This window comes from Aquarana catesbeiana, linkage group LG01 (genome assembly GCF_042186555.1).
Source record: "Aquarana catesbeiana isolate 2022-GZ linkage group LG01, ASM4218655v1, whole genome shotgun sequence".
NCBI classification, from domain to species: domain Eukaryota; kingdom Metazoa; phylum Chordata; class Amphibia; order Anura; family Ranidae; genus Aquarana; species Aquarana catesbeiana.
In genome coordinates, this window is record NC_133324.1 from 872,371,580 (window position 1) to 872,443,668 (window position 72,089).

General features: G+C 42.7%; 1 protein-coding gene across 1 annotated transcript; it reads left to right on the forward strand.

Annotated features, from left to right (window-relative positions):
- Positions 1 to 17,653: 17,653 nt before the first annotated feature.
- On the forward strand, positions 17,654 to 60,343 carry HS3ST1 (heparan sulfate-glucosamine 3-sulfotransferase 1). Its single transcript, XM_073610043.1, has 2 exons — positions 17,654 to 17,838; positions 58,697 to 60,343. Exon 2 carries the CDS (start codon positions 58,758 to 58,760, stop codon positions 59,691 to 59,693), a length of 936 nt encoding a protein of 311 aa, XP_073466144.1. The 5' UTR covers positions 17,654 to 17,838; positions 58,697 to 58,757; the 3' UTR covers positions 59,694 to 60,343.
- Positions 60,344 to 72,089: the final 11,746 nt, after the last annotated feature.

Consider the following 72,089-nt stretch of genomic DNA (forward strand, 5'->3'; position numbering starts at 1 on the left):
CTTCAAAACATACCACTCTATCTCGATGACCACCCACCTGAATATTGAGTAGGTCCCCTATTACTGTCAAAACAGCCCAAACCCATCGATGCATAGACTCTACTAGACCTCAGAAGGTATGCTGTGGTATCTGGCACCAAGCCATTAGTAGCAGATCCTTTATATAAGTTGCAAGGTGGGGCCTCTATGGACTGGACTTGTTTTTACAGCACATCCCACAGATTCTGAATTGAATTGAGATCAGGAGAATTTGGAGGCCAAGTGAAAACCTTGAACTCATTGTTGTGTTCCTCAAACCATTCTTGAACCATTTTTGCAGTGTAGCAGGGAGCATTATCCTGCTGAAAGAGGCCACTGCCATCAGGGAATACTGTTTTCATGAAAGGGTATACTTGTTCAGCAACAGTGTTTAAGTTGGCTGTAGCTGTCAAAGTAACATTCACATAAATGACAGGACCCAAGAATTCCCAGCAGAACATTAGCAAAAGCATCATACTGCCTCCGGCAGCTCCTTTCCATAGTGCATCCTGGTGCCATCTCTTCCCCAGGTGACACAAATGCACCTGGACATCCACATGATGTAAAAGAAAACATGATTCATTAGACCAGGTCACCTTCTTCCATTGCTTCATAGTCCAGTTCTGATGCTCGGGTACCCATTGCAGGTGCTTTTGGCTGTGGACACGGGTCAGCATGGGCACCCTTACTGGTCTGTGACTACGCAGCCCCATACATATCAAACTGTGATGTCCATTTTTTTCTGCTTTAAACACATGAACTTCAGGAACAACATATTTATTTGCTGCCTAATATATCCCACCGATTTTCACATGCCACTGTAACAAGATAATCAATTTATGGACTTAAAGTGTAGCTCCACTTTTGTTAAGAAAAAAACATTCCTCTCTGGGTGATCAATTTACATTGCAAGGTTTATAACAAACTTTTTGCAGATTCCTACCTTTTGTTATTCTGAAGAAATCCCTGGGTGTTTGTCTGTGCCCCGGTTCTGAGTGGGTCTAATGGGAGTGGTTTCATAATTAACTGTCAGGTGTGGAAGCAGCAGGGCACTAATGAGGAAATCTATTGGGCCTGCATCCCTTTAGACGGGTTCCTATTGAAAATATCTCTCCAAAAATGGCATTTTTGTTGCAGGGAATGCCTGAAATCTGACTTGTATCTTAGTTCAGATTTCTGGGAAAATTGGTGAGCCAATCACACAAGCAGGAAATTATGTTTCAGGGGAGTGTCAGTACACATTCTGTGTACAGAAAACCCCAGATAGCCATATTGCATTGCATTTATACAAAATTACAGAGCTGCAGATTGAATAGTAGAGGGAATTTTTAATCACATTCAATAACAATATGATTAGTGTCGCAATTATATGCGCTATATTATTTTTTCTTTATTTGATATTTTTCCCCCCCCCACCAAAGTGGAGTTACCCTTTAACCTCTCAGTGGCAGTCATAAAGCTATGGCTAATTGGTGTATTTACATAATCAACATGCAAAATTCATTAAGAATTAAACATGATTACGCAACAAAGTCCAAACATCCTATAACTTGGTGAAAGTGAATCAAATGAATAAATAGTTCCTGCCGATTTTCACTGAATTTCACATCCTGTGACTTCCACCACCCTGACATGCAAGAACCCCACTGAGTTCACTTGCGCACTTTAAAAATATTTGTCAACTCTTAAATGATGGTAGATGGAATCAATCACCAAGACAGACTTCACTGCGGAATCTCAAAAGCATATACCGCCACAAAACCACATTCTGCAGTGAAGTCTTGATGATTGTTGCCATCTACCATCATTTAGGAGTTGATTAGGTGAGACCATTTCAGTTTCAAAAAGCAGAAATGATTTGTTTAGCTCATAAAATACTTAGTGTACCTTTTTTTACAATTCATCCCTTACAGTCTTCCTTTTTTAGCATGCAAAAAGACATGTTAAAATAAACCGTGGTCTTTAACCATATCAATACTGGGCACTTTCACCCCCTTCCTTCCCAGACCAATTTTCAGCTTTCAGTACTCTCGCGCTTTCAATGACAATTACTCAGTCATGCTACACTGTACCCAAATAAAATGTTTCTCATTTTGTTCAAACAAAAAGAGCTTTCTTTTGGAGGTATTTAACCGCTTAACAGCTTATTTGCCATCCAGCGCACGACGATATACGTCAACACAATGGCATGGCTGCACAAATGGGCGTACCTGTATGTAAAATTGTGGGCATTGTGGGCGCGCGAGCCTGCGGGTCCCGCGTACTCGATGTCGACCGGTGGCCCGCAATCGTGACACGGAGAGACAGAATGGGGAGATGCCTATGTGAACAAGGCATTTCCCTGTTCTGCCTAGCAACATGACAGGGTTCTTCTGCTCCCTGTCATCAGGAGCAGGGATCTCTGACATGTTCTAGTGAGCCCATCCCCCCTACAGTTAGAACACGCTGAGGGAACACAGTTAACACCTTCATCGCCCCCTAGTGTTTAACCCCTTCCCTGCCAGTGTCATTTACACAGTAATCAGTGCATTTTATAGCACTGATCATTGTATAAATGTCACTGGTCCCACAATAGTGTCAAAAGTGTCCGATGTGTCCGCCGCAATGTCGCAGTCTCGATAAAAATCGCTGATCGCCATCATTACTAGTAAAAAAAAATATATATAATAAAAATGCCATAAATCTATCCCCTATTTTGTAGATGCTATAACTTTTGCACAAACCAATCAATATACACTTATTGCAATTTTTTTTTTTAACAAAATATGTAGAAGAATACATATCGGCCTAAACTGAGGAAGAAAATAGTTTTTATATATATTTTTTTCAGGTATCTATTATAGCAAAAAGTAAAAAATATTGTTTTTTTTTTTTCAAAATTGTCGCTCTTTTTTTGTTTATAGTGCAAAAAATAAAAACCTGTGTCCCCCAGAGACAGGACAACAGAGGAGATCAAATACCACCAAAAGAAAGCTCTATTTGTGGGTAAAAAAAGGACGTCAATTTTGTTTGGGTACACTGTCCATACATGTCAGAAAGTCACAGTGCAGCACACATACAGCTCTGTACACCGTCCATACATTTCAGTAAGTGCCTGAGAATTTGTGAATGCAAATGTGTGAGGAGCAATGCCTCAAAGGACATGTAGTCCTGGGCAAGAAGTGAGTGGTTCTTTACCTTGCTATGGGGGCACTCTATATTATAATTTGCAGGATGGTATAGAGGCTCTCTATATTACACTTTGCAGCTTGCTATGTATTGGGGCACTCTGAAGGCAGGAGGAGCCAGAAGTGTCGGTGGGGGACCCCAGAAGAGGAGAATCAGGGTTGCTCTGTGCAAAACCATTACACAGGTAAGTATAACATATTTGTTGTTTAAAACTTGGGCGGTGCGCTTGCGGGATGTTCCGAAAAGTCCTGCAAGCAGCATCTTTGGGGCGGGTTGGGAGCGCTGTACTTAGCGCTCCCAAAATGCCCTGCCCATTGGAATGAATGAGCAGAGCTTTCAAAGAGCTTTGAAATCACTGCAAAACTGGAGTTTTTAACCCAAACGAGTGACGCTTTAGCGCTAACGGCCGGCACTCGCAGTGTAAAAGGTAAAGTAAACTTTTACCAGTATTGTGCATTATATTTAAAATGATCATATCCATGGAAAAAAAAAGTCTCAGCTTTTAGTACTATTTTAATATAAAGGATTTATATCTCCCTTCCACCCATCATATAGCTTCATGTCTGACTCCTAGTTATAATGCCCATATATTCCTAATTCTGGGTGTATTTATTATTATATAAATGATATAAGTAATATATATTATTACTTTCACTGTTTCACAGTATAAATGAACCCATATAGTAGCAATAATCAACTCTTTTTGTACTATATAGGGATAATTTTAGTCTTTTTTTAACCTCATGATGACAGGTGATACAAAAAAAAAGCATGCTGCTGGTACCAAACGTCTTAGGCCTGGGTCACACCTATGTGTTTTTTGGTGCTTTTTGCAGAAACAGTTCATTTAGCATGGTTTCCTATGGGACACGTTCACATCTATGCTTTTTTCAGCCGCTGCGTATTTGGAAAGGGTCAAGGACTGTTTTTAATGCAAAATGGGGCTATTTTTGGTTCAATAGACTTAAATGGAGAAGCTGCAGAAAATCATGTGGTGCGTTTTTGCAGCAATTTGCTTTTTTTAATCTGCTCAACAAGAAATTGGCCAAAAAAAGCATAAAAATGCTAAACGCAAATCGCAGCAAAATCACATGTGCAAAAATGCACAGCAAAAAGCACTGCAGAAACAGATCAAAAGCAAACTGCATAGATGTGAACCGAGCCTTATGCTGGCCATACAGGTATCGATTTTCAAGCAAGAATATTCATTTGAAAAATCTTTGTACGTTCGCTGGATGAAAGAATATCATTTGAAAATTTCACTTGCTTTTAACATTCAGTTTTAAAATGAATGTAATTTCTGATTGAAAACCACATACACTGTCTGATAATTCCTTTCACCAAGAAGTTTTCTATTCTGCTCCTTCAAATTTTCCCATCACTGTGGTCAAAAACGAACGTTCTTAAAATTACATTTTTTTTGAAGGAAGACATTGTTTTTGTATGGTCAGCATATAATATATTACAGTTCTGTCTGAAAATCATCAAAACATTATTTATTTTTTTTTTTTCTTTAAATAAAAAATGTGATCTGAGTCTGATGATATTTACCAGATTCAACCTCTAATGGTATATACAGTATATTACCCTCCCTTATAGATTGTAAGCTCTAATGAGCAGGGCCCTCTGATTCCTCCTGTATTGATTTGTATTGTAAGTGTACTGTATGCCCTCATGTTGTGAAGTGCTGCGCAAACTGTTGGTGCTATATAAATCCTGTATAATAATAATAATAATAATAATATCTCTTCTGTCTGTTATTCTCAGAGTGGATTAGAGATTTTGCTCCCTAACCATATAGTTGGTTATTTATATTTACCACTGCATAGAGAGATTTAAGAAGACATTGCCTTTTTTTATACTTTACATATTACCTTAATTATACACCACACTTTTTTTAAGGTTTTTATTTGATTACTTGATTAATCGAAACAATAATCGGCCAACTAATTGATTATGCAGCCCTACACCTGAGTATTTTAAATACACCTGTACTTGTAGTGTAACACGCAACATGATCCTAAGCATCCGCTTCCCACCCCCATAACTCCCCACCCACCCTCCCCAATGACAGCATGGCAGGGGGGGGGGGGTTCTTTTTCCCACAGCTGCTGTTATATTTTAAATCAGTGCAACTGGGTGGGGCTCTGCCTGTTCATCTGCACCATTTATGCACAGGGATCTGTCAATGCATAGACTACAAGTCCCATCTTCCACCGTGGCAGACAGACTTGTAGTTCTCAATGAACTACAAGTGCAGTATTCTGCTCACTCGTAGTCCATTGACACTTCATCCAGATTTCTATTTGAAAGTTCATACAAAGGTATGGGCAGAAAGCTGGAGGAAGTGTCTGCGAGGACCTAACATCTCACCTAAAGACCACTGATCATGGGTGCAATCCTTTGCAAGTTTCTGTAAAAAAAATAAAAAATTAAATGCACATTTTTTTCCTGCAAACACATGTGCATTTTTTTTTTAAAGGTGAACCGAGCCTTTAAGGCAATGGTCACCTTTCTCCGTAGCTACTAATCAATTACTGTTAGCACTGCACGCTTTGGGGTTGATTTACTAAAACTGGAAAGTGCAAAATCTGGTGCAGCTGTACATGGTAGCCAATCAGCTTCTAACTGCAGCTTGTTCAATTAAGCTTTCACTAAAAAAAAAAAAAAAAGTTGGTTGGTTTCTATGCAGAGCTTCACCAGATTTTGCACTCTCCAGTAAATCAACCCCTTTGTGTAGAATACTTTCTTTGGCCCACGGGAAACTATTGTCTGTCAGAACTTTGCACCAATATAACATACTGTACATAGGAGACAAGAATATGCATTGCTGTTCCCATCCACTGTTTGTAGGAATGACAGCTCTCACATCTCCCCCTAGTGGATATCTGCTTGATCTACATTGTTTGTACACAGATGTACCAGTTACAAGGCTCAATGGATTATGTACAACCCAATTTACAAAAGGCCAAGTATGACAATTGTATGTCATTAGTCATAAGAAAATGACAGAGGTCATGAGAAGGATTGTCACTGATTATGCTGTTATTACTCTTATCAGTGTTTTTCAAGCTTATTATTTAAAGTGGTTGTAAAGCTTAGTAATCCCAATTCCTGCCAGCCCCTCTGTAATAATAAGATATAGTACACAATGTGTGTGTTTTTTGAAAATTCGGCATTTAAATACCTTTTTTCACATGACCGCCAGCAGGTCTCCTTCAATGATCTAAGGAGTACAGTCGGAGGGGCTGAGTTTTCTCTCTGATGTCAGCCGGGCGGTCAGGTGACAGCACATCGGAGATGTGAAATAAGGTATTTAGCTGACGGATTTTTAGAAAACACATACACTGTGTAGTATATCTTATTATTACAGAGGGGCTGGCAGGGATTGGGATCACTAACTTTACTGTTACATGGAATAGCGGCAGGAGGGGAGGGGCGGTTTATTTTATCCGCTCACACATTAGGAAGTGACAGGGAGAAAGGGAGCGGGAAGAGGGAGAGCAGCGGGATGATAGAGGCACGTAAACTGATCATGGTATCATGGATTAGCAGCCATGATTACCGTGGTCAGCACACTAAGGGGAACACAGAAACAGGCAGGATCAACCAGATATGAATGCTTTGAAGGAACAGGATCTTTGTAAGATTTTAATATACCCAAAAATAAACAATCTAAATTGTTGTTATTTAGTATGCTTTGAAACTGGTATACTGTATTTATTCTGAGAGGAAAGAACCTGTCAAGTCACCTGAGTCCAGGTGACAGATTCACACCGTTGGAGTCAGGAGCGCACCACTAAGGCAGTTGACCCTACAGCTGACTGCTGTGGATGAAACTCTGGGTGGTTCAGGAAGGCAGGTCCACTGGAGCACCAACACGGATCCCACTGGAAGCTAGAGCATAAGATTCCCCAGGGCGTGGAGACTAAGAGCCAGCAGGTGTTCACCAGACCCTCTAGTGGTGCGGATGGGCTGCACTGCAACTGGCTCCAGGCTGCGGCCCCCAGGGTCTCCCAGTTCTCCCTTACGGTAGGCTACAGGAGGATAGAGAGGAAGCAGCAGCCCAGGACAACAAAGTAAAGTCAGGAGATAAGCCAAAGGTCGGGGCAACTAGCAGACAAGGACAGACAGAGAACATGCCAAAGGTCAGGGTAGCAAGCAGGCAGGGATAGTCAAAGAACAAGCCAAGATCGGTAACAGAAACAGACGTAAAGCATACAGCAAGCAGGAGACAGGAAACCAAACACATAATATTGCTCAGCAAGGCAGGCTTGGAGAACACGGTGTTAAATAGTGGTTCCTGTTGAGGCTAAGGTGGAGCCACACTGAGGGAAAATTACTTAACCATGCAGGTGTGAGAGTGCAGGCCCTAAGGCTGATACACAGACCAGGTAAGAGACAGACAGGGCATGAAAGTATTACTGCAGATTCATGACAGAAACCCATGAGTCTTTTTAGATCTTCACCCAAGGGTACAGTATTCTGAACACCTTTATCACATGGCATGGGTGTCAAATAACAATTGGTGCGCTAATTGAGGTGCCAGGAGCCCAGGATATCTGAGTGCAAGGTTTCTAGGGATGAAAATAAAAGGGTATTTCAGTACTAAGCACCTACAGTATATCCTTTTCCCCAACCATCCCTGTCACCTATTGACACCATAGCACTTAGAACCTGTCAGGTTGCACATGTTGGACATGCCATTATATTGCTGCCATCTCAAACTACCACTCCTCGATTCTCAGAACTCTGCACAGAAGTCTATGAGCTTGCTTGGCTTTAGTTTTCCTTCTGCTGTCTGGAGAAGGATGGTGCAGCATAACATCAGTATCTCAGTAGAGGGAGAGAGGCAAATAAAAATCAATGTCTCCTTCTCCATGCTGTTGTAGCCCATCACCTGGCTACACACCCATCACTGTCTAGTGAACCATAATTTGAACAGAAGCACAAACATTAGCAGAGAAAGGAAACATATTTACCTTAAGCCCAGATTTCTGAGTGCTCTGCTTAGACATGGGCAGGGCTGTCTTTAAGGTGGGGCAAACGGGGCACCTGCCCAGGACCCTGTCATTGTTGAGGGGCCTAACATCCTCACAATCACTCCATGTCATATAGTACAACTGCAGGGAAAGTAAAATAGTAAGCGGCGGTGTCCTTGCCTGACAGCAGAACTGGCGAGTGGAGAAACACACTAATGAGCAGTGTTAGCGGTCAGAGGAGTCAGAGAGGATCGCAGAGAGGAGGCAATGACAGTCCTAAGGCAGCATGGATGAGGAAAGCCAGTGGGCGGTGACAGTTACTGTCTGAATGAGAAAATGTGCATGGCTTTTTGAGCCATTAATCTATTATCGCTCTTCTTTACCTCTGCTTTTTAACAACATTACCAGCACCGCCTGTATGGAACACTGGTTGGCATGGATGAGCGGGCAGCTGGTATGTTGTGTGATTTACAAGCTGAATTAGCTTATTTGCCCTGCTGAGTTGAACTTTCACTTCTTTAGCCGCTAAACGATCACTGATCTCTGCTTGTTATGATCATTGACAGTACTGTTTTTGAATGTAATCACGGTCGGCTTTATTAACCCCATCTTTTCTGCCCAAATGTGCTTTAACCTCTAGCAACCAATAGGTGAGTGGTAATGATGTGTGGTAATCTCTAGCAACCAATTAGTGAGTGATAATGATGTGCAGTAATCTCTAACAACCAATTAGTGAGCAGTAATAATGTGCAGTAACCTCTAGCAATCAATGGGTGAGCGGTAATGATGTGCAGTAAGTTCTAGCAACCAATGGGTGAGCAGTAACAATGTGCAGTAACCTCTAGCAACCAGTTAGTGAGCGGTAATGATGGGCAGTAACCTCTAGCAACCAATCAGTGTGCGGCAAGGATGTGCAGTAACCTCTAGCAACCAATCAGTTAGCAGTAATGTTGTGCAGTAACCTCTAGCAACCAATCAGTGAGCGGTAATGATGTGCAGTAACCTCTAGCAACCAATCAATATGCAGCAAGGATGTGCAGTAACCTCTAGCGACCAATCAGTGAGCAGTAATAATGTGCTGTAACTTCTAGCAACCAATCAGTGAGTGGTAATGATGTGCAGTAAGCTCTAGCAACCAATCAGTGAGCAGTAATAATGTGCAGTAACGTCTAGAAACCAATGGGTGAGCAGTAATGATGTGCAGTGAGTTCTAGCAACCAGTGGGTGAGCGGTAATAATGTGCAGTGACCTCTAGCAAGCAATCAGTGAGCAGTAATAATCTGAAGTAACCTCTAGCAATCAATGGATAAGTGATTATTATGTGCAGTAACCTTTAGCAACCAATCAGCATGTAGAAATGATGTGCTCTAACCTCTAGCAATAATCAGTGAGCCATAATGTGTGCTGTAACCTCTAGCAACCAGTCAGTAAGTGGTAATGATACACTGTAACCTCTGACACCCAATCGAATGCTGTCTGATCTGCTGCAGTAAACTGATTTTGAGTCTACCTGCTATTTATTGTATGCCTCAGAGCAGGTGGAAAGAGAAATTGCATAGCGGGGGGCCATGGGGGTGGTAGTGTTGGGCCAGGGGGGCCCCAGGAAAATGTTTGCCCAGGGTCCAATCAATATTAAAGATGGCCCAGGACAATAGGGATATCACTCAGTCAGCCTAAAGACCTGTACACACGGTCAGAACATAAACTTCGTCCGATGAACGATCTGAAGATTTTCTGATCGTTAGTATGCTGCTTTTGACAGCCGATCACAAATTTTTAGCAGACAAATACTGGATGTGCAGCCTTGAAAATTTTTGTCTGATGTGATCACAATGTTCGATTTTCTTTTCATTAGTATGGTTTTCTGACAAAAAAAAATCTTAAGAACAAGGCTAGGCATGCTCAGAAATGAAAGAACACAAAACAATTCAACACATTATGTCACTTCTGACGTTGAATTCTGTCGTCAGAAAATTTTCTGATGGTGAGTATCCTCTTCACTTTCAATTTGAGACTATCATCTAACAAAAAACTGACAAAAATGTGTTCATTAATCCGACCGTGTGTGCAAGGCCTTGTCAGATTATTGGACAAATTTTCCTCAGTTTTTTGTTGGATGCTAGTCTAAAATCGATTTCTTTATCAGAAAACCTTTTCACCAATGTAGGGTGCATTCATCACACTGATTACCAATGTAAAGGGCATTCTTTTCACTAACCACCAATGTAAAGTAAAGGGAATTCTTTTCGCTAACCACCAATGTAAAGGACACTCTTTTTGCTATCTACCAATGTAAGAGGCGTTCTTCTCACGAACTACCAATGTTATTATTATTATTATTATACACGATTTATATAGTGCCAACAGTTTTCACAGCGCTTTACAATTAGAGGGCAGGCAGTACAGTTACCATACAATGCAATACAGGAGGAATCAGAGGGCCCTTCTCGTTAGAGCTTATGATCTAGGAGGGAGGGTCAAGTGATACAAAAGATAATACTTGTAGCTGTGGGAGGTGAGCTGATAGAGAAAATAAAAGTACAGTTGTTAGGTGGTTATTCTTCTTACTATCCACCAATGTAAGGGGAATTCCTCCCATAGATCTGCAATGTAACAGGCATTCATCCTACTGACCCCCAATTTAAGGGGCATTCTTCCCACTGACTAACAATGTAAGAGGCATTCACCCAACTGACCACCATTGTAATGTGCATTTGCCCCACTGACCACCAATGTAAGGAACATTCTTCCCATTGATTACCAATGTAGGGGGCATTTTTCTCACTAACCACCACTATAAGGAGTACCTGTCCCAGTGACCACCAATGGAAGCAGCATTTTTCCCATTGATCAGCAGTGTAAGGGGCATTCTTCCTACTGATTAGTGACCACCAATGTAAAGAAGCATTCTTCCCATTAACCACCAATGTAAGCGATATTTTTTCAAGTGACCATCACCTAGGAGAGAATGACATCACTTCACCTCATTGCAGGATCTTGGATAAGCTGAGGAGCCCAAAGCTTGTGAGAATATTCTTCTGCACTGGATCACATTCTCATAGATTTAGGATCTTCAGCTCTTCTAGTATTCTAATGAAAGGCTAAGTAATATCACCTCCATAACCACTGGAACTATGCATTTTTTAAAATCTGCATTTTGTATATGGGGCTAAGAGCTACAACAGACATTTTCAACCAGTATTCCTCCAAAGGTTGCTAAGGGTTCCTTGAGCAGTGAGCATTTTCTGCCTCTCAGATACCACTGACACCAACTTAACTTTCTGTATCGTGGCATTCTTTCCATTCACTACCTATGAAAATGTAAGGGGCAATCTTCTCACTAACCACCAATGTAAGGAGCATTTCTTGCACTGACCACCAATTCTTCTCACTAACTGCCAATATAAGGAAAATTCATACCACTGACCAAAAATGTAAAGAGTAATCTTCCCACTGATCACATTACTGATCAAATTTAAAGGGAATTCTTCTTACTAGCCACCAATGTAAGGAGCATTAATCACAGTCATCACCAGCATAGGGGCATTCTTCCCATACACCGCCAATGTAATGGGCATTCATCAAAATTACCACCAAAGTAAAGTCCATTTTTCCCATTGACCTCTTCTGACCACTAATGTAAGGAGCATTCTTTTGACCATTATTGTAAAGAGGCATTCTTTCCCTTAACCACCATGTAAGGTGCATTCGTCACACGATTACCAATGTTAGGAGAATTCTTTCTACTGTCAATCAATGTAGAAGGCATTCATCTCACTAACCAAAAATGTCAGGTGTGTTGTTTGCAATGACCCCCAGTGTAAGGGGTATTCTTCTTACTGGCCACCAATAAGAAGAATATTATTCCCATGGATCACCAATTTATGGGCATTCCTCCAACTGACCACCAATGTAAGGGGCATTCTTTCCACTAACCATCAATTTAAGGAGACTTCTTCCTACTAAGAAGGCAATGGCATTCTTCCCGCTGACCACCAGTGTAAGGGGCATTCATCCTATTGGCTCCCAATGTAAAGGGCATTTTCTTACTAGCCACCATTGAAAGGGCCATTCTTCTTAGTATCCACCAATGTAAAGGACATTACCCCCATACACCACAAATGTAGGGGGAATTCACCAAAATGACCACCAATGTAAAGAGCATTCTTCTCACTAATTACCAATGTAAGGGGCACTCTTGCTACCAAACACCAAAGTAAGGAATAACTGCCCATTAACCCAATTCAAGAAACATTCTTCCTACTGACCATCAGTTTCAGTAAAATTTTACTGATTATCATTGCAATGGTGCATTCTACGCCCTAATCTCCAATGTACAGTGCATTCGTCACATTGACCATTAATGTTAGGAGCATTCTTTCTACTGACATAGGGGGAATTATTCTCACTAACCAACAATAAAAGGGGCATTAAGTGTCATGGGCCACCAATGTAAAAAGTATTATTTTCAACAACCACCAATCTAAGGGGTATTCTACGCACTGACCACCAATATAAGGAGCATTATATCCACTGATCCCCAATGTGAGGACATTCCTAATACTGACCACCAATGTAAGGGGCATTCTTTCCACTAACCAACACTGAATGTTTGTCCCACTGACCACTTACCATGTAAGTGGCATTTCTCCTACTGACCACCAATGTTAGAGGCATTCTTCCCACTGATTAGCAGGGCAAGGAACATTCTTCCCATTGGTCACCAATGTAGTAGGCATTCTACTCTCTAACCCCCAATGTAAGGGGCACTTGTCCTATTAACCACCAATGAAAGAAGCATCATTCCCATTGACCACCAGTGTAAGGGCATTTATTTCCACCGACCATCAATGTAAAGGAAGGTTCTTATCATTAACCACCAATATATGGAGAATTCTTTCCACTGGCCACCAATATAAGGGGCGTTCTTTCAGTGAAAAGCATCCTCCATTCATTCTATTTTCATTGTGGGAACCAATAGTACGGCTACTATGAATAGGGCTCAGGGGTGGAAAGGGCAGGCATAGTCAGCACTTAAAGCAGAACATCATCCAAAAGGGGAAGTTCCACTTTTCTGCTTCCTCCCCCCAACTTTTGGAGATTTTTTTTTTGGGGTGGGGGGTAAACTGGTTTTGACAGATACCCGCTCTCTCTCTCACCGCAGTGGGAGGCTTACCTAATTGGACGCAGCATCGATCTCATGCTATATCTGTCCCCTGCCGTCTCTAGGTGTGAGAACTGAGCAACCAAACACTGCTGATTGCTCAGTTCTCACTGCCGCTCTGAGCAGAGAACCATGACTATCAGTCATGAATGTGTAAGAACCAGTGCGCAAGAACCCAATGTATGCAGGGAGCTATGGAACTGATGGTAAAATACCCGATGGAGAGCTGCCAACATAGATAGGTTCACTCAGTTCCCCCAAAAAAGATATTCAATAGAGATATGTGGCGCTACTCCATCAATCAGTACAAAATATCAATAATCCAAAATCGCAACTAAAATGAACTAAACTGTAAGGATAAAATAAGCAAAAGTGGGGCTCCACCCAATGCAATACCAGAAACAATATTTAAAGCCTCAAAATATCACCATGCATGAATATAACAAAGACAAAATTCCTGCAATGCAAATACCCAGCAATCGAATGCTCAAAATAATAAATAATCTCAGTGCTCAATAAATAAATGTCAACTACCCATCTTCAAGTGGTAAAAAATATGTGAATATAAAACGCTGACTTCCCAGACTGAAAAGCTCCAAAGACCAACACACATATGGCGTCCAATGTCTCACAGACAATGGCTGGAGATCAAATCATTTCTGGTGCTAGATAACAAAGTATATAAATCATCAACGTGAACTACAAAGTGAATGTAATAGCATACAGTGCAAAAAAAATAATTATACGGTCAGCAAAAATTCCCATCTGATCTACAATATAAAAGTAAATCCCATAATAATGTTGCAGTCATATCTAAATCCAAACCATAATTAATAATAATTGAAAATACTTGTGAAAACAATAAAATAAAAAACCATATAATTAAATGAATAGAAATGAATAAAAATCAAATGTAATAGGACAAGTAATCCCACAGAAGAGACACTGTCCCAAATGGTGACAATAGTGCGATTAGTCCATATAGAAAGTGCAGTAGTGCTGAGTGACTTCCAAAAAAAAAAAAAAAAAAAAAACAGTCTTTAAATATGGTGCAAAATGTGCAGTGACTGGTGTTTTTTCTTCTATGCACGTTCTAGTGCATCTCTCAAGTGTTTCCCCCAGCCTCTCACCTCCAGCAGCGGCCCCCAATGGGCCAAGTGAAGCGGATACGTATTCTAGGAGAGGATGTATTTTCTGCAGTGTTTCTTTGGTAACAAATAAATCCGTCTCTCTGCAACTTTTCCCGCAGCTCCCAGCACTCACAGCAGTCCCAGCAGTTTGTTTAAAAACAAAGGAGAGGTCTCATGGTGCAGTATGAAATACCCGTTTATTCAAAAAATATAACAACTTACATTAAAATTAGCAGCGAACAGTAGATGTGTAAGGCTTCCGGGTTCGGCCGTCCCCGAGAAGCGTAGGCACCTGACTCCTCCTACCCTGACGCGTTGCGTCACACCACGTGACTTTATCAAAGGGATCTCGGGGACGGCCGAACCCGGAAGCCTTACACATCTACTGTTCGCTGCTAATTTTAATGTAAGTTGTTATATTTTTTGAATAAACGGGTATTTCATACTGCACCATGAGACCTCTCCTTTGTTTTTAAACAAACTGCTGGGACTGCTGTGAGTGCTGGGAGCTGCGGGAAAAGTTGCAGAGAGACGGATTTATTTGTTACCAAAGAAACACTGCAGAAAATACATCCTCTCCTAGAATACGTATCCGCTTCACTTGGCCCATTGGGGGCCGCTGCTGGAGGTGAGAGGCTGGGGGAAACACTTGAGAGATGCACTAGAACGTGCATAGAAGAAAAAACACCAGTCACTGCACATTTTGCACCATATTTAAAGACTGTTTTTTTTTTTTTTTGAAGTCACTCAGCACTACTGCACTTTCTATATGGACTAATCTCACTATTGTCACCATTTGGGACAGTGTCTCTTCTGTGGGATTACTTGTCCTATTACATTTGATTTTTATTTATTTCTATTCATTTAATTATATGGTTTTTTATTTTATTGTTTTCACAAGTATTTTCAATTATTATTAATTATGGTTTGGATTTAGATATGACTGCAACATTATTATGGGATTTACTTTTATATTGTAGATCAGATGGGAATTTTTGCTGACCGTATAATTATTTTTTTTGCACTGTATGCTATTACATTCACTTTGTAGTTCACGTTGATGATTTATATACTTTGTTATCTAGCACCAGAAATGATTTGATCTCCAGCCATTGTCTGTGAGACATTGGACGCCATATGTGTGTTGGTCTTTGGAGCTTTTCAGTCTGGGAAGTCAGCGTTTTATATTCACATATTTTTTACCACTTGAAGATGGGTAGTTGACATTTATTTATTGAGCACTGAGATTATTTATTATTTTGAGCATTCGATTGCTGGGTATTTGCATTGCAGGAATTTTGTCTTTGTTATATTCATGCATGGTGATATTTTGAGGCTTTAAATATTGTTTCTGGTATTGCATTGGGTGGAGCCCCACTTTTGCTTATTTTATCCTTACAGTTTAGTTCATTTTAGTTGCGATTTTGGATTATTGATATTTTGTACTGATTGATGGAGTAGCGCCACATATCTCTATTGCATGACTATCAGTCACTGCTGTGTGCTCTGCCCTCTCCGGCACTCACTGGAGCATTGGGCTGTGGAGGGGGCAGGAGGAGCTTGTTCAGGCTTTTAGCAGCTCTGTGAGAGGCTGATCCAGGTGTCGGTCAATTCTCCTGTGTGGGTCCAGACCATATGGTCGCAATCTTTCCCCAGCCAGGACTGGCTCTGTGACATCAGCTGACAGCGGGCTTCAGCTGGCTGCTGAAAATGGGTCACAGGAGTGCACAACAAACTACACTCTAGTGAGCCACATAAGTACAGCCAAATGAGCTTTGGCTGTACTTCTCCTTTACAGTACAACTATAGGCAAAACTTTTATTTTCTTTTTGGATAGAGCAAAGGTGGGTTATAATCTCTGTCAGATTTTTTTTTTTTTCCGCTATGTCCCATTGTGGAGATTTACATTAACTTCCTGTCCCATAGCCACACAGGAAGTGACAGGAAATACCCAAAAACAAGAAAAAAAGTTGTGCCTTTAGTTATACTTTAAGCGTCCAAACATTGCACAGAAACAGCAACATTTCAATCCCCTGATCTATGACAGAAGGGGTGCTTGTTAACCGCTTGTTGACTGCCCTATAGCACATTTATTGCTATAGGGCGGCCACGCTGCGCAGGATCACGTATTTATATATATATATATATATATATATATGTGATCCTGCACTTCCGGGTATCGGATTCTACACAGTGGGAGCTGATCAACAGGTCCTGCAGACCCGATGTCCGGCGGCACCGGCTGATCATTTTTTTTCCTTATGCTGATAGCGTGATGAGAAAAAAATGCTGATCACCGGCGGCTGTCAGAGGGACGTCTGTCCCGATCAAGGAGAGTCATCTGTGCCACATAAGAGTGCTGTCTACCAGTACCCACCAGCGCCACCTATCAGTGCCCACAGTGTCACCTATCAATGTCAATAATCAGTGCCTCATCAACAGTGCCGCCCATCAGTGTCACCTACCAGTGCCCTCTATCAGTGGTACCCATCAGTGCTGCCTTATCTGTGCCTATCAGTGCCCACCAGTGCAGCCTATCAGTGCCCATCAGTGCCACCTCATCAGCACATATCAATAAAGGAGAAAAAATACCTGTTTACAAAATTTTATAACAAACTATGAAACATGATTTTTTTTTTTTCAAAATTTTCCGTCTTTTTTTGTTTGTTTAGCAAAAAATAAAATCCCCAGTGGTGATTAAATACCAGCAAAAGAAAGCTCTATTTGTGTATAAAAATTATAAAAAATGTCATTTGGGTACAGTGTTGTATGTCCTTCAAAGAGTGACAGCGCTAAAAGCTGAAAATCGGTCTGGGCAGGAGGGGGGTTTAAGGGTCCAGTAAGCAAGTGGTTAAATTAACGCAGTGCCGTATCGCAAAAAAATGGCCTGGTATTAAGGGGGGTAAATCTTCCAGAGGGTCAAGTGGATTAAAGATCTGTAATTTGTCATATGAGATATCTTTCCATTATTTGGCATTAAAGACTTCACTGAACAGGCTCCAGTGTGAAGTTACCTGGACAGGTAATCCCTGCAGTGACTAACCAGGACTGTACAGCTGAAGGGATGCCAAGGGGTGGCGTTTATTCACATGACTGCTATGAAGAAATGCTATCCTGATATAGAGAAGGGTTGGGCAGGAACTGGGCTGCCTTCAGGTGTCTGCACTGAAGAACCTAGAGAGGGAGGAAACCTGCCTGTGACATCACCAGGGGAAGCTTTAAAAGAGCCCAAAGAAAAGAGCAGTCAGCTGAGAGCCGGCTACACCGAGGACGGAACCGAGCCATGGGCGACACAGGAGCCTAGGCACCGCACCGACAGCACCCGGACACCGCACCGACAGCGCACAGAGCGGAGACTGCGCTTCCCGACATGCAGGTAATTCAATAACCGGCCGGATCGCAGTCCTGGGATCGCATAGAGAGTGGCCAGCATAGTTCTCCTATTCACTAGCACCGTGTGTGAACAGTGGTAAATTGTAACTTTATATTATTAGGGGGAAGCAAAAGACATAGAGGGATTCTATTAAGACAAAGAGGGATTCTATTTACGAAGGTGAGAAATCCCCAACATAATCAGAGCTCGGAAATGTCCCGACAATTCAGGATTGGCTGCAGAAGCTTATATACTAGTGTATGTCACTGGGAAGAGGTTCTGCAGCAGTGTCACTTCTTTATCTGCTAGATCTGTAGCCCTGTCCAAAGAGAATCTGTAAAAGATTGGCCGCAGGAGCTCTAACAATAGTGGGTTACACTGGCCAGAAGGAGCAAAGAGGTTCTGCAGCAGTGCCACGTCTGTCTTTGCTAAGATCTGTAACCCTGTCCAAAGAGAACCTGTAAAAGATTGGCTGCGGGAGCTTATTTAATAGTGTATGGCATTGGGAAGAGGTTCTGCAGCAGTGTCACTTCTGTCTTTGCAAGATCCCAACCCAAAGTGAACCTTTTAAAAGATTGACTGCAGGAGCTATTACTAGTGGATGACAGAAGAAAGAGGGAGCAAAGGAGTTCTTCAGCAGTGTCACTTCTGATTTAGGTAATGTAACCCTAAGTGAACCTGTAAGATTGGCTGCAGAAGCTCTAACGATATTGTTGATAATAATATAATTTAATAATAATATTTCAGGTACTTATATAGCACCATCAATTTACACAGCACTTTACATATACATTGTACATTCACACCAGTCCCTACCCTCAAGGAGTTTACAATCTACGGTCCCTAACTCACATTCATACATACTAGGGCCAATTTAGACAGGATCCAATTAACCTACCAGCATGTCTTTGGCGTGTGGGAGGAAACCGGAGTACCCGGAGGAAACCCACGCAGGCACAGGGAGAACATGCAAACTCCAGGCAGGTATGGGCTACACTGGCCAGAAGGAGCAAAGAGGTTCTGCGGCAGTGACACTTTATAGCTACATCTGTAACCCATCCAAAAGAGAACCTGTAAATGATTGGCTGCAGAAGCACTTACTGATGGCTGACACTGTTAAGAGGAAGCAAAGAGGTTCTGCAACAGTGCCGCTTCTGTCTTTGCTAGATCTGTAACCCTGTCCAAAGAAAACCTGTAAAAGATTGGCTGCAGAAGCTCTTGCTAGTGGGTGACACAGGGAGGAGGGAGCAAAGGGGTTCTTCAGCAGTGTCATTTCTGATTTAGGTAACATGTAAACCTGTAAAATTGGCTGCAAAGGCTCTAACAATAGTGGGTTACACTGGTCAGAGGGAGTAAAGAGGTTCTGCAGCAGTGACACTGCTGTTATAGCTGCATCTGTAACCCAGCCTAAAGAGAACCTGTAAAAGATTGGCTGCAGAAGCTCTTATTAATGCCTGATACTGAGGGACAAGGAGTAATGTCACTTCTGTTTTTGCTAGATCTGTAAAGTGAACCTGTAAAAAAAAAAAAAAAAAATTGTCTGCAGAAGCTCTAACTACAGTGAGTGACACTGGGAAGAGAAAACAAAAAGGTTCTGCAGCAGTGCCACTTGCCTTTAGATCTGTAATCCAGCCTAAAGTGAACCTTGTAAAAGATGAAACGGGAAGAGGGAACAAAGAGGTTCTGCAGCAGTGTCACTTCTGACTTAGCTGCACATGTAACCCAAAGTGAACCTGTAACATTGGCTGCAGAAGCTCTAACAATAGTCGGTTACACTGGTCAGAGGGAGCAAAGAGGTTCTGCAGCAGTGACACTTCTATTATAGCTGTAACCCAGCCAAAGGTAAACCTGTAAAAGATTGGCTGCAGAAGTGCTTGCTAATGCCTGACACTGAGGGACAAGGAGGCTCTGCAGCAGTGCCACTTCTGTTTTTGCTGAATCTGTTAACCTGCAGAAGATTGGTTGCAGAAGCTCTAACTACAGTGGGTGACACTGGGCAGGGTAAAAAAAGATGTTCTGCAGCAGTGCGACTTCTGCTTTTGCTTGAATAGCCAGCCTTTCTGTAGGCTACTTTCTGTGTGTCTGTTCCCATATTGGTGTCACTGTTGATCAAAGTGGCTGGGCTCAGATCTCTGGAGTCTCTGCTCACCCTGTCTCTAGAATGGCAACAGGGCACAGAGCAGTAAGAGATCACACTTGGAAAAAAAAAAGAATAATGTATTAAAACTCATCACTGGCTTTGGTAATGCTCAGTGGGGTATGCCACAATAGTTATCACTTTTACCTTGTGGCATTGGGGTTCCTGGTTTGGACAAGGGCAGTATCTGCATGGAGTTTGCATGTTCTCCCTGTAATTGCATGGGTTTTAACACTGGTAGGTTATTTGGCTCCTGTGTAAATTGGGTCTAGTACAGTATATGTATGTATGTGACATAGGGACTTTAGATTGTGAACTCTTGAGGGCAAGGACTGGTGTGAATATGGGGGAGATTTACTAAAATTGTAACACTCAAACTGGTGTAGCTGTGCATGGTAACCAATCAGCTTCTAACTTCAGCTTGTTCAATTAATCTTTCACAATAAAACCTGGAAGCTGATTGGTTCGTATGTGCACAGCTACACACTAGATTTTTTGTTTGTTTTTTTATGTTTTTTGTGCATATGCATGTTGTTTTTTTTTTTTTTTTTTTTTAATTTGTTTTGCAAGCATTTGTGCACATGCATTCAGGCTTCTGGGGTGCACCTGGGAGGAGCGCAGAGGAGAACAGTTGTTCAGGGCAAAAACGCAGAAAAAAGTTTGTCGCAAGTTTACAGATTTTTCCATTGAAGTCTGAGGCCAAAAAAAAAACACAGGTCCAAAAAAACTCCTATACCTTTTCAAGCTTCATGTGACTGTGCGTGGAGATGTGAACAGCCTGTATTGAAACAAATAGGATATCTACTGCTGAGCGTTGTGCGTAGGCTTGGGTGTAAAACATGTGCAAAGATGTGAATGGGGCCTTAATGTAATTAAAGTGCACATATTCAGAGACTGGGTGACGTTCTGCTGTTCTCTGTACTATCTCTGCCTGCCACTCCTATCACTTCTACAAACACACGTCAGCTAAAATACAAGGAGTTGTAAAATAAAATGATTCTTGTATGTGTATTGAACTTTGAACGTAATCCTTGCACTACACTCCTGTTATGAATAGTGCTAGAACTGCTGAGAAACAACAAGTCTCAGCATGCACTGGCTGCTAAGAGAAGGACATGCAAATCCAGAATTTCAGAGCCGGTCCGTGTATATTGGAGAGACCTAGAACTTTTAGACCCCTTTCACGCTGAGGCGCTTTTCAGGCGTTTTAGCGCAAAAAATAGTGACTGAAAAGTGCCTTGCATGCCTCCCCAGTGTGAAAGTCTGAGTGCTTTCACACTGGGGTGGTGCGATTACGGGACAGGGAAAAAAGTCCTGCAAGCAGCATCTTTGGGGAGGTGTATACAGTGTTTCTACACCGCCCCTGCCCATTTAGATGAATGGGCAGTGCTTCCGAAGTGCCTGTAAACCGCTTCAGAAGCACTGCAACACGGGCGCTTTTAACCGTTTCTTCTGCCACTTGCGGGGGTTAAAAGCGCCCCACTAGCGGTCAAAGCGCCACTAAAGCTAGCTGCGCTTTACCGCTAACGGACCCCTGCCCCAGTTTGAAAGTACCCTTAAGGAGCCACAGATCGTAGTAAAAAAATGAAGTTGGGTGCAAGCTGTAATATTTGAGGCATTGGCGAGCAAGCTTCTGGGGTAATTTCAATCTCGCCAGTTGGGTTTCTATGCTATTAAAATATTATTATTATAATATGGGATTTATATAGCGCCAACAGTGCTTTACAAAGTTGGGGCAGACAGTACATTTACAATACAGGCGGAATCAGAGGAATCTGCTCGTTAGAGTTTACAATCTAGGGGATGACTTGCTTTAACTGCAATCTTCTGTGAAGGCCTCTTGAGCCCCCTAGGGAAAGAGAGCCTTGACTGATGGGGGCATGGCTAGGTGTGTAACAAGTGGAACGATTGGTTGGGACATTGGGATGGGATGGGCCTGAGCTCAGGAAATCGTGTGCCCCAGGGAATTCTGGGTCTTTCGGAAGAGTCGTTGGAAGAGCTGCTGTGGACCCTGCACCTCTGCCATGGACACAGACATTCTGCTGGCCAGGGTCCATGAGCTGGCTCTCCAAGGTCAGGCAGATAGGATTTTCTCCCTCCTTACCCTGGAAATGTCCCCCCCCCTCCACAAGCCTGGGCCCCCGGCTGCTAGGGCCAGGAGACGCACTCGTCCTCCTTCCCGCCTGTGCCCCAGTCCTTCAAAGCTTTGTTATCCCCCTTCCACCCCCCCTCTCCTCCTGGGAGCTGCTGTGGCTAATGTATGCCGGCTCCCCCCCCCTCCCTCCCTCCCGCTGTCCGCCGGAGCCTTCCCCGGCGGTTTCTCCCGCCATCTGAAACTGATCGAGCCGGGTCTCATCTCGCCCGGCCCGCTCCCGGAACCCCAGAGTCCCCCGGCAGTATGTTCGGGCTCCTCAGACTGTCCTCCACCCCCCCCCCCCCCCCTTGCGGGCGCCTGCTCAGCTGCGCGGGCGGGAACAGCGGCGCTCCCCGCCGCTGATCGCCGCCTGCGGGGAACTTTACAGCTGTCCCGTCCCCCCCCCCCCGAGCGCCGGCGAAGCGGGGGTGTGGGGGTCATCAGGAGATCGTCCCGCAGCACCAGACGCCTGGTACGCCAGCCCGGGGTTGCTGCACGGGCCGCACGTCCTCCTTCCTTTGGATCTGCTGGCGTGTCACTGCCAGCGTCTCTCCCTGCGCCCTGCAGGGCGGGAGATTCAAGTGTAGATATGCTACACTCTTCTTCTGCCAGGTCCACTGAACGTCCATATCCCCTTGCACCTGGCTGGGTGGGGATGTCAGGGATGGACATACCCCTCACCCCCTGAAGTTAACCCCTGCCTTACTACGTCCCCCTGCACCCAGCTGGGTGGGGAATGGTAGGGAGGAACATACCCCTCATCCTCTGCAGTTAACCCCCGCCTTACCACATCCCCTTGCACCCGGCTGGGTGGGGGATGTCAGGGATGCACATACCCCTCACCCCCTGCAGTTAACCCCCGCCTTACCACGTCCCCCTGCACCCGGCTGGGTGGGGGATGTCAGGGATGCACATACCCCTCACCCCCTGCAGTTAACCCCCGCCTTACTGCATCCCCCTGCACCCGGCCGGGTGGGGGACGGTAGAGATATGCATGCCGCTGACCCCCACCTTACCGCATCCCCCCGCACCCGGCCGGGTGGGGGACGGTAGACATATGCATGCTGCTGACCCCCACCTTACCGCATCCCCCTGCACCCGGCTGGGTGGGGGGGATGTTAGAGCTGCGCATGCCGCTCACTCACTGCCACTGACCCCCGCCTTCCCACATCCCCCTGCACCCGGCAGGGTGGGGGATGGCACTGCTGGACATGCCTCTCACCCCTTGCGTCCTCACATCTCCCTGCGCCCGGCCGGGCGGGAGATGACCGACGGTCGCCTGCTCGCATCCCCTCATCACTGTTATCTGACCATCAGCAGCTCCCTGCGCCCGGCTGGGCTGGAGCTTCCTTCCGGACGCCCGCTGCCACAGCCTCGCCCCAACATCTCCCCGCGCCCGGCAGGGCGGGAGATTCCCATTGGGGGCCGGCCGATGCGACCTTGCACCTGCCCGCTGCGCGGCACCATCTTCCTGCGCCCGGCAGGGCGGGAGATGCACGCACGCCATGCCGGGGATGTGGGCTGTGCCCGCTGCAAGCCCTCCATCCGGGGTCTCCGGCTGCTCCAGATGCTGCTCGGCTGCCATCCTTGGCTCTCAGGGTCGGGGGCCAGACCGCCCCCTCTGGACCTATCCTTCCGCCAGCATCCTTTAACTTTACGAGTTGTCGGCTTCCTTCGAGGCGATGACGTCCTGCTCCTCCCACGGACGACCCTGTACCGGGTGTTCCTCCTGGACCTGCGGTTGGTCACCCTTCTTCTTCAGCTGCATACCCGCGACTCAGTGAGTATGATCGTGACCTGATTTGGGGTAGGTCGGGTGACGCTGCCTTATCGGGTCCGCCGGACGAACACATTGTCACGGTCATAAAATCAGTCCTGCCTCGCATTGGGTGTGTCGGGTCCGTCCTGTAGATCGGCCTCTTCCACGTGGCGCTTTGTGGGCGCTTTCGCCTACTGGCACGCACCTTTCATAAAGCTCATTTGTTTAACAGCGGGTGCCGTGAATTGGTATAACCGGCTTCCAGCTGACATTAATCACTCACGCAATTATATGTTCACGTGGGTCTCCAACATTAGCTTTATATATGTTTTTTATTTCCATGTATGCCAGCTATGAGTAAGCACTCGTCATGAGTGCAAAAGGCGTCAGCTGATCTATACACTTCTGTGGTAGTGCTTTGTATACTTCTGTGATCCAGCTTTTTATTAATAAAAGCACTTATCATCAGACCGGTGTGCGGCTTCCAGATTTCCTCGTTCTTTTCGGAAGGCGTCAAGGATCAAATCTGGCATTGTGAATTTATGGATTTCTCCGTGAGACGATCGACAAATCCCGTCAGGTTGACGTGGCGACCAATGCGAACAATTCAAGCAGCTTCCTCTGACATCCGGGAACTGGTTGCAAGGGTTCTGTTCTTATGCCGGAGTGCTTTACGAGCGTTTTCCGGAGTTCGCTGCATCACTTTCTTGCTATCTTGATCTCATTTGGGGTACCTACAAAGTGTATGGGGGCCAGTGTTGGTTCCATTACGACACCCAGTTTCGCAAAAAAAAAAAAAAAATGGCATCAAGGAAGGAGTTCCGCTTGATTGCCAGGATGGTAGCCTGTGGTTATGGCTTATTTGCCCCCACAGGCCTTCGTCCGTTCAGCCTCCAGCCGGTGTTCCCTCTGGAGCGCCGGATGCCTCCAAAAAGGCCTCTGCTGGGTTTTTTACTGAGAGCCACTGCAAGTGGTACACCGCGTGTCGTTTTAAGCACGAGTGCTCATTTTGCCGGGGCGCTCACCCAGCCAGCTGGTGCTTCCACAAGGGAAAACAACCTCTTTCCCGGCCGGGGGGCCAAGCCTGACATTTCTAAACCAGAGGACCCCAGTGATCATCTCAGAGATGCTTCCCTGGCTAGACCGGTACTCCCCCCCCCCCTTCATAGTGAAGCCTTGATCTTGAGGGACGGTTTAGACCGTGGCTTTTGGATCCCCTTTTACTCCTTCGAATGTGCCGGCACGGCACCTAATTCCATGGGCTGAGCTATTTCTTGTTACTTCCATCTGTTGGGATGCTACTTTCAGGGAAGATATTTTTGACATGCCCCCCCCCCCCCATGGGCTGTGCAATACAACTTCAATCTTTGCTGGGTCAATTGGTCTTTACCTTTCCGCGTCACCCGCATGGGACTGGCTTTCTGTAGACGTCTGGCATGGGCCACAAAGGGGGTGGCTGTCCCCCACCATTATATCAGTATCACCAAGCCCATGACTTAGGGGACGTGGCTGCCCTTCCTCCAGTCCTACAACGGCCAGTCATGTCGGTTGCTGGAGGAGGTAATGAACACACAGCTGGAGCTATATACCGATGCAGCAGGTTTCTGTGGTTTTGGTGTTTTTTCCAAGGGGAGTGGTCTGCTGATTGTTGGCCGGCCTCATGGGCCCGCATGGATCTTTTGCGCAATCTTACACAGCTGGAGCGTTTTCTGATTATTGTCGCCATTGAGCTGTGGGGTGAGCGGTTGCACAATCGATAGGTGGGTTTTTTCTGGTCCGATAATATGAGCGTGGTGCAAGTGGTCAGTCAACAGTCTGCCAGATCCCCTCTGGTCATGTCGTTGCTGCGTTTTTGGGTTTTAAAGTGCCTGCAGTTTAACGTTTTCTTAGAGCTAGGCATGTCCCTGGAACTGCTAATGATATTGCCGATGCTCCCTCTCTTTCACAGCTCCATCATTTCCGCGCCCTTGCCCCGTCGCTTCCCCGGAGGGCCTCCCTGTCCGGCCTACTTGCGGAACCTCGTTTTTGAGGTTTGCCAGTCTTCTGGGTGTTGCCTTCCCGTTGGACGTGGGCGTCGTACTGCCGGGTGTGGGACAAAATGGGTTCAGGCGTCGGGTGGTCATTTTTCCATCTCATCTTCACGGGTAATATGCGTGGTTTTATTTCTTACCTTGTTTATTTACTGCAAGAGGTTCTTCAGGTTGCCACGGTTTTGTTGGCCATGCCTTCTTTGTCCTTCTTGGTTTTCAGCTCCTTGGGTGAGAAGACATCACAAAAGCGTTTCTGACCCGTCGGGGCCTGCGGGGTTGGAGGTGTGCGACTTACTCCCCCGATTCCCGGCGTCCGGTTTCCCTCCCTCTTCTCTCCGGTATCCTTTCCCTGTTGCCGTCTTTTTGTTTCCCCATTTGAGACGCTTCTCTTCTGGATCATGGAAGATTCCTTCATTTATTGGGCCGTGCGTCGGTTCGGAGCTACGGGAAGAACTGGGGGTTTTTACCTATGATCTCGACCGGATCCGCTGGCTTGGGCTTCATGGTTTACGCTGGCCTCGGGTCCTTCCAGAGTGTTTACGCATTCGGTCCCATGTGACTGGCCCCATCATCTTGATTCTTCACGCTGGGGGAATTAGGTGGGTTATACACGTTCTATGTCTTGATCTCTGCCATCAAGCGGGACATTGCTCAATGCTATGCAGTTGACACCAATTTGGTGCCCATCTGGTCGGAAATTGTGCCTCGCCTGCTGTGGGCAAGGGAATTACCTGCTCCCACCCCCACACGGCCAGAACGCTTCCGTCCGAAAGTGAACGCTCAGGTCGCTAAGTTTGTTTGGCAAATAGGGGGGGTTCGTCATCAGTCACAAGGATCTGGAGGGTAATAATAATGATCTGTTGAGACTGGATGGCCTTCACCTTAATGGCATTGGGTTGGATATATTCAATCTTGGCCTGCAGCGAGGTGTGGAACAGGTGCTGGCTGCGGTGGGGCGCACGTCAGTTATTAACTGACGGGCGTTTGGCGGTTTTCTTGACCTTGCCAGCAGTTAAAGTTGCTGTAATGGGCTATGCCCTTGATGGAAAATTGGAAATAGGCTGTCTGTCCAGCACTTATGGTAAGGACAGGCCCCACTTCCCTAATTTGGTTAAGTGCTCACAGTACGACTGTGACTGGTACTGGTTAAATATGTTCACCACTTCCCTCTTTTGGTTAAGTGCTCACAGTACGACTGTGACTGGTACTGGTTAAATATGTTCACATGTTATGTGTTGGAATTTAATAAAGCTGTGGCCTTGCCCTTTCCAACCTAATGGTTGTAAGTGTCTTATTTAATGGAGTGAAGGGCAAGGGTGGTGGGGGATTTTATCCCTTGGTGTTAAGTTAAGTGGGACCTAAGCCCATTGCGCCTCAGCAGTCATGAAGGCCTCTTGAGCCCCCTAGGGAAAGAGAGCCTTGACTGATGGGGGCATGGCTAGGTGTGTAACAAGTGGAACGATTGGTTGGGACATTGGGATGGGATGGGCCTGAGCTCAGGAAATCGTGTGCCCCAGGGAATTCTGGGTCTTTCGGAAGAGTCGTTGGAAGAGCTGCCCACCCTCCCGCCCCCTTTTTTCCTATGTTTGGTATGTCACAGCTTGCTGCGGTTTTCTTGACCTTGCCAGCAGTTAAAGTTGCTGTAATGGGCTATGCCCTTGATGGAAAATTGGAAATAGGCTGTCTGTCCAGCACTTATGGTAAGGACAGGCCCCACTTCCCTAATTTGGTTAAGTGCTCACAGTACGACTGTGACTGGTACTGGTTAAATATGTTCACCACTTCCCTCTTTTGGTTAAGTGCTCACAGTACGACTGTGACTGGTACTGGTTAAATATGTTCACATGTTATGTGTTGGAATTTAATAAAGCTGTGGCCTTGCCCTTTCCAACCTAATGGTTGTAAGTGTCTTATTTAATGGAGTGAAGGGCAAGGGTGGTGGGGGATTTTATCCCTTGGTGTTAAGTTAAGTGGGACCTAAGCCCATTGCGCCTCAGCAGTCATGATGCTTGGTGTATAAAAGGAAAATTCTGGTGACAGGTTTGTTTTCTTTAAAAAAAAAAGTGATTAGTGTGGAGATATCCCAACATTGTAAAAAAAAAAAAAAAAACATAAAGTAAGCAACAGTTGCAATACTTGTCTTCCTACGTTGTCTGATTGTAAGTGATGCCCCTATCTGCTGCAGCTGTGCTTTGACAGTGCGAGTCTGACATGACTTTGACAAAAGAAAACTTTGGTCAGTTTGTGCCGATGGTCAGTTACATCACGGCTCCCGACATTCCCAGATTGGAGCCAAATTCCTCTCCGCCTGTTATCTCTTCAGTTGTTGGTCTGAGACATAAACCTCTATAAAAATGTTATTTAAATGATGGGATCTTCTCATTTGAAAGGAAAAAGTGTAAAGCAAGTGGCAATAAAAATCACTTATAGGGTAAACCACTTATTTAGCATACAAGGGCCCTAATAACACTTGTATGTTGCTGCAATGCACGGTAAAACATTGCAAAGTAGCGCAATGAATCTGGTGTATGTGTGGCACCATTTATTGTGAATGGCACTCCAACACACTACTTTAGAGGAAGAGACATGATGCACCCACCTGTGTACTATATTGTGTGTTTTGCTGTGCCATATTGCTAAGAGTCATGTGGATTTTTGGATCCTTTGTGTTGCATTGTCATTCCATTCATAATGAATGGGCTGTTTTAACACAACGCATGTTAACATGTGACATAACATGCATTAGGATCCAACATTGAGTTAAAAGAAAAAAAATACCCTCTGCAAGTTAAAGGTGGCAAAATAAGCTGTAGTTCACCTTGAACTCCTCGATTCAGCAGGCTCCCTCAATCTTTGTGACTGGTCCGCCACTGCCTCCTGGGTAAGCTGCTTCCAGCCATGGTTGCACTCCTGCCTCCACCACGTTCAGTGCAGGGTTACCAGACTTTGGTTACCAGACTTTGGTTACCAGACTTTGGTTACCAGAGCAGCACTAGAGCCAGCTGGAGCAGGAAGTCATGTAAGTATTACAGCCTCTCATTGAAGTGCGGAGGGGCACCACTACAAAGGTATTTTTTCAGTTGTGCCCAAAGTTGGGATTTAAGGAAAAAGAGTCACCAACACTCAACTGAAGATCAAGCATCAATGTCTGTTTACATCACATTACATCATACCTGTCAGATGCAGCCAATGTTTTGGAGCCTTGCAAGGTTCCCTCCTCAAGGCGATCTAGTGGTCACTGTGTTGTCTTGAGGAAGGGCCCACTCAAGGCCCAAAACTGTACCTGACAGATGTGACTCGATGTGAATTAACACACGTTGATTCTTGATCTTCGGTGACTCGTGTTTTTTTTTTTTCCTAAAGCCCAACTTTGGGCACAACCAAAAAACGTAGTGGGGCCACTCTGCACTGTGACACAATGTGAATAAACCCACATTTAATTTTTGATCTTCAGCTCACAAAACACACACAACACAAAAATATAAACAACTGGTATCCTCTGGGTCAGGGGTCTCCAAACTTTCTAAAGAAAGAGCCAGTTTAGACTTTAGGGGGGCCGGATTGTGGCCATTGCAAGTAGAAAATGTCCCGGCATCAGTGGGCATAAACAATGCCCAATTTTGGGGTCAGTGAGTGGAATTGTGCCCCATTGTTGGTTTCATTGGGTGGGGGGGAGAATTATGCCCCATTGTTAATACTTGAAGGAACTGTGCCCCATCGTTGGTGTCAGTATTTGGAAAACACTCTGTATTGTGGGGCTATATAGACAGTTTTTTTTTTTTTTTCTTTTAAAGAGTAATAAGACTTTTAATTATACAAAAATATTTAAAAAGAATACATGTACATCGAAAGTGGGCTGCTGTGCCATGCTGCCTCTGCATACAATGCTGACTGACACCAGCTGCAAATCAAGTCTGGTTATATGTGCTTTTTACCCACTTGCCGACTGCCCCATAACAGATTTACTGCTACAGAAAGCCTGCGCTGTGCAGGATCACATATATGTACGTGAGCCTGCACTTCCGGGTACCAGGCGCGGGTGTGCTGATCAGCAAGTCACGTGGGCCCGATGTCCGCCAGCGCCTGCTGATTGTACACAGTGTCGTCAGTCTGCCTATGTAAACAAGGCAGATTGCCGTTCTGTCAGTATAGAGGGCATGGATCCTGTGTTCCTGTAAAGCAGAAACGCCAATCAATGCCTAAAGCACCTCCCCCGCTACACTGAAACATTAGCTAGGCACACCGTTAACCCTTTGATCGCCCCTGATATTAACCCCTTCCCAGCCAGTGTCATTAGTACAGTGACCGTGCATATTTTTAGCACTGATTACTGTATTAGTGTCACTAGTTCCCAAAAAAGTCAGTTGTGTCCGATTTGTCAGCTGCAATATCGCAGTCCCGATAGAAGTCGCTGATCGCCGCCATTACTAGTAAAAAATAAATAAAAATATCCCATAGTTTGTAGACGCTATAACTTTTGCACAGACCAATCAATATACACTTATTGGGATTTTCTTACCATATATATGTAGCAGAATACATATTGGCCTAAACAATTTTTTATTGGATATGTTTTAGAGCAGAAAGTAAAAAAATATCAATTGTCGGTTGTTCTTTGTTTATAGAAGATAAAAAAAACAGAGGTGATCAAATACCACAAAAAAAGCTCTATTTGTGGGGGGAAAAGAGGACATTAATTGTACTTGAGTACAGTGTTGCACAACCGCGCAATTGTCAGTTAAATTAACGCAGTACTTGTATTAAAAAAAAAAAAAAAAAACCTTTCTCTGCCTATGCCTATATAGACCCATGATTAAGCGGGTTTTCCCAGTACAAGTTGTTATTGGGATGATGGCACCTTCAAACACCTTACAATTATCCACTACAGCAGGGGTCTCAAACTGGTGGCCCTCCAAATGTTGCAGAACTACAATTCCCATGAGGCATTGCAAGACTGACAGTTACAAGCATGACTCCCATAGGCAGAGGCATGATGGGACTTGTAGCTCCGTAACAGCTGGAGGGCTGCCAGTATGAGACCCCCGCACTACAGGCTCTCCTCACTTAATGACCAGGTTCCGTTCCAGCGACCAGGTCTTTCAACGAGGAGCCACATGTATTCAATATTTTAAGCATTCTTAACTACTGTACTTTATCATACCTCCCAACTGTCCCTGATTTTGAGGGACTGTTCCTCATTCAGAACAAAGTCCCTCTGTCCCTCTTTCCTCATTTGTCCCACAATTTGGTCTTATCTCTATAGTTGTATATAAAATGCACTATGCACTATTTACTGTATCTATCAAAAACTGTTTCCCGGTGCTAAACCTTTCTTCCAATTTCTAAATTGCTGCTTTTGTAAAATCTAAAAGCCAGTATAAAGGAATAGTGGTGGTAAAAAAGCACTTGTGGGTTTAACCAATCCCTTTTTATGATGTTCAATTCTCCTTTAAGAGAGTAAGTTAGTAGGTGTCCCTCATTCCCATCTCAGAAAGCTGGGAGGTATGCTGTATTCTGAAAAAAAAGACTAAAAACAACTCCAACACAATAACTTAAAATGCATGCATACATACAGAACACAAAAATATGGACAACAAAAATCCTGTACTGTACAATACATTGATGTACAGTGGCCAAAAAGTAAAAACAAGAGCTGGTCGGAAGTCGTTAAATAAGGAGAGTCGGTATATTGTTGGCGTCGTTGGGAGGAATTGTGTCCCTTTGTTGGCGTGGGGGGGGGGGAATTCTGCCCATTGTTGGTGTCAGAGGACAAAATATTGCACCGAGGGCCAGATCAGTTTGGAGACCAGTGCTCTGGGGTATTGCATGGTACCACCAATTATTGTCACTACCACCACCATCCATTGACCTTGATCTCATACCTCCCAACATTTTGAGATAGGAATGAGGGACACCTACTAACAAACATATGTAGCCATAGGACACACCCCCTGCCACACCCCCTTAAAGGAGAATTACCCTGCCACACCCCCTTAAAGGAGAATTACCCTGCCACACCCCCTTAAAGGAGAATTAACCGAAAAAAGGATAATTAAATCCACAGGTGCTTTTTTTACCACTACTATTCCTTTATATTGGCTTTGAAAATGTACAAATGCAGCAATTTAGAAATTGGATGAAAGGTTTGGCACTGGGAAACACTTTTTGAAAGATAAAAAGTGCATTTTATATACAACTATATAGATCAGACCAAAATGAGGGACAAATGAGGAGGAAAGAGGGACAGAGGGACATTGCTCCAAATCAGGGACAGTCCCTCGAAATCAGGGACAGTTGGGAGCTATGCTTGATCTCAACACTGTATGGAATGCAGTCTAGAACTCTACTATTATAATGTGCATTAACACACCAGTGTCCTTTTCCTACATACTTTGTGCTAAATGTTGTCCCCAATCTCCATTCCAAAAAGCTGGGAGGTATGTTACTAACTGACCTTCATCCATTTGTGGTTGCACAAGATCCATCAGATCCCCATTTAGTGCTCAGTCCTGAGCTTGAATTCGTCTGCTACGGACTATTATTCCAATACATGGACGGTACAGAGAAGCTTGTACATATTTGAAGTCAGGCAGCCGCAGATTTCTGTCGCACCAATAACCCCTTTGTTAACTCGCACGCTATATACAGTAGTTCTTTTTAGTTGGCGCCTGAATCAGCCCTGTCACTAAGGGAAATGTTCCTGTATATTTGCCACAGTCCTGCTTTGTAACTGTAAAAAGATGTCATTGATTTGGGTTGGTGATAACTGGAGTCCAATTCATTTAGTGCCCTTTTTCCTGGAATATTTCCTAATTACTTTCTTCTCCAACCTGGCTGTAAAAGGCGTCTTATTGTTCCTGCACCACTCAGCTTTATAGATTACTTTTTATCGCTTCTGTGGTTTATTGCCAAGCGTTACCATATGGTTTAGTTCTGCGGTTTTTGATGAAGGGTTTGTACTTCCCCCGTCTTTCTCTTCATTATATGAACCGATCATTATATCTGTCTATGACGGCTTACATAATCCAATAATATCCATCGGAGAGCGTGTAAAGCTGTCAGTGGGGTTCGGACGTGTGCTTTACATTCCGTACAAATGTTTCCAATGAAAGGAAAGGTACAGGCTTGTTTGTCGGTATAAGATCCGGAATGTATGTGACATTACTGTACTGACAGCATTCCTGCAGGGTTCCTGTGAGTTTATTGAATTTTTGTTGTAGGCACCAGAGGGGTGAGACGGTAACGCACCGAACAATATTTTAATGTTAAATTCCTGGGATGGGGATTGTAGGATAATAAGGCAGCTTTAGGGGGTTAGAAGAATAACTTGTATGGTTTTTAGTATGTCGCAGAGTTGGAATTTGGATATACATTGAGAGGGATAGTTAATTTGGAGCAGATGATATACTGAAAGCAGTTTTTTTTTTCTTAGCTTGTAAACATTCACAGTATACATTATATTACCAAAAGTATTGGGACGCCTGCCTTGACACTCACAAGAACTTTAATGACATCCCAGTCTTAAGCCTCGTACACACGATCGGATTTCCGGCAGGGAATTGTGTGATGACAGACGGTTGGCCTGAAATCAGACCATTAGTACGCTCCATCAGACAATTGTTGGCCAACTTTCCGCCAACAAATGTTGGATGGCAGGCTAGTAAATTTTCGGCAGACAACGGTCTGTTGTCAGATTTTCCTATTGTGTGTACACAAGTCTGTCACAAGTTGAAAGTACAAACACGCATGCTCGGAATCTGTGCTCCCCAAACACGACATTCGCAAAGGGTGGCGCTCAAGAGCTGAAATTCCTCGTAGTAAGTCGCTACGTTCGTGTTTGTTGGCCGACAATTGTGTACTGTATGTATGCAAGACAAGTTCCTGGCACACGCCCTTCGGAAAAAAGTCTGGCGCTTTGTTGGCCAACAATCTGATCGTGTGTACGAGGCTTTAGTCCATAAGGTTCTGTATTGAGTTGGCCCATCCTTTGCAGCTATAAGCTTCAACTCTTCTGGGAAGGCTGTCCACAAGGTTTAGGAGTGTGTCTATGGGAATGTATGACCATTCTTCCAGAAGTGCATTTGTAAGGTCAGGCACTGATGTTGGACGAGAAGGCCTGGCACGCAGTCTTCACTGTAATTCATCCCAAAGGTGTTCTATAGGGTTGAGGTCAGGACTCTGTGCAGGCCAGTCAAGTTCCTCCACCCCAAACTCACTCATCCATGTCTTGGATGAGTGAGTTTAGGGTGGAGGAACTTAACTGGCCTGCACAGAATCTTGACCTCAACCCAATAGAACACCCTTGGATATATGGATCTTGGGTTGTGTACTGGTGCACAGTCATGTTGGAACAGGACGGGGCCATCCCCAAACTGTTCCTACAAAGTTGGGAACATGAAGATGTCTTGGTATGCTGACGCCTTAATAGTTCCCTTTGCTGGAACTATGGTGAACTTCCTTTCGGTGCCGTGGTAACCCAGGATTAAGTGGGAGCTGGATGCCTCTAAAAAGAAGGTATCCGCTTCCCCCCCTAAAAAATGACATGCCAAATTTGGCATGTCAGAGAGTCACTTAAAGCGGAAGGTCCATTTTTGGGTGGAACTCCGCTATAAGACTTGTATTCAGTAATCCTAACTGGGGGGCTGAAAGATACATCGATCCATTTTATGAAGGCTTCTTAATGCCTTTTAGCCCTGGTTCACACTGGAGTGATTTGACATGTCAAATCGGTGGCAATTGCCTTCAATGGCACTGTCCTAAGCACCGATTTCAAAAAGTCGTTTCTGTACTACTTTTTGCGATTTCGGGCTGCGATTCACATTGACATCTGTGCAGGTTTCTCTGAAATCGGGGCTGACATACGGGAGTGAACTCGCACGGCTTCATTCCCGCAGCTCAGTGTAAACCTGGGCTAAAAGGCTTTTTTTTCTTTAGAATTTGAACTGAACAAGATGAGCATTTATAAACCAAATGGCTACCTACTGGGCATTGGCCAACTAGCCAGTTGCTGATCGATTATTTGTATGTTTTGCTGATACTGTAACTACCAGTGACTGCTTGTATGTCTTAGGTACATACTGTATGTATAATCTTCTAGACTCCATTTCATGGGCTCATAAACTAATAGTTTAATGGGTGTGGATATAAGGCATTCTAAACATTCGTGAGATAAGTAGACAGGCAAACGTCCCCTATTCTCTTGGTAGGGTCTGTCACTCCTCATAGGGGTCTATTTATAAAAAAAAGTGCTGTGTTAATGCCTTGTGCGTTTGCACAGCTGTAACAAATAATGACTGTATTGTGTCTAATATGTTTATTTGCAATGCTTGTCGGCTCCATCTAGTGGCCATAATGTGGTATTTTCCTGATTTGAGGTATTTCATAAAAATTATGGCCACTAGAGATTGCTGGCAAGCATAGCAAAAAAATGCATTAGACACCATATGTTTAGGAACAGAACATTTTGTATAGAAAGATTCCTTAATATCTACAAGGTGTTTTTGCTTTTGTTAAAAAAAAAAAAAAAAAAAAAAAAACTCCAAATAAGAAAAAGTAAAAGGTTGTAAATACATTTCTCAGACATTTGTGATTTTCACAATGATCATCTTTTAATGGCAAGGAAGGGGCCCTTTTGGATGAGGCAGTAGCACAATGCTCACCCTAGTATAACAGTTTTAGAAAGTTTTAGTGACTTTTTTTTTTTTAGGCAAGGAAATAAGTGGCCCTCTGACATCAATCACCGGCCATCTGCAACTGTCTAAATCGGTTAGTAAACTGAGATCATGCAAATAATTACTATGTAAAGTAAGGGAAAAATTCCACGTGCAGTCTAATCTCATGCTGCTATGTAACGTAAGCTTTTGTCAGCAGTCACATTAAAATCAATGATGAACAGGTGGATAGGTGTATCTATAGTGTGCATATATAATATAATAAAAAATACACACACACACGCCACTTTATTAGGTACACCTGTTCAATTGCTTGGTAACACAAATTGCTAATCAGCCATTCACATGGCAGCAACTCAATGCATTTAGGCATCTAGATGTGGTGTAGACGACTTGCTGAAGTTCAAACCGAGCATCAGAATGGGGAAAAAAGGGGATTTAAGTGACTTTGAATGTGGCATGGTTGCTGGTGTCAGATGGGCTGGTCTGAGTATTTCAAAAACTGCTGATCTACTGGGATTTTCACACACAACCATCTCTAGGATTAACAGAGAATGGTCCAAAAAAGAGAAAATATCCAGTGAGTGGCTGTTGTGTGGAGAAAAATGCCTTGTTGATGTCAGAGGAAAATGGGCAGGTTTTGAGACGATAGAAAGGCAACAGGAACTCAAATAACCGCTCATTACAACCAAGGTATGCAGAATACCATCTCTGAACGCACAACACACACACGGATCTTGCAGCAGAAGATCACACCAAGTGCCACTCCTGTCAGCTAAGAACAGGAAAGTGAGGCTACAATTTGCATAGCAATATTTTTTTTTTATAATTTTTCTTGTCAGAATTTTTGGAAAATTAAGAGATTAAAAATGTTTTTTTTTCTAACATACTGTCACCAGTGCAGTACAGTGTCCTCATATAACTGATGTGGTGGTATCAGGGACACTATAATACACTATAATATACTGTGACCAGAGCAATGCAGTGTTAACACTAAATATTATTATTATTATTATTATTATTATTAGTAGTAGTAGTCTGGAGAGGTGATTTTTCTTTTTTTAACTATGAATTTCACTGTTCTAAGCAACCATTTTTTTCCGAATGACTTGTATTCATTCAATGTTTACTATTGTGATTCGCTACAATTGGCCACACATATTCACATGGTACAGATGGACTGTGATTGGCCCTGTCTTTACCATGTGATCACTGTGACCAATCACAATAGTACACAATAAATGGAAGCCATCGATTGTGTACAATTATGTGACCAATCACAGCACCGGGTAATGAAGAGGTATGGTACTCAGGTGGTTAAACAATTTTTCCAGCCTGTCTCATCTTTCTTCACCGTGCTGGTGGGGTCAGTTTAAAGTGGGGTGAGTCTGTTTTTCAAACAGACAATCCTGTTCAATAGAATGTCTTGTCTTTAAAAATGAATTGGTTCATTCAGTTTGGTAAATGGTCCTCTAATATCATTTCTAAGGGCTTGTTCTCAAGTGCAGCAGCCCTTGCCACCCCCTCTAAAACATGATCACTTTTCAGAGGGTGATTGACTGCTGGCTGGGAGGCAATATTTTGTGCACGTGGTTGCGGCATTGTGGCATGGCCCTGTTAACGTTAATGGGTCCAGTTTGGCGGCAGTACTGTCTACCAATGCGATGGGGTGGGGTGTAATTTTTGCTGTGGCTGCAAAGAAAAGCATTGTGGATGCGGCATTGGTACGGCCCTCTGTCTTTGTCTGGGCAAGTAGCAAAACCGTGCTCAACTGCCTGATTTCCCACCCCTATCAGACAATATAAGATGAACTGTTGTGATTGGCTCTCGAAAGCTCTATACGAACGATCAGAACGTCATATAAGCGATATTTTTCCGACGACTTTCTGATCATGTGTACGGGCCTAAACTCATATGGTCTACAAAAGAAGAAATTGGGATCACTAGCACTTGCTGAAAGGCCATGGTAGGGAGCGATCAGTATCCAGAAACATTCAATCCACAGGTGCTGTGATTAAACCCCCTCACCATATGATGTTGCCCCCCATGTCAGACGTCTGTTGGAAGGAGTGATTATATTACTGCTAAATTAAAAGTTAATTTCTTGTAAGAACTCTTCTGTCTGAGGACTGGTGTTTTCAGCCCTATTCATCAATAGCAGCAGCTTGGCTAATTATCTTTTGTCTCCATTATGTGTAGCTGAATGAATGAGTAAGGTAAGATGTATTTTCATTGGCTTCTGAATTCCTGGTTTGACAACTATTGACTCATTTTACGTCATACCAAAAAGTTTGTGTGTGTGTACGTGATGAATTAATTTCATTTTAATAGAATTAAGTTCTATTAAAGAAGGAACATTGTTAGTAATTTGTACAATCAAAGCCTCTCTTCTATATTTCCCCTTTTTTTTTTTTTTTTTTTTTTTTTTTAAGCCACTTCAGCCCCGGACCATTTTGCTGCCAAATGACCGGGCCACTTTTTGCAATTCGGCACTGCGTCGCTTTAACTGACAATTGCGCGATCATGCAACGTGGCTCCCAAACAAAATTGACATCCTTTTTTTCCCACAAATAGAGCTTTCTTTTGGTGGTATTTTATCACCTCTGCAATTTTTATTTTTTGCGCTATAAACAAAATAGAGCGACAATTAAAAAAAAAAAGAGAGAAATATTTTGTACTTTTTGCTATATAATTCCCAATTTTTTTTTAAAAAAAGCAAACTTCTTACTAGTAATGGCGGCAATCTGCGTTTTTTTTTTTTTTTTTATCATGACTGCGACATTATGGCGGATACATCGGACATTTTTTACACTATTTTGGGAGCATTGTCATTTATACAGCGATCAATGCTATAAAAATGCATTCATTACTGTAAAAATGACACTGGTAGAGAAGGGGTTAAGTGTGTCCTAGGGAGTGATTCTAACTGTTAGGGGGCGTGGGGGGGCATGGCTTACTGTGATACGTCACTGATCGCTGCTCCCGATGAGAGGGAGCAGACTATCAGTGTTGTGTCACTAGGCAGAACAAGGAGATGACATTAGCTAGACATTGAGGCCGTGGGTCCCGCGGGCAGGGTCACGGAGACTGCGGCAGGAGCGCGCCCACTAGGGGGCAGGTTCAAAGCAAGGCATATATAGGTTGCTTTGCCTGCCTGTGCCATTCTGCCAACGTAAATGTGCGTGAGGCTGTCGGCAAGTGGTTAATCTATGATACTTAAACCTCCCTGGCGGTATGATTATGTCTGTGGTTTTTGTTTTTTTTTTTTATGCTGAAAGTGGTACAATGTTTTGCATGGAAATTTGGTGATTTTATATTGTAGGCCTATAATTCTTAGGAATAATTTAAATCTGTCCAAGAGTCTAGTAGACATCCCGGGTATGATGAAGTTTGAAACACAAAATCATAAAATTATAATAATGATTATAACAAATAATATAATAATAATAAAATGTAATCCAATCAAAAACATTGAAATTTGCCCAGTTACAGAATTGTCGCTGTCGTTACTTTCAGTGTTTGATGAATTTCCCAACAAATTGCTATCGCTCAATTCTGCAAGTGATTCTAATTTACTATTGCTGTTTTCTAGCTGGTCTAAAACCGCTTTTGATGTAAAGGGACACTTTTTGGTTGCTGTGGACAATCAACTTTCCAGGCAGAAAGAACAGTATATATAATATAATATAAAACTGCATGCAGGGCACTGGACAAAGCTTTGGGAAAAAAGGGAGGTGAAATGATTTGATACAGTACACTGTAATCTTAGTGTCCTGTATGTATTATGCTTTTTGAATTTGGTGCCGGGCTCTGTCCCCGTGCATTGAGACGCTCGCAGGGAACGGAGCCCGGCACAGTGATAGATCAAGCGGAGGACACAGCCTGCGGACATCGCAGGATCCTGGGGACAAGGTAAGTAACTTTGCCTGGCTCCTGCGATGCAATCCCAAGTGTGGCTTGGGGGTTAATGCTTTTGGTAATGAAAATTCACCCCAAGCCACACTCGGGAATACCACGAGAGAGTTTAATGGAGCAAGAAATACCAGTCAAAGTGCTAGTAGTTTTTCTAAGAAAATCACTTTGAAAAGGGTAACGCTGAACCCCGGATTGAATAGAGATTCATAAAAATCTCTACTTTTTTATAGCCGAACCTCCCCACTGTTAGGATGGCTTCACACTGCCCCACTGCGCTTTGGCTAAAGCGCACTTAAAGAGGTTGTAAACCTCTGAAAAACAAAAAAATACTAGCTCATTATGAAATGCTATAAAACGAAGCTGTTGCAGCGGTCCCCGCACACCGCTGTCATGGCTGACATCTTTCCCGGAGCTTCTTCGGGGCTTAGAAGTCTATGGTAAAGTGCAGCTAATCCACCGTGAGTCAGCTGTGATTCGCCTATAGCACAGTGGGGCTGCGTGAAGCCACCCTTATGTGTTTACATTCACACAGCCTGCCAAAAATATATTTTTTAACACTTCTGACCTTTCTAGTTTCTTTGGAGCAGGTTTATACATAGAACTCTATAGACAGCTTGTATTGCTCACAATAGCTTGCATATACAATTGGGGTACAGATTGAGGAACAGGTTTTTTATACCACTCATACCTTGAGATCTTTAAAGTGTACAGTATCTCATAAGTGAGTACTCCCCTCACATTTTTGTAAATATTTTATTATATCTTTTCATGTGACAACACTGAAGAAATGACACTTTACTACAATGTAAAGTAGTGAGTGTACAGCTTGTATAACAGTGTAAATTTGCTGCCCCCTCAAAATAACTCAACACACAACCATTAATGTCTAAACCACTGGCAACAAAAGTGAGTACACTCCTAAGTGTCCAAATTGGGCCCAATTAGCCATTTTCCCTCCCTGGTGTCATGAGACCTTGTAACTCTAATGCCGCGTACACACGGTCGGACTTTTCGTCTACAAAAGTCCGACAGCCTGTCCGACAGACTTCCGGCGGACTTCCGGCGGACTTTCGGCGGACTTGCAGCAGACTTTCTAACGAACGGACTTGCCTACACACGACCACACAAAAGTCCGACGGATTCGTACGTGATGACGTACACCGGACTAAAATAAGGAAGTTCATAGCCAGTAGCCAATAGCTGCCCTAGCATGGGTTTTTGTCCGTCGGACTAGCACACAGACGAGCGGATTTCGGGGTCCGTCGTAGTTACGACGTAAAGATTTGAAGCATGTTTCAAATCTAAAGTCCGTCGGATTTGAGGCTGAAAAAGTCTGCTGAAAGTCCGGAGAAGCCCACACACGATCGGATTACCAGCCAGCTTTAGTCCATCGGCGTCCGTTGGACTTTTGTAGATGAAAAGTCCGACCGTGTGTACGCGGCATAACAAGTCACAGGTGTGAATGGGGAGCAGTTGTGTTAAATTTTGATGTTGTTCTCACTCTTTCATACTGGTCACTGGAAGTTGAACATGGCATCTCCATGGCAAAGAACTCTGAGGATCTGAAAAAAAATTGTTGCTCTACATAAAGATGGCCTGGGCTTTAAGAAGATTGCCAAGACCCTGAAACTGAGCTGCAGCAGTTTGGAAAATAGATGTTGAAGTGGTGGCGGGTCGGCCTGTCAGCGCTCAGACCATACACCGCACACTGCATCAAATTGGTCTGCATGGCTGTCGTCCCAGGAGGAAGCCATGCAAAAACTGACAGGCAGACCTGATCGCAAAGCCTGTGTGAAAGGACCCGGAGTATTCTCCCAGACTGATTGCAAAAGCAGAAATACATTTTAAAGTGAAGCTGTCATGATCAAAGTAGTCAAACTAACATTACTAGTAAAGCGAGTAGCTTATAGTGCCTGCAGGTACAAAAATTCATCTTCAGTGAGTATAACTGGGGTGGGGACACCAAATGGGTGATTCTACATTTCAAGTGGGACAGTGTCTCTTTAAATAAGCCCAGAAGTGGAACTTCCGCTTATTTGTCTAGTCACCCACTCCAGTGCCACTGTCACGTACCTGGTGGTAGTCTGATATGCAGAGGAGGGCTTCTCTTACACCTCTGACTTAAAACCCCTGGTAGAGTAAACAGGAGGTGCGGGAGTGCAGAGTCGCACGAATGCCTGGCAGAGTTGCTAGCAGTGGAGCTGAACCAGAACTGATGGTAGAGTCGTGGACGAACACCGACACAGCAGGAAGCCAGGAACAGCTGTCAGGCTGGAGACTGGAATAGGCTTGTACTTGGCCACGGGCTGGAGCGTGGGTACAATAGCTAGCAGGAACAATATCAACATGGACTGGGGCACAGGCAGGTGCAGGCAGGCTGTCTTAAGACACTGGTAAACAAGTCCAGAACAGATGTGGGTACAGAAGCAGAGTCAGGTTCAGGCAGTTTCAGCAACAGGCTGGCAGTGAGGTAGCAGAAGGAACAGGCAGGAGCGTAGTTAGGTTAGAGACAAGCCGGGGTCAGATGCAGGCGGATAGCAGGAATAGTCAGGGACAAGCCGGGTAGGTCAACTGGAACGGATAACAGGAATCACAGGGAACACCGTAGACCAGACAGCACTGATCCTGGGGAATGAGTCAGTTTAAATAGTCCATTTAGCGGCAAGAACTGTCACCGAGTGCGCGTGCACACTCGTTGGCATCCCGTTCTGCACTGGCATGTGTTCATTGGTGCACGCAAGCATGCCCACGCAGCTCTTCTCAGTGGGACATGCAACACAGGATCGTCTATGGCCGCCATGTTGGATATTGGCAAGCACTTCCTGACAGCCACATTTTGCACCTTTTGGGGGGAGGGGAGCGGATACCTGTCTTTGACAGGTACCCTGTCCCCACTTGCAGGGGTGGGTGGACCTCCGCTTGAATGTGCCTCTACTCTGCTTTAATTCTACCCATTTATCCATCTACAGTTCGATGTAGTGGGGATGGGTTAGAATTGCATTCACATTTTTGTTCCTGCCTGTGTCTGTTGCAAAAAAAGTTCCCTAATTCTCTGTTCTAATAATACAGGGGCCACGTTTTACTAAAGTATATATTGCTAGGCACACACTTACCCCGTCCAGGTCGCGGGCGGCTTCCCCGGCTTCTCCTCCCGGCCAATACGGTTCTAAGACCTGCTTCCTGTCCTGATTGGCTGGGAGAAGAAGCAGGAAGACACAAGTGGGTGGGCTTGGGGCGCGCTGCTCTGCGTCCCCAGCCCAACCATTTTTGAAGCAACTTAGAGCCGCAGGCTCTAATCATGTACTTCAAAACAATGAAAAAAAACCTCATACAAATCTATGCACCCGGCACACCGCATGGAGATTAGGGGGCAGGACCCCTGCACCCCTTATGGACTGGCCGCCAATGTTCCAGCCTCTCATAAGCTTTACAGGCTATCTGCTGAATGGTGTACCAGTGCCTTCCAGCCACACAGATATCAGAATACCATGCTCTGGGCTAAATGGCCAATGTGCATAAGGACACACTGGTTTCTCCAGTTGGAAAAGGCTGTAAACAGAACGCTGTAAACACCTCAAATCTGGCTGGTTTACTGCACTTTGTACATCATTATTAGCATTTGCACAGATCTATGGAAGAATCCAGTGTATATTTGTAAGCTGTGGGAGGTTTAGAAATTCATGTCACATCTTCCCAATCAGTAAATCTCTAATGTAGCATTTTTTCGAACGGGTCAGACCAGTATAGATGGCCTCATGGGTGATTCATTGAACAATCACCTCCTGCTCCTGCATGTGCTCAGCATAAATGTGGTATGTACAGTGTGTGCCTTGGGCAACTGTTACGTTTTTTTTGTTCATGCGGTCTGAATCATTTCAACTTTTAAAGGGAATTCCCACCTTTTTGGCCAATTATTCATCCGAAAAAGGGCAAGGCAGTGAGATAATCAACTTTAAAGAATTCCAGGTACAGTGTTTTTTACATATAGAAAATGTAACTATGTATATACCATACCTGTGAGTTACATCTTGAAGCTGGAAATCCCTGTAGTAGGCACCCCCAATATAGTGATCTCCACTTGCTTCTGCATCCTGCGCTGATCAACTGCCCTGCTGCATTGTGAATACAGGACAGCGGCTGCTGGGCATGGGGGCCATTCATAGAATGCTTTGTGTTTTGTTTTTTGTTTTTTGTTTTTTTTCTTATGGCGCCCATACTGAGTGGCCAAACTTTTGTGTTCATAATGCAGCAGGGCAGATGCTTGGCATGGGAACTGGAAGCATTTGTTGATCACTGTACCAGCAGCACCTACTACAGTGTTTTCCAGCTTCTAGATGAATCTCAAAATTATAGTTACGTTGATCCAAGCTGGACTAATGCAACTATGTAAACATATCTAGAACTGGAATTCTTAAAGTGGTTCTAAAGGCTGAAGGGACGTCTCCTCATTGGCTGAGACAGCAGTGGGACCCCGTTTGGCTCCCATTTCTGTCAATCACAGTAAATGAGCCAATGGGGGGGAGTCATTGCCGAGCTGTGGCTCTGTGTATTATGGATGCATAGAGCAGCGGCTCGGGAGCGAATACACAGCAGTGCCCCCTCCGGCAAGCTGCTTTCTCTGGGGCCACTGCTGGAGGGGGAGGAGCCAGAAGCACCAGCGGGAGACCTGAAAAGAGGATCAGAGCTGCTCTGTTTAAAACCACTGCTCAGAGCAGGTAAGTACAGCATCTCACAAAAGTGAGTACACCCCTCACATTTTTGTAAATAATTTATTATATCTTTTCATGTGACAACACTGAAGAAATGACACTTTGCTACAATGTAAAGTAGTGCGTGTACAGCTTGTATAACAGTGAGGGGATTTGCTGTCCCCTCAAAATAACACACAGCCATTAATGTCTAAACCGCTGGCAACAAGTGAGTACACTTTTTTGTGTTTTTTTTTTTTTTTTTTTTTTTTTTTTTTTTAACCAAGCTTTAATATCCCTTTAATTAGTGTATACATTATCCATTGTTTTCCATTATGTGTAAACATTCCATAATTGGGGGGGAGGAAGAGAAGAAAAGAAAGATGACACAAGTACAAAGGCTAGTTACTTTTCTTAAGTACTGTTCTAACAATCTGTACTAAAGCTGTGTACTGCCTTAGTCAGAGGATGTTGAGATGCTTCATATTGGCGGAAACTGAAAAGAAATTCAGTAATAGACTAGAGGAAAAAAATCAATAGTTGTATTTTAGAGGTTACAACTATTGTTGTTCTCATGTAATGCAAGACCTTTTGTCCCTATTCCTCTTGTGACCTTCACTCATGACCCCAATAGAGCGAAGCATTTAAAACCTTGCTTTACAGCTTTACAGAAACTAAATGACAGCACTGGGTTTCCCTGTATCAGCCCTTGACGGAGCTTTAATAGTGTATACTACAAACAGGGTGCTCAGGCAGACATTTCTATTGGACTGTATTTTTGACCAATAGTGATGGACAAATCTACCTAGGTTTCATTCACCAAGGGTTTGTTGAATCTTGTTCAAAATTTGGCAACTATTATTGACTATTGTAGTCAAATTCTGGACATGCGGCAAACTACAGTAGCACTCTCCTATTAGGCTGCTAGGTTTTGATTAGACAAATCTAGTTTTTGGCTCTCCTGTAATCAGCAGAGTTTGTGATTTACAGAATATAATGGGTGTCACGGAACGTCCTACACTCCGCTTGAGTGTTTCCATCAGTATACCACTTCCTCCCAGTCTGGACTCAGATATCCGATATTCCAACCGCTCATAAGCACAAAACAAGGCGACACTTGTTTCACTGCTAACATGGACTATTTTTATTTAGAATCAAAATTACAAGACTTTATATGCCATTGGAACCTCCTCTGACAATACAACTGTAACCTAATTAACATGAGCTAGTTTACAAAATCATTTACCCAGACTAGGTGACTATTCAATACACATTACCATAAACATCAACACAGGGTTAATTAGAACAAACAACAATGTGTGGAATACCCTTAGAACCTGTGGTAAGCCAGACTAGACTCATTTACATTAAACACATTAAAGTAGAGAACAAGACCGGTAGTTGGAGTTGATGACACCAGCATCTCCTCACAGTATGTGTCCCAACAGTATGAATCAGTCTTATCAGCAGGGGGGCTGCTGGAGGAATCCCCCCTCCCTCTACAGGGACACACATCCCAAATGACCACAGCAAAGAGTCCACAACAGAATGAGACAACATACAATATATACACGATTGAGTCTGATTAGTACAGATCAGACTGGATTTCTAATTCACCTTGCAGAGTATTGTTCCCTTAAAATCCAGGGCCCATAATCTGTTGGCAAGAGGCTCACATTCAGTCCCCTCCAATAGCCTCTGTCCCGGGTGAGTCTGTCACAGTGGGTGGGCGAGTCAGATAGGTAGCCTGATTATTTAAGCAGCCTCAGCCAATCCCTGGAGATGTGTCCAGATGGTGGATGGGAAGTGTATAAATATTCTGGAACAGAAGAGAGCAGTGTTTTTTGTTTTTTTTTTGTTTTCCCCCTGGAGGAGAGGTTCCCAGCCAGGAGGGCTGCCTGGCTGTCTTGCTGAAGACCCTACTTATCAGGATCCCAGCCATTATGAGAGCCTGCTCAGCCATAAACCCTATTAGTGACCTAAGCGGGTGCCACCTATTAGGGTGCCACTGAAGATCTGCCTTGGAAGTTCACATAAGGACCTGCTGGAGTCACACATTTCAAGACACAGACATTGTGATTACTGTACCAAAGGGGGAGGATTTCAGTGACTATTACCCCTGTTGCACTAGATAAAAGTCTTGGATGGCCTGGGTCATATTGGTGCCCCGGTTATGTCCACTTAATGTCCCACTGCTTAAGGGACTTTTCTGCAGAGTTACTATGAGGAAGTGTCCTTTTAGTAATGTGGATTATCCCACAGCTCCATGAACCCTATCCAAGTTATTGCTGCAATACAATTTAAAAAGGCAACCCTTCTAGACTGTGTTTCCTGGACTCAGAGGTATGAAGTTGCTGTTTGCCTGGCTGCTGCACTAGCGGTAAGAGAACCTGGGCCTTTAAATTAGAGGCCCTAGTAAAGGGTTGCACTACACTACTGTAAAAAAAAGGCATTGGGAAGCTGTGCTCAATTGAGGGAGACATGTACAAATGAAGAAAAAAAACTACAATAAAAACACTTTGCAGCATAGAGAGGATCTTTTCGTGGGGCTTTGAAGGCAACAATATAGGAACCATTTTTAGGGAACAGTGTTTCTTTTATGGACAGTCTCAGCGACAGCATACATTGGCATATTTGGTTGAGGAATCCATTTTTTGTTTGCTTTTACAATTAGTGTAAACTACATACAGCAGCGGAACCCCAATCTAATTGATTTGAGTTTAAAAAAAGCTTTTGTTTAGGATGCTTAAGCAGCGACCCCATGCTTTTTCATCAAATGGTAATAGGCCAGCTTTGAATGACAGAATAAACTAGGAGACTGCAGATGACACAACAGTGTTAAATTGGCCAGCAGCAAGACCATTTTAAACCGCAAAGTTAGGCCAAAATTTACTGGAGACAAAGAGCACATGTTTTACCTATGCAGTTTATCAGCTTTCCCTATGCTTTTCTTACAACAACGTTCAGTTCATGGACTGACTGCTCTGTGCCTTTAGGACCATGAACAGATTGGTGAATAACATTGATTATCTTGTTACAATAGTATTTGAAAGTCAGTGGACTATAGTGGCAGCCGATGTGCTGAAAGGAAAAAATGAGAATCGGTTTGTTGAATATGGGACTGTGTAGCCGCAGACCAATCAGGGTGCCCATGCTGGCCCATGGACACCACCAAAAATACCTTCAATGGGGATGGGAGCATCAGAACTGGACCATGGAGCAATGGAAGAAGGTGGCCTGGTCTGATGAATCACATTTTCTTTTAAATTGTGTGAATGGCTGAGTGTTTGTGCATCCCTTATTTGGGGAAAAGATGGCACCAGGATGCAGTATAGGAAGAAGGCAAGCCAGTGGAGGCAATGTGATGCTTTGGGCAATGTTCTGCCTGGAAATCTTGGGTCCTGTCATTCATGTGGGTGTTATTTTATCCATACTGCCTACCTAAACATTGTTGCTGACCAATTATACTCCTCTATGGAAACTGAACTTCCTGAAGGTAGTGGCCTCTTTCAGAAGAATAACGCACCGTGCCACACTGCAAAAATGCTCAAATTATGGTTTGAGGAACACTGCAACGAGTTTGAGGTGTTGACTTTTCCTCAATTCTCCTGATCTCAATCCAATTGAGCATCTGTGAGTAGTGCTGGACAAACAAGTCCAATCCATGGAGACCCAATCTCGGAATTTTTCAGATATGCTACTGACGGCTTGGTGCTAGACACACGGCATACCTTCAGAGGTTTAGCGGCGCCCATGCCTGGATGGTCAAGGCTGTTTTGGTGGCAAAAGGGGGACCTATTCAATAGAAGGTGGGCAATCATAAAGTCATAATTGCGCTGCATTCTTTTAGGAAAATTATCATTGTTGATGCTGAAAATGATGTTGGTGCTGGCTGCAGTCAGATTTTGCACTGTTGGGTAGCGCAGAGACAACATCATTGTATTTCACTATAGCTGATCTGTGTGTGTGTGTGTGTGTGTGTGTGATGTACAGTGTGTATGAGAGTGAATGAATTCCATGATAACAGCATATTGTCACACTTCTGTCTAACCATATGCATAGTGCAACAAATGGTGTGTGTTTTTTTTTTTTTTTTTTTTTTTACCAAATTGCACAAATTGAGGTTTAAAAATAAATGCTGGGTGCTAGCACATGAGAATGCAGTAATGGCATTGTGATTTGTTCATAACTTTTGCTAAATACTAAAAGAATTATAGTACTTAAAACTTACGAAGAGCATTGAATAAAAAGAAAAATCTATTCCCTTTTTGACCTTGAAGACAGTTAACTGCAAGCAAAACATTTTACGAACACTTGCAGAGATCAGTATCAAAATGGAACAACAAATCACTTAAACTAACTTTATAAATCTAGAACTCTGCTGCCCCTAGCTACCAGATGCTGCAATGATTCTACAGGTAATAAAATGTTAAACAATGAAAAACAGTATGACATGTTTTTGGCAACAATACTTCTTCTTTTAGAAGGTGTATAATTAAATTATATTTGATTATATACCTTCTATTTTATTTAGGTGACCAGTGATCACTATATTGATTTTGCAGCATCTCCACGTTCCTTGTGTGTGTATATATATATATTTTTTATTTTGTATTAATTTCAGATTTACAGTAGTGCAGAGGTCCTTTATCTTTATTTATAGCAATACTTTTTTTTGTTTTTTTTGTTTTTACTTTATAATGATTGAAATACATCACACGGTAATTTATGGATCATACATCATCTCCTACAGATAAAGGCAATATGAACTATCTTAATGCATTGAGATAAAAAAACCTTGTGTGTAGCAGCCTCCCCAGCACACCCCTAATTACCTACCTGGGCTCCTTTGTTCTGCAGCGATGTTCACAAGTGTCTTAGCTGTCCCAGAAACTCCTCCTTATTGGCTGAGACACAGCAGCTGCACCATTGGCTCCCGCAGCTGTCACTCAAAATCAGTCAGCCAATCAGGGGAGAGAGGGGCGGGGCCGGGTTGGGGCGCTGTGTCTGAATGGCTACACGGAGCTCTGACTCAGTTTGGGTGACCCTGTAACAAGCTGCTGGCTGAGGGGGCACTAACCAGAGGGAGGGACCAGGGAGGAGGAGATTCCGGGCTGCTCTGTGCAAATCCAACTGCACAGAGGAGGTAAGTATAATGTGTTTGTTTAAAAACAATCACTTTAAATTGTAGACTTACTTCTGCAAATATATACTTCCCATCTTAAAGCTGAAGTTTGCAGTGTCACTAAAGGCAAAACTTTTTTCTTTCGTTTTGGATAGTGGCGGGGGATTAGCCCTCTTGTCAGATTTTATTTCTGTCTGTGCCCCTGTTCGTGAGATTCACCCTCTCGAAAGTGAAAGTAAAAGAAAATCCCAAATTTTGGAATCTCACCAGAAAAGGAATAGAGGGGAAAATCTCTGCAATGGGGACAGTCGTTCTGATGACACCCTGGGGTACCTTCACTTTGGGGGGGATTTCCTCTCGCCTCCTGTTTTGGCTGTGGGACAGGAAGTGAAGGGAAATCTCTGCAATGGGACACAGATTGCCTAAACAAAAAAACCTGAGAGAAATTATACCCTTCCTTACACTATCTATCTAAGAAAAGTTTTTTTACTTTTGATATTTTTAATCTGCCCATATTTTGCCTTCCCTGGTTGCTCTTTTGCAAAAAAAGTTAACTTCATGGGGTTACCTTCTAAAAGTACATACCACACCCTAGAGCTGCACGATTCTGGTTATAACTAGAATCACAATTTTTTTTTTTTTTTTTGTCTTCTGTCAGAAGTGAGCAGAGAACTTTCTGTACTTGTTACATTGAATCGGGAAATGCTGTTTTGATAGGGAGGGGAGTAGATTCTTAATTACTAATCGTGCAGCTCTACCACACCCTTATCCTTGATGGTCTGATATGGATTGTAAGGGGGACCTCGTACACAGAAAAAATACACGCTGTCCCCTCCCAAATCTCTACCATACCCTTTAAGTTAGATAAGATTGCCAGCAGACTACTACTAAAAAGAAATATAAACCATTTGATACCCTGCTCCAAATATAAATTAGAATTAAATTAATCAATAACAGAGTGCAGTCTTGCACCGTAATGTGAGCAAACATCCTACTCACCCCATGGACATGACACCCATTACAGGTTGTCAAATGAGTGTCAGAAATGAATCCTCCAACGATATTGGCCAACACGATTTGATTCACATATCAAAGAAAGAAAAGAGATCCTCATGGTGTAGCATATAGCAATTAATTCCATTAATAGCAGAACTTGGTTAATTGGACTTTTAACGGATCGCAGGCAACAGCAGGTACGCCGATCACATTCCACTTGCATTCCAGGAGACAAAGGCGGAAGTGACTTGTCACGCACTTTGTCTCCTGTAATGGGTGTCATGCCCATGTGGTGAGTAGGATGTTTGCTCACATCCATGGTGGAAGATGGCACTTTGTTCACAATATAAAGAATATTCACTTCACCTGAGTGGAGACTTTTTGGTGGCAGTTTATGGACTCTGTTATTGATTTATTTCTTATTTATGCGTGGGGTGCGGTATGAAATCTAGTTTATATTTTTTTCTTTTTATTCATAGACCTTTGGTCTCACTACGAGCAGCTTCCATTTACACTTTTTTTTAATTTTGTATTCGCTTTATTTAACTTTGTATTCATTTAGCATATGGTTGGTCCAGGGTGCGTGGTCTTAGGAGGCGTTTTCCCTTTTTTTTTTTTTTCACATACTGCTACTGAAGCCCTGTACACATGGACCGACATCGGCCCGTGTGTATGGGAGCCAGTCCGAGAGAAGCTGGCCAAACAATCAGACAAGCATGATGGAAAACCAACAGCCGACTGACTCCTAATTAGCCAATGGCTGAGAGTGAAGATCGGAGTGGGGGGGTGGGGGGCGTGCGTCAACCTGTCAGAACACAACAGCTCATTAAATTGTTAGTACAGCGGCTCTGATCAGGACTCATAGGTTTTTTTTGTTCAACCCGCTGGGTTGAACAAAAAACCAAGCTTAACTGATTGTTAATATGATTGTTTATAGAGGTTAAAGATGGTCCTCAAGTTCATTTAAGCTTTTCACACCTTTGAACTCTGATGAAGAGGAAGCTTGTGTTCCCAAAAACATGTTGAGTTTATGTGCTGTGGCTAAAAAAAATATCTTTTGGCTTCGTGCTTCTGGTGTTTCTGCTTTGAGTCACTCCTTTGGTACCCATCGATGGGGATCCTTCTATGTGAGCAGCTTTGCTGGAGTCATTGAGCTCATTGAAGTAGTGTGTCTTGTTAAATCATAACGCTTGGATAAGTCTCTTTGATGGCTTTTTTGTCTGGCCGGGATGTGCACAGCATCATTATTTGGCAGGTGAAACAGACAACATTTATGCATTTCAACTATTCAGCCATTTGCTTGGAGTTCACCTTTATGAAATTCTCCTAGCTAATATTCACAGAAAGCTTAAATATTTGTTTTTGTGGTTTTGACATTCCATTCCATTCTATTCTCTTATATGGTTTATAGAGAAAGTAATATTAGTATAGATTTTGCTCTTGCTAAGTGTCATTGTTGGCCTAATACATGTTTTGTGGAATTCTTGGTGCTTATTAGTTCAGCGGTAAAGGATGACCTTGAGTTCCGCAGTGTGGGAGATTCTTGTTCTCCGGTTTATATTATAGCATGCATTTATATTCTGACATGCTGGCTTGTATTCTTTGTAATATTACTGATTTTCTTTTGTAAGGTGCTTTACTCCTAAGTGTCTTCTCTGTGTTACTGACAAGCCACAGATAATAGTGAGTCTGCAATCAGACTCAGTCTGCCAGACATGACCTTTAATACTGAATTGAGGCCTTCATGGAAAAAGTCTATGAATATTTTCTTACAAGGGAATAAAAGGTACCGTATTTATTGGCGTATAACACGCACATTAATTATAAGAGGGAAGTTTCAGGAAAAAAATTTAAATGTAATAAGGATTTAATATTTAAGCAACATAAGGGTCAGTGCCCATCTGCAGCCTCACCATTGCCATCAGTGCAGCCTGATTAATGCCCATCTGCAGCCTCACCACTGCCATCAATGCAGCAGCCTCACCGTTGTCATCAATCCAGCAACCTCACCATTGCCATCAATGCAGCAGCCTCACCATTACCTTCAATGCAGCAGCTTCCTATTACAGAGGCTGCCAAGTAAGCAGGAGATTCTCACAATATTTAATCTGATGGCGCTCGTCCCGACCCCCCCTGTCCCCTCCGAGGCAGCTAAAATTGAAGTATTGGCATATAACACGCACACACTATTTGCACCCAATTTTCATGGTGAAAAAGTGAGTGTTATACGCCAATAAATACAGTATTTTGTATTAAATTGTGTACCACTACTTAATGCCAGATGGAGACTAATAGAAAAGCAAGAAAAAGACAGTGGCATTAAAATGTCTATAGGAGAATTAAATTTGTGTGACCCCCACAAGCCGGTCATAGATTGATTGAATCTCAGCTGTTTCAGCAGGGACCGGCCAAGATTCAATCTGTCTTTGGGCAGGCTGGTTGTACCGAAGTCAATCCAACGATCAGCTTCAGAACAACCAACCTTTTGGCCACCAGCAATGGCCATTGTGTTCTGCCAGCAGGAACAGCCCTGCAGGATGGATTCCTTTATCAACACTGTGTTGATAGGGAAACTGAGCAATTTTTTTTCCTTGAACTCATGGTGGAAAGAAAATTACATAATCTGAGCTGCTTTACATTCACAGCATCACCCCACGGTCTTCCTACTGGTTCTAGTAGCAAGTAGTGCCTGAGGTGCTGCGGTGAGTTCGTTAGTATACCTAAAAAAAAAAAAAAAAAACTGCTGCTTGCAACAAGCTCAGCTCATTAAAGGCTAAGTCCACCTTTTGCAAAAATAAATGCACCCATATCGGTCAATAAAAAATTTGCAGTTCTTTTTTTTGCATTGAGTGGATTACAGATGCAATGCTCTGACTCCATTTTTAAACTATTCCTCCAGCCAAAGGTTCATACTAAGGCACAGATCGCCATCTAGGTTGCTAGACCAAGTATCAATAGACTACAAGTGCAGCGACATCCCCACACTTGTGCTCCATTGAGAACTACAAGTCTCTTTGCAGTGGAGGCAGATGGGGCTTTTAGTTTCCTCATTCACAGATCTCTGAATGACGTGGCTGTACAGACAAAGCCATACATAGCCACACTAAGTTCAAATAATTGCAGGAGCCAGCGGGGAGAACTCCCATATTCTGTAAGTGTGCAGGGAAGAGGTTGGTGGGTTTGGTTTGAAGGGGGGTTGAGGACTCTGAACATGTTTCAAATCCAGTTTGAAAAATTCATTTATTATTATTATTATTATTATTATTATTATTATTATTATTATTATTATTATTATTATATTTTTATTTTTATTTATTTTTTTTTTTTTTGACCCATGGCTTTCAAATGTGACAGCTTGAATGGACATTTACAGGGAATCTGTCAGTTTTTTTTTTTTTTTTTTTTTTTTTCATATCCACCCAAACGCCTAACAAACAATAGAGCAGTCTAAACAGTCCTAGAGGGAACAGACGGTAAAATTTGGCTGGTGACTAAAATATTCTCTGCTGCAGTAAAACCTGGCCATCTGCCTGTCTCCAGCTTGTGATTGGACAGTCAGTGAGCAGACACAGCAGAGAACAGAACACTGATAACGTCATCCCTCTGTTCTCTCTATCTCCTTCCTTGTCATTCACTCAGTGGCGGCTTGTGAAGTTTTAGGATGGGGGGGTGCCAGACCTCGCCCTTCCTTTTTGACCCCTCCCACCTGGTGAAAATGGGCATGGTTTCAGCAAAATAGTGGGCGTGGCTCTAAGGTGGGGTGGCTAACGCCTGAGATGAATGAGGGATGGGGAATGAGAGATATGGAGGGACAGCAGGCCCAGATCCTACACAACAATAGAAATATGTGTATTCTAGAAAGTTTAACAATCAGCAGATAAAGATACTCCAAACACCTGGTGTTACCACTTCAATTATCCTGGCACCATGGTTGTTATGGTGTCGGGATGATTGAAGCGCATTATTTCTATTACATCGTAATATAAGATTAAATCATTAAACTCACCATAATGCAGAATCAGTGGGAGTCCTGATCGTGTCACTAGCCACATCGCCTACAACCAGATGCCATCAAGCATCCCCAGCAGAGTCCGTCCTTGCATCAGGTGCCCCCAGCGGAATCCCTCCACGCAGCCTGCCTGTGTCCACCCATCGCACGCAGCCTGCCTGTGTCCACCCATCGCACGCAGCCTGCCTGTGTCCACCCATCGCACGCAGCCTGCCTGTGTCCACCCATCGCACGCAGCCTGCCTGTGTCCACCTATCGCACGCAGCCTGCCTGTGTCCACCCATCGCACGCAGCCTGCCTGTGTCCACCCATCGCACGCAGCCTCTGTCACTTCAGACCCCCCCCCCCGGTCCCGTTCTTCACACAGTGGTACTTACCTTGTTGTTGTCCTCTCCTGCGGTGTCTCCTTCCACTGGCAGCAGCGATGGAGCTGCAAACTTCTTGTTTCCTCTCTCGGGTGCAATGGGGAAAGAAACAGGAAGTGACATCTAACTCAGGTCAGATGTTAATCAAATCTGAAGTGCCGAGTAGCTTCCGCCCGGCGCCTGTAGTATATATTACTATGGCTGGGCGGCAGCTACTCGGCGCTTCAGAAAACGCCACAAGGCAGGCTAAATGCCCTCAAATGCTGCGCCACGTCTGCAATCTCGTGATTGCATAGACGTGGCGCTTCCCATAAGTGCACGGTGCCCGGCGTCTCACTGTGTCCGACGTCCGAACACAGTGCACTTAAGGACCTTTTTTTTCACTTTTTTTTTTTTTAAGGGCCAGTATTAAAAAATACTTTTTTTTTCGTAGCTGCCTGGAGGGGGGCGGGGGGGGGGGTGTACGGCACCCATTCGCCCCATATGGATGGGCCGCCACTGCATTCCATGTGTATGCAGCATATCTGATTGGCTCCTAAAGCCATATTAAACAAAAAGCAAACCTTTTTATTATATTGCAATTTGCCATTCGATGTGATGGCTGAATAAGTTTTTTATTTTTGGTGAATGAAGCCTAAATGTCTTTTCCCAAATATAAATAAATACCTTTTAAAATAAAAAGGATGGGGGGAGGGGGAGAGCATGGATGGGTACCATGGCTATGGCTCACTAAGGTGTGCATAGAACATGTTCCAAAAACATATACTGGAAAATCTGACAAAACATGTATTGCCTCTGCCTGAGTCATATAGGGTGCAATACAGCTCCAATCCTACTCCACACTTTTTCTCTATGCCCTAGACTTATTTCACGATACATTTTCTTAACAAAAACCATCCTTCGTTTTGGATTTCCTGGTTTTAAAGGGTTTCAATCTCTAGCACAGACTATCATTGCCCTATGCTGGTGTTGAATAATGTTTGTACCCCCCACTAAGAAAACTTGTTTTAGGTATGATAGATTGGCAGCTCACTCATTATTCAATCAATTTTGACATTCAATCCAGTAAAGTTGCAGAACCACTTCTTCAGCATTGATTGTCTAGACATGAAAGGAAATTTAAGATTACAAAAGGATGTTGTAGGAGTAGGACAGCGTTGTAGGTTTGGCTCAAGAAGCATTATGTGGCTACAGAGTTAAAAGGCACTGTGTAAAATATTTATTTCCCACCTAGAAAGCTGAGTTATTTATTTGGTATAAAAGATTATTTGATGTGTTTGATAATGCATATCATGGTCAAAATCTGAACTTAAACTGACAACCTGTCATGGCAGGAAAAAACAAAAAAACTCAAATGGTTCTGAGGCAGATCCAGTTAAATGTGTATAATGCATGCTGGGAAATTGTCAGGTCATAAACCGTTTGTCATATGACTTATCACTTAATGAATATTTAAATCTGGCTAGCACCTTCATGTGTGCATGACTGAGAAGATTAATGTAGAAGAAATGCACCAACCTTATTTGGTTCTATGTGTCTATTCAACATGGGTCATTAAAGTGGTTGTAAAGGCTGAAGGTTTTTTACCTTCATGTATTCTATACACCTGAGCCTCCACTCGAGCCAGCAATGTGCACGAAAGCCTCGGCTGTCCCGGGACTCCCTTTCCTCATTGGCTGAGACAGCAGCGGGAGCCATTGGATCTCACTGCTGTCAATCACAGCCGGTGAACTTATGGGGAAGTCGCGGGGCTGATCCACAGCTCTGTGTCTTATGGATGCATAGAATAGTGCTCGGGAGCAAGCATGCACCAGTGCCCCCATAGCAAGCGGTTTGGACACTGGTCAAGGGGGAGGAGCCAGGAGCACCAGTGGGGGACCCTAGTAAGAGGATCAGGGTTAAGTGGCGCTACATATTAGCTAAGGGCGCAAAGTATATATAAGGGGGCGGGGAACTGTACCCTAGGGTGTGCAATATACTCCCAAACTCAGCTCCTACTATCCCAGTCTTATCCCCAATCTTATCCCCAATCTTATCCCCAATCTTATCCCCAATGCCTCATATGGGGATACTTTATTACATACAGTATTTTAATGAAAAAAATGTAAAGCTTTACAGTCACTTTAACTCCTTCTTCCTCTTCTCCTCTAAGCTAGTATTTTAATACTATGTTTTTGTTTATTTTTGTTTTTTTGTTTTTTAACCATTAATTAGACTTTCTTTTATTTTTGTGAGTTTTGTTGTTTTTTTTTTTTTTTTTTTTTGTGCTGCATTAAAAAAAGCACAAAACAGATAAACTTTAATTTGTAAACCAGTTTGCAATGCTTTCTTTTAAACTAACATTGATCAAAGTAAAATATCTTTCCTTTTAGAATGTGTTACATTTTTTTGTCCATTGATTGCATTAAAAAAAAAAAAAAAAAAAAATTACAAGACAAGATCACTATGGGAAATTTTTTGTCCTAAAAAAAGTGTGTAAAATTGCTGTGTAATGACAACATTATTACTAAATAAACGGGCTCAAAACAGACATCTAAAAATTGCTGAGCTAAAGTGATGAAGTGGTTAAACCATTCTTATGAAAACAATCTTCCTGTTGAAAAGTATTGGTGGACCTCTTGTCTGTTATCTGGCAGGTCAAACTAGATGTTCTGTAAATCCTTTTCCAATGTCTTGAGCCCTGAAGGAATTCCAAGTATTTTGCCAAAAGCACATTTCCCGTCAATAGACCCTGATCAAGAGTTAGTGGAGTAAAAAAAAAAATACAGGATACCTGATATAGCCCAGATTTACTACAGTTTACCGTCAAAATTATAAAGACAGGACCCTGAGACTAACTATTGACTTAAAGGCTGCTAATTGGAACACAGCTTGGTAAAATACATAATTAAAAATGTAAAACTGAACATCGTTACCAGTTGTCAGTTTTAATGTGGTGTTCTGTAATACTTTCCTAATAATGTAATGTAATGCTTAACCTATGCTTTAAACAAAAAATGGCTAATGGTAAGTGCATTGCAGGGTGTTCAATCTAAGATTCAGTCATTCTTGATATCTTGGGGCCACCAAAACACTTTTTAGATGCATAGGGAGGTTAAAATATGGACTAAGGTAGATGATTTAGGCATTATCTTGACACTGAAGTGGAATGTTTAACGCATTAGTTGATCGCTGCTTGATTGCAGTATCAGGTGACATCATTTTATCTAGAGGCACCTCCTGCAGATGCCTCACTGAGATTAGGCCAACGGCAGGGCACATCTGCAGACTATGTAAATACAAGCATATTTGGAATACAATCGTGTATGTGTATGCATATTTTATTCTTTGAGATAATGCTTGCTTGTTCTACCACTGACTTATGTCTGTCGTCCCTACCCCAGGCTAAATAATATAGTAGTAGACCAGCAATAATTCAGATGGTTGTGTAGATTCTAATGTATCGCACTATTTTATGGTCCTGGGTTTTTAGAAGTCAGACTCATTCTTAAACAGGAGGTAAGGGTTTGATTGCCCAATACATTTTTCACCTTTAACATACTACTTCTGGTAAATCTAGGAAACAGCTGCTTAGAGAATAAATTACAGAACACCAACCCCAGAATTATGTTAGAACATGCTTAACTTAATGAAAACATTAGGGGGTTACACAATGACCTACTACATAGGGATATGTCAGTAAATGGTGTGTAACTAAAGTAAATTGAAATATCTTTCTAACAGTTTCTAATAGTCCTAAGATTTTGCATAATGATTCTGACACCATTGGTAACCTAAAATTGGCTACAATAACCACTACATACATGCTGTGCAACAGACAAACTGGTTAGTTGACTTAATTTTGTCCTTTAAAGATAGATTGCAAAATCATTTTGGAATGAATGGAATTTAAGATGTTTATAAGCTGCCTGTGTGTGGGGGGGGGGCGGCAAAGGGGCCTAAACCCAACCTGTTTCTTTACACTACATGGTCATTTTAATGTTTTAAAAACACTCGTGTGGTATCTAATAAAAATATCAATTTCATTTTCAGGAGCGTGTATAAAGAATTGACACAAGACGTTGGACTGACCTATGGAGCACTATCCTGGTAAATGAATCAAGTTTTTGATGTCATGGCATCAATATTGCTTGGAATGTGCCTCATCTTCAGCCAGCCTAAGCTGGTTACTTCTTACCCAACTTCAAATGAAAAGGCCTATGCATCACAATCTCCCATAAATGAACAGAGGACTGCCATTCACCCTAATGGTACTCAGCAGTATCTACCACATACTATTATTATTGGGGTACGTAAAGGTGGAACAAGGGCCTTGCTAGAAATGCTTAGCCTTCATCCTGATGTTTCGTCAGCTGAGAGCGAAATCCATTTTTTTGACTGGGAAGATCAATATAAAAAAGGTTTACAATGGTATGTTGGCCAAATGCCATTTTCTTACCCCCATCAGCTCACAGTGGAGAAAACTCCTGCATATTTTACATCACTTAAAGTCCCAGAACGCATTTACAACATGAACAGCACAATAAAACTTCTTCTTATCCTAAGAGACCCTATCGAAAGAGTTTTATCAGACTACACTCAAGTTTTTTACAACCACCTGCAGAAAAATAAATCCTATCCACCGGTGGAAGACCTTCTTTTGAGGAATAGCGAGCTCAACACAGACTACAAAGCAATAAACCGGAGCCTGTATTATAGTTTCATGGAAAACTGGTTAACGTACTTCCCACTTCACAATATTCACATCGTTGATGGAGATTATCTAATTAGAAATCCCTTTCCGGAAATACAAAAAGTAGAGACGTTTCTGAATCTTTCTCCCCAAATAAACGCATCAAACTTTTACTTCAATAGGACAAAAGGGTTTTACTGTTTACGTGGCAGTGGTCGGGAACGTTGCTTACATGAGTCCAAAGGGAGGGCCCACCCACATATAAACAATTTCCTGCTGGACAAATTACGCAAATACTTCCATGAGCCCAACAAAAAATTCTTTCAGCTTGTTGGAAGGACATTTGACTGGTTGTAAAATAAACCAATTGACAAAGACTGTGTATTTACGAAGGATATTTAAGCTATAACTTATTTGTAAATTTAATATTCTTGCCAGGACTAGAAGAGAGAAAAATGCTAGTTTTATTTTTATACTGATTAAGTGTGACTATAATTTGTATGGATTTTCATGGGTAATAAATTATATTAGTTTTGCAATATAGTACACATTTTGTTTCTGCTGTATATTTTTATACACAATTATGAGCTTGTGACCACTAAATAATAAAAAGCTCTATGGCAATTTTTTTATTTACTTGGCCTTAAAAAAAAAAAAAAAAAAAAAAAAGTGGCAATTTCATGAAAAATTTACAAATCTATGTTGCTTTAAATGTAAAGACATAAAATAAAAATAAAAAATTAACTCTAGTCAAAGCTCTTTTGGGAAGGAGTGGAGGAAAGATTACAGCCTATTCAGGTTATTGCTGTCTGTTTCCACTGGGGTATTATGTGCATTGTAATTCATACAGGAAATAAGGGGAAATCTCCCCAGTAGTATATCGCACAACTGCAATAAAACGTGACTTGAAATGCTAAACCTTCTGTACATAAAGAACTATTTTGGCTGAAAGTTTACATTCATTATACCGTATTGTCCATTGTAATTAAACAGGAAAGTGAAACCTTTCTAGAGCAAATTGTTATATGGTGTTTGTCACTGTGTGGAACTAATGACTGCCTGATAAATATATGAAAATATAAACAGACAGATTTTGATTTTGTATAAAACACTAAGTTGTGAAAAGAAGAGATTGATGGCCCTGATTCCAAGTCTTCTGTCTAAGATAATGTGATCTCTTCTCCTTAGAAACTCAAAGCGTTGTTCCACCCGCAATTTTCCCCTTTCGTCTTTCAGGACAGCCACCATGAGAGATAGTCTCCTCCTCTTTCTTCCTGTAGGATTGCGCCAGCCCATAAATTCTTACTTCCCCCTGCCGGACCTCAGTATTAGTGTTTCCTCTGGCGGGGAGACACTCTGCAAGGAGCCAGGCCGGTCAGTCAGGGAGACTGTGGCTAGTAGTTTTTTTGTTTTTGTTTGTTTTTTTTTTTTCTGATCCGGCAAAGGGGAGCAGGGGCTTCCTAGGAGCAAGGGAGGTACTTACCCTCTACTCAGTTGCCACCCCATCCTAGTCGAACGCGGCTACAGGTTGCGGGGGGACCCCTATCGCGTCCATAGGGCCGCATCAAGCAGGTGTTCGCTTTCCCTGTACTTGGTACAGGCCGCTCTTTTTTGGAACTAGGGGGCCGGACGACGGGCGACGTCATTTCCGGCAGAAGGACGAGTGCTTGCCTTTGATCCGCGACTTCTGGTTCTGGGTCGCAGAGCTGATGGGGAAGCCAGGCACAATCTGGCGATGAGTCTGGAACGCGCACAGGCACCGTGAGACTCTGTAGTAGCAACCACCTGCAGTCATGTCGGAAGCGGATGCTCAGCCAACGGACACTACTTCCAGCCTTCCTAACGTAAGAGCACCCTGGGGAAGGGTACTCTCTATCTAGGATTGCCCCTCCATGTATAATTCCTATCGGGGGGGGGGGGGGCAGACCCTCTGGGTGGTCAGGGGGAGAGAGGCTCAGATCCCCACATGCTAAGGTGGGTCTTGTGCACTCCCATGGTTGTATCCTAGTATTTATGGTGACAGATTTTTTTTTTTTGCATTTTTTCATGTATTTCAGAAAGCTACAGAGAAGTCTAAATCAACACATAGCTCTAAAAGGAAGTGTGCCTCCTGCAGGGACGCATTAGGGGAGGTCATGGACAAAGGTCTTGTGTAGGGACTGCATAGACTTCCTTGTTAAAGAGAGGGACTCTGAACAGGAGTCAGGACTAGCAGCCTCAGTAAAAGAGCTCTCGTCCACCTTTTTCTTCATTTTTAAAGCCTTATTTGAAAGGTTTCAGCCTCCCATTAATCTAGCTCCCCAGGATACAACCCCGCCTCTGGCTCAGGGCTCTGCTCCTGCCCAACCTGCAACTTCAGTTAGGGCAGAGGAAGCTCCAGGCCCTTCTGAGGTTGAATAGAGACAGTCAGACAGTTCTTCCTCCGATTCCCAGGAAGGTTCAGAGGGGGAGGACCAGGACGGGGAGTCCAGGAAATCCTCCAGATATAAATTGTCCTTAGAGGACCTCTTAGGGGCTATATATACAACCCTCTGTATTCAGGAGGACAAGAAACCCCTGACCCTCCATGACCAAATGTACAAGGGCTTGGGGGAACAAAAGAGGTTTTTCCAGTACATGAGGTACTGGTTGGAACGATTAAAAAGGAGTGGCAAGATCCTGAAAGGAAGCTTTTTTTTTTTTTTTTTTTTTTTTTTTCCCCCTAGATCCCTAAAGAGAAGATTTCCATTCTCAGAGGATCCAGCATCCATCTGGAATAAAAATCCCAAGTTAGATGCCGCCTTCTTCCAGGTCTCCAGACACGCGGACCTGGCGTTTTGAGGACATGGGGGCCTTGGTGAATGTCATGGATAAGAGAATGGACTCTCTCCTCAAAAAGACTTGGGACTGAACAATTGGCCATTTAAAGCCTGAATTGGCTGTCACAGTTGTGGCTCACAATCTGGAGCATTGGCTCTCCCAGATCCAAGAGCATATTGAAGCTGGAACAGCCAAAGAAACCATTCTATCTTCTTTCTCTATGATTCTGCGAGGTATCGCCTACATAGCAGATGCCTCGGTAGAATCAGTCCGCATGTCGGCTTGATCTGCGGCTCTAGCCAATTCTACCAGGAGAGCCCTCTGGCTAAAAACTTGGCCAGGCGATAGCACCTCTAAGGTCAAGTTGTGCGGGATACCTTCTCTTCGGCCCAGGTTTAGATACTGTCTTGGACCGCACAGCAGCCAGGAAGAAATCCTTCCCACTTAAGCGGAAAACCCCAGCACAAACAAAGAAGGGGTTTCGTCCACAAAAAACGTAAAGAAACCCCAAAGCCTCCTGAGCAGCCCCCCGTAAAAGCCAATGACTTCCCAACCACAGTGGGGGGAAGACTGGGGGCCTTCCTCCCACAGTGGGATGCAATATCCCCAAATCAGTTTATCCTAGGGGTTATAAGAAGGGGGTACCTCCTCGAATTCACAAGTCCTCCCCCGCGGAGATTCCTTGTCACACACCTACCCAGGTGCACAACAAAGGCCGAGGCTCTGTTGGGAGCACAGAGATCTGGAAGATCAGAATGTGGTTCAAAGTACCAAAGGCAGAGGAGGGAGAGGGATTCTATTCACACATCTTTGTAGTGAAAAAACCCACAGGGAAATTCAGATTGATTCTGAATTTAAAACACCTGAACAGGTCAGTAACACCTACAGTTTCAAGCACTGCCATTCGGGCTATCCTCCTCGCCCTGCATTTTTACCAAGGTCTTGGCGGAAGTTATGGCTGACCTGATTACCAACAAGATTTTTGCCACAAAGTACTAAGTCATGTTTTGCGAAACGGTCAAATACTTATTTCACTCATTATAGAAAATGCCTGGGAACCATAAATCTTGCTGTTTGATAGGGGATCAAATACTTATTTCACTCATTAAAATGCAAATCAATTTAGAACTTTTTGAAATGTGTTTTTTCTGGATATTTTTGTTGCTATCATGTCTCTCGCTGTTAAAATAAGCCTACCATAAAATTATAGACTGGTTATTTATTTGTCAGTGGCAAACTAACAAAATCAGCAGGGGAGCAAATACCCCCCCCCCCTCACTGCAGTGTGTATCTAGCTTAAGTAGTAGTTCTAAACAGAAATTTCATTCTATCTTGCCCTGTAGAAGAAAAATAGGATGTGGAAGATAACCTCTCTAAAGTGAGGAGTTTGAATTAAAAGTCCTTTAAAACGTCACTATATTTATTTGTTTCCAGTTTTGGATAGAATATGGAAGGGTTAGAACCTCCATGCCTCTCATCTTTAGAACTTTTGAAAGAGGGACACCTTGCGGCGGGTCTAGATAACATCACAATCATCTACGCAAGGTTTAACAAAGTGTAAGTGAACAGGTCAGTAACACCTACAGTTTCAAGCACTGCCATTCGGGCTATACTCCTCGCCCTGCATTTTTACCACGGTCTTGGCGGAAGTTATGGCTGACCTCTGATTGCCAACAAGGGTTTTGCCACAAAGTACTAAGTCATGTTTTGCGAAAAGGTCAAATACTTATTTCACTCATTAAAATGCAAATCCATTTATAACTTTTTTGAAATGTGTTTTTCTGGATATTTTTGGTCTGTCTCTGTTAAAATAAACCTACCATTAAAATGATAGACTGATTTCTTGGTCAGTGGGCAAATGTACAAAATCAGCATGGGATCAAATATTTTTTGCCCTCACTATATACAACTTTTGTTTGATTTCCTTTAGATTTACCTTTAACCATGTAGTGCAACAGCCTGCCTTATTGCATACAAATTGAGTGTTAAGTGTTTAGGTTTTAGGACCTCATATTATATGGCTAATTCCAATACTTCAGATAAAAATAAAGTGACTTAATTAAGAGGAGATTGATCTTGGGGCCAGTTCACACCATATGCAGTCCAGTATGTTTTGTGTTTTTTTTTTTTTTTTTTTTTTCTTCTGTATCAAAAATACATGGAAAGTAGGTTATGTGGTTTCCAATAGCATAGTTCACACCAGTGCTGTCAGTTCCAGGGCATGCCAGTTCCATAAAAACAGTAGAACATGCTGCATTTTTCCTGCACTGGACTGTACAGGAGCACGATAAATGCATCAAAAACTCATCGGAATGCATGAAAAGGTATCAAAAACACACCAAACCCCAGCACAGTGAAAAATATAAGTTTCCAAAGTAGAAAAGTGAAGAAATTGTAACCACATCCACCAACATAAGAGCCTCAGAATTCAAGCATCCTGAAGATAGCTGGAAGAGCCTTTACCAGAGAACACAAATGCAGGCTTTCCAGATAGCTGTGACCTTCTAACCAAAGAGGGGTCCAGATGCACATCAACACAAAGGTTCCATGAAAATCTGCTCTTGTGTAATCCTTAATCCTTAAATTTACTCCAATCACCATCAATAATCCAGAGCTTGGATCTCATTTAATAACATCCATCCATGTAACTCATACAGGGATTAGAAGCAAAAAGCCTAACATAGTGTAAAACAGTTTAACCATCCTCTATTTCAAAATAGTATGGCACTCACATTAATAATTTCGCAATTGCACTTTAAAAATATAAATTCCAGCCCATAAGAAAATGGCTTCCTGCTGACTTCTAGTTATGTGATGACGTCACAGCAGGCTCTGGGCCCTATTGTGGCCAAATATTTAAAACCTAAAAAACGCACCATGCCTCTTACTTAAATATCTTTGACTGTCTACATTTCAAAAATGGGTAATTTGGGGTGTTTGTACTGTCCTGGTATTTAAGGACATCAAGATGTGAGGTAGGCAGTCAGTACATCAGGGTTGATAAAATATAGATACAGTATCTCACAAAAGTGAGTACACCCCTCACATTTTTGTAAATATTTTATTATATCTTTTCATGTGACAACACTAAAGAAATTACGCTTTGCTACAATGTAAAGTAGTGAGTGTACAGCTTGTATAACAGTGTACATTTGCTGTCCCCTCAACTCAACACACAGCCATTAATGTCTAAACTGCTGGCAACAAAAGTGAGTACACCCCTAAGTGAAAATGTCAAAATTGTGCCCAATTAGCCATTTCCCTCCCCGGTGTCATGTGACTTGTTAGTGTTACAAGGTCTAAGGTGTGAATGGGGAGCAGGTGTGCTAAATTTGGTGTTATCGCTCTCACTCTCTCATATTGGTCACTGGAAGTTCAACATGGTACCTCATTGCAAAGAACTCTCTGAGGATCTGAAAAAAAAGAATTGTTGCTCTACATGAAGAAGTGCACGTGCACAGCGTCACATCCAGAGGTTGTCTTTGGGAAATAGATGTATGAGTGCTGCCAGCATTGCTGCAGAGGTTGAAGGGGTGTGGGGTCAGCCTGTCAGTGCTCAGAATATAAGTGTGCACACTGCATCAAATTGGCCTGCATGGCTGTCGCCCCAGAAGGAAGACTCCTCTAACGATAATGTACAAGAAAGCCCGCAAACAGTTTGCTGAAGACAAGCAGACTAAGGACATGGATTACTGGAACCATGTCCTGTGGTCTGATGAGACCAAGATAAATTGATTTGGTTCGGATGGTGTCAAGCGTGTGTGGCGGCAACCAGGTGAGGAGTACAAAGACAAGTGTGTCAGTCAAGCATTGTGGTGGGATTGTCATGGTCTGGGGCTGCATGAGTGCTGCTAGCATTGGGGAGCTAAAGTTCATTGAGGGAACGCCAACATGTACTATGACATACTGAAGCAGAGCATGATCCCCTCTCTTCGGAGACTGGGCAACAGGGCAGTATTGCAACATAACGACCCCTGAAGAATGGTTTAGAATGATGGACTTTATAGGCATAATATGAAAGGTTAAAAAGAATTAAAAATATTTATTACAATTGTTGTTAAAAAATGTACATTGATTTACATAAATTCATAAAGTTTGTATACCTGAGAGCAATTTACATACACTATTCTACATAGTAAATAATCTTTGAACAGCGTATAAAATCATTTTACTTAGTCCAGTCATAACAGGTTTCAAAGAGGACAGTGTAGAAAATCGCTCAAGTTGCTCTACATGTTGCGCGTTCAGTAAAAAAAAGGAAGGAAAGACTGAGGCACCTCCACCTCTGTCGGCATGGACGCCAAGTATAATCAATAAGAGACGCTAAGACATAGCGTCTCTTATGTGTGTTGATCCCAGCAGTGACGTCACTCCGTGTAACGGAGCTGACGTTCACACGTCGGCCAGAGTAAGTGCGCATGCGCTTGATCCACAGGATGCTAACCCATATCCGGAGGAGGCGGGGAGCGTGCCTTGTGTCAACACGAACGTAGGGCACAGCAGTAGGGAAAGATTTTCCCATTGATTAGGAGCGCCGCTGACAGTCCAGAAAGAAGCCACAGCGGTGCCCAGTGGTAAAGAAGTATACCACACCGCTGAACCAGCCAAAGGAGGACATAAAAAATGAATTATTACGGGCAGTTAGCAGAGTCTAAAAATATAAAGTAGTTAATAGTATATATTATTATGTAAAAAATAATAAGATAGAAATCAGAAAGGAAACCGGCTGAACAGCCATCAGGGTAAGGCAGCCATATGAATAGCAAGAGAACAGATTCGATCGCTTCAAGGCCATTCGCAGGGGACTGGGTAATAAAGTCATGAACAAAACACGTATCTATAAGCATATAATTATAATTATAGATATGAAAACATAATTCAAGATTGTTTAGTAAAACCTTAATTAAACTTAAAATTCTGGAGAACTTACAATATAAAAAAGGTAGGAAAGAAAGGAAGAGGGAAAAAGAAGCTTGAAGAAAATTGAGAAGGGAAGAAAGAATTAAAAATAAACAAAAACAATTAAAATAAATAATAGTATTGTGAAAGAAGGGGGGAAGGGGACCGACGTATAGTGAAATGTAATAATTGAATGAACAGAATGCTAACGACCCCAACACACCTCCAAGACGACCACTGCCTTACTAAAGAAGCTGAGGGTAAAGGTGATGGACTGGCCAAGCATGACTCCAGATCTAAACCCTATTGAGGATCTGTGGGGCATCATCAAACGGAAGGTGGAGGAGCGCAAGGTCTCTAACATCCACCAGCTCCGTGATGTCGTCATGGAGGAGTAGAAGAGGACTCCAGTGGCAACCTGTGAAGCTCTGGTGAAGTCCATGCCCAAGAGGGTTAGGGCAGTGGTGGAAAGTAATGGTGGCCACACAAAATATTGACACTTTGGGCCCAATTTGGACATTTTCACTTATGGGTGTACTCACTTTTGTTGCCAGCGGTTTAGACATTAATGGCTGTGTGTTGAGTTATTTTGAGGGGACACAAAATTTACGCTGTTATACAAGCTGTACACACACTACTTTACATTGTAGTAAAGTGTCATTTTTTCAGTGTTGTCAGATGAAAAGATATAATAAAATATTTACAAAAATGTGAGGGGTTTACTCACTTTTGTGAGATACTGTGTGTGTGTGTGTATGTACATGTATATATATATATATATATACACAGTATATATATATATATACTGTATGTGTGTGTGTGTGTATATATATATATATATATATATATATATATATATATATATATATATATATTATATATATATATAGTATATATATATATATATATATATATATATATATAGGATCTATAACTTTCACACAGACTATATAATATACATTCAATTTTTATTCTTTTTACCAAAGAAATGTAGCAGAATATATTTTAGCCAAAATATATTTCAAATGACATAGCACTGTGGAACAATGGAGTTTGGTGGCTGCAAACGCGCATGCCTCTTACAGAGCGCAGTACATTCCCATGCAGTGCATGAAACGCACACGGAAACACGTGTTTCTCGCACCCAAAAGTAGCGTCAACGGAACCTTCAAAAAAACACAGTGCCGGTCTTGTAGTAATATTTCTCATGCTTTTGGGCACCAGCAGACTGCACCAGACACCCCCAGTTTTCATTTGGTAAATGGTTCCTTGTTGAATATTTTGCTCTGATCATTGTTGTTCTCCCCCAAAATAAACCAAGGCCAGGGGGTGTAGTCTACAATCCTCTGCTGGCCTCCACTAATGTAATTTCTTCAGCGAGGTTTACAGATGTCTTCGATAAGCCAAAGAGCAAATCACAGTGACCCACAGCAGCCAATTAAAATAAAATTTTCTTTCATTTCAGGAAAGAAAATAAAATGAGATTGCTATGAGTCAATGCACATTATCGGGTGTAATTAGTAAAAAAAATATGAACCATTGTACATGGCGTTTAAAAAGGAGGCATAGCTTTGGAACAACATTTCATTAGCATTGATATATTATTCCTACTGAGTATCACTCAGCCAGTAAATATATGCACAGGTTTTTCACAATTTTCAGGGGGTTTACTGATGTTATACTGATTGGCTTTTGTGGATGGCCATAAACTCTGAAGTATGGAGTGGCAAGTGTTTTACCACTTAAAACTAGTTGATAATATATTGCATTTTTCAACTAATGAGCCTCTAATTTTTGTAAGACCATGTATTTTTATATTTTATACAATACTATTCAACATTAAAGTAATTGTAAAGTTATTATTTTTTTAATAACAAACATGGCATTCTTACCTGCTTTGTGCAATGGTTTTGAACAGAGCAGACCCGATCCTCCTCTTCTCGGGTCCCCCGCTGGTTCTCCTGGCTCCTCCTCTTCTCCATGTGCCACCATAGATATCAAGCATGCGGGGTTGATCCTGGCTGTGTGTGTCTATACAGCCGTGGCCAAAAGTTTTGAGAATGGCACCAATATAAATTTTCGCAAAGTCTACTCCCTCAGTTTTTATGATGCCAAATTGCATATACTCCAGAATGTTATGACGATTGATCAGATGAATTACAATTAATTGCAAAGTCCCTCTTTGCCATGAAAATGAACTTAATCCCATAAAAAATATTTCCACTGCATTTGTAAAGAAGGCTTTAGGGCGCCCAAGTCTAGCAAGCGCCAGAACCATCTCCTACAGTTGATTCAGCTGTGGGATCAGGGCACCACCAGTGCATAACTTGTCCAGGAATGGTAGCAAGCAGGTGTGAGTGCATCTGCACACACAGTGAGGATAAGACTTTTGGAGGATGGCCTGGTGTCAAGAAGGGCAGCAAAGAAGCCACTTCTCTCCAGGAAAAACATCAAGGACAGACTGATATTCTGCATAAGGTACATGGATTGGACTACTGAGGACTGGGGTAAAGTCATTTTCTCTGATGAATCCCCTTTATGATTGCTTGGGGCATCCGGAAAAAACCTTGTCCAGAGAAGAAAAGGTGATGCTACCATGAGTCCTGTGTATTGCCAACTGTACAACAGTAAAGCATTCATGTGTGGGGTTGCTTCTCAGCCAAGGGAGTGGGCTCACTCACAATTTTGCCTAAGAACAAAGCCATGAATAAAAAAATGGTACAAAAACATTTTCCAAGAGCAACTTCTCCAAACCATCCAAGAACATTTTGGTGACGAACAATGCCTTTTCCAGCATGATGGAGCACCTTGCTGTAAGGCAAAATTGATAACTAAGTGGCTTGGGGAAGAAAACATCAAAATTTTGGGTCCACGGCCAGGAAACTCCCCAGACCTTAATTCCATTGAAAACTTGTGGTCAATCCTCAAGAGGCGGGTAAACACAAAAACCCCACAAATTCTGGCAAACTCCAAGCATTGATTATGCAAGAATGGGCTGCCATCAGTCAGGATGTTGCCCAGAAGTTGAAAAAGAAGGGTCAAAACTGCAAATATTGACTCTGCATAAACTTAATGTAATTGTCAATAAAAGCAATTGACACTCAGAAAAATACTTCTAACATCTGACAAAAAGATCTAAAAACACTGAAGCAGCAGACTTTGTGAAGATTAATATTTGTATCATTCTCAAAACTTTTGGCCACAGCTGTAAATACACACTGTGTGGCTCTGCCTCGCCCCCTACTCCCTTGTCACTGGATTTGACTTGACAGCAGCAAGAGCCAATGGCTAAGGTATCTGAGGGAGGAGCTGCCAATAGAACGTTTTTTACCATAATGAAAAGAATGCATTAAGGTAAAAAAAATTCAGCCTTTACAATCACTTTAAGTCTTACTGGGGTCTTCCCTGGATTGTTAGAGAGCATCCTATTTTGAAGTAGCATTACATTGTAAATCTAGTAACATGGTCAGCTGCCACAAAAATGTTCTATAGCAAGGTGCAAGCATTTTCAGGTAACTGTTGGGCAGAGTCTGAAGAAGGTGTCCCATTTCTGGTAAAATGGAAGAAACACACTGAACCCATCATATCACATATCAGATGAACCTTTTCTGTTGCATGATAGAATGATTCCAAAAAAATTGTATACGTACTCTGTCCTTAAACACTTTATAAAGACAGCTTGTACTTGCATCCATGCAATGTAGAAACAACTACTCAAGATACAGATGTGGGGTTTCAGGATAAATAAAACTAAAATTATTGAAGATCTAACTTCTGCAGTAACTTCAAAGTTACCTCTCACACATTTCAGAAGACATGATATTGCTGGATTAAGCTACACAAACTGTAAGAAATTGATGGCAGAACCAACAGTAGAAATGTAAGTTGAGGCCTCACTAAACCATCATACTTGCCTTTTACCCTTCCCCTCTACCTCATCTGGCCCATTTGGTTCCAGTGCCAACTCTTTTAATTCCCATAACATAGTCCCTCCTACCATTTTTTCCCCTTCTTTCTTTCTTCCTTCCTTTCCTTTCTACCCATGCTATCTACTGACTACTGTCTAGCATAGCCTTTGTCTTTAATCTGGATACCCACTAATTTGCCCCACTGTCTAACAGACATTTCAAGCTAGCCCTTTTATTAGTAAAAACATTAGAAGGAATAGGATGCTTCAGGCTTGCTTGTAAAGTATTAACCTCACCCACTTTTGGCAGCTGTCACCCCTCTCTGTTGAGTTAATAATTGTTCTTGGGCACATTCCCTTTACACCTTCTGTGAATGCCATGCTGTCTCCATTGATACCATTTTGGCTTAAGGGAGTTGACTTACTAAAAGCAAATAGGCAGTTCTCTTTGAGGCCTGATTCACACCTAGGCATTTTTAGTGCTATTTGCATTTTTCAGGTTTGCACTACAGTCCATGTAACATGGTTTCCTATGGAACACGTTCTGTAGTTCAAATCTGCAAAATGCAAAAAGCACAAAAAATGCATAGGTGTGAATCAATCCTAAGGGACGGTGCAGTTTGCAAGGGAATTTTCCCCAGAGCGTGGCACATGTGGTGAAGTTTCATTTTGAAAAACAAAAAAAAAGAACAATCACATGCAAGGCAAAAAAAAAAAAACCTTGCTTACACATAATTGGATAATGGAAGTCATCAGAGTTTCACCTAATTTGCTAAGCTTTAGACATGTACAATTTGTCTCATTCCAAATTCGTTTAACGAAATTTGCTAATTTGGAAATATACAAATTAACGAAAACCCGTTTAACAAATTTTTCAGAATATTTGTAAATTCGAATATTTGTAAATTCGTACATTCGAAAATTCGAAATTTGAAAATCCGAAAATTTGAAAATCTGAAATAATCACTAACTAATAATAACTTAACTATTACTAACTATTAAATTATAGGTATTTAAATTTCCTTTCAAATTTGGCTGTTAGTAAACGAATACGAATTTATCCAAAGTTACGAATTATCCGAAATAATGAATGCCGTATATAAACAAATGGAACATAACAAATTAATACTAATAAATAATAATAATTA

Excerpts from the sequence above, each read along its gene's own strand:
- HS3ST1 (XM_073610043.1), top strand. The coding sequence starts at position 58,758 with ATGAATCAAGTTTTTGATGTCATGGCATCAATATTGCTTGGAATGTGC.